Below are 72,089 nucleotides of genomic sequence, written 5' to 3'. Positions count from 1 at the left end.
ATTGAACAACAAGTCAACTGCAGCGTTACTTGTTCAATCAAATTCAGAATTATCACTTATCAGTGCCGTGATATATTGTGCACATGACATGAATCTACCTACCAGTTTGCCCTCGTCGACGAGGAGGGGTTGGCAGAGGCGGAAGTACAGCTCCTTCCTGGAGGAGTAATCCACCGGATGTGTGGCGCGTGATAGTATCTCAGCCACGTCCGGAGGCAGGAAGGACTCCCACAAGAGATCAATTTGTGCCGCGGCGAGGAACGACTTGGAAACCAGCGACAACCTGCAGATGTCACGAGGCGAAGTGAAGGAGAGCATGTAGGTGACGCACTCCTCCGGTAGCTTGGAGAAGCCGCGAGTGGATGGCTCTCTTTTCTCTGTTGCCATTGCCTGATTCAACTGAACAACCGATCGATCGACGATGACCACTTGTTTCCTTTGATCGTAAGAGAGGGGAGGGGAGGGGAGAAATGACTAGTTCCTATGAGACTGAGCAGAATTAGGCATTAAGTTTGAAGCTTTGTCGGGCGTTGTTTCTTGGAAATTCTTGCTGGTCAAATATAAAAATGCACTAAATCAACTGCAGAGTCAAAGTATTCTGCACGATTAATCAGATTGGAATGGTGAGCTTTGGTTCCGCTACGGACAAACTTGAACAAGTCTTGCTGAGCAGTAGTATATTAAAATTGATTCACTCACGTGTTTCCTTTTCCAATTAAAAGAGTTTGAGATCCTTGCTCCGTAATCTCTGATTTCATAATTTACACGACCCCATGGTCATATGAGTTGGCATGTGATGAAATACTTATCACATGAAGATGCGGGATCGAAATTCGGGGCTATTGGAATGTAAATATTCAGATTCTATGTAATTCATCCCACCTGTCACATGCCCGTTCGGCTGCCGTGATTTAACTCCCTCGTGAAGACCTTGGGTCGGGTTTGACGGGAGCGCTGGGGGCGAGCGATTTCGCCTTTTGTCGCATGATTTCATAATTTACACGTTTGAGTCATAGTTGGAATCCGATCAAAATTCACTACGATCTCTATTGATTTATCTTTCCATTTAGGTTGTAGTTTGAGTTAAGACGGACGACTGCAGACAGTGGATGGATTGTATGGCGCCGAGTAGGAGGCGGTCCGCCCACAGTCGACAGCCTCCGACAACTTCCCTCAACCCAAATTACAATCTGGATGGGAAGGTGAACCTAATGGAGATCGGATTGAATTTTTGTCGGATTTCGGATGCGATCCGATATGTAAATTAAGAAAAGGATTAGAAATTATGAACCAGAGAATCTAAATTCCCATAAAAAAAACAAAAATACACTTATACAGCAATGATAAGGGATAATAAATGAAGGTCATGTGGCTAAAAAAGTTAATAATCTTACAAGGGTGTTAGACAAAAGTTAAGAAAGTTGTGTTCCCGACTCCTGACTTCCGACTCTCGACTCCTAGCTCTCAACTCTAGACTTCCGGCACTCGGCTCCTGGCTCTTGACTTTCAACCCACGACTCTCGACTTAGTTTTTAGACTCCTCCTGGTTAAATTGAAACGACCTCAACTATCAAGAATTAAAGCAATGAACTATTATTCATGGGGAATGTGGATAACACAACTGTTATCGTGAGAACGGTGAAAAATACAGCTATTTTACTCTAAAATAAATGGACTGTAATGACCATTTATTTCCGATGACATGAAAACGTTCGCGAGAACAAGGAGAATGTGGCAAAGGGTCCTAACCCTTTAAAAGGTAACCGGTCCTCATGTATGCGCATATCATTCTCGCAAACCCCCTAATATTGTTGATCTTCATCTTCATTCCATCAAAACCCTAATTTGAACGCCCGAGTAACATCGCCAGGGAATTCTCTATCCCTTTAACCTCTCGTCCTTGGTCTTCTTTACTACACAGGCCTTCTCAAATCTCCTTACATTCTTCGTGTAGTCTGGCGATTGAGAGTCAAATCTACACCGATGCCTAATATCAGTGTACAATCACCAGTGAGTTGACTGTCAACGTTCTCAAACAGGATCAAGTAACATTAAAAAGACTCTGTTTAAGATATTTTCCAACGTACAATTCTCCGTGTTCCAATTTTAATATTGCTTGTCACATAAGAAGAGGTTGCAAAGAGCTGATCAGGTGAAGTCACAAGGGAAAACTATTAAGGCAAAGTCCTTTGGGTATTCAATTCTTCGAATCAATTAATTTTGAGGATGATCATTTTGACCACATAAAATTTTTTCACTGAGATCATGATAAATCAGAAGACACTTATGATAAACTGTCCAAATGACCCGCTTTCTCATACTCGCTACCAATTAGAGGAAAAATCCCATCTCGTACCATTGATCAAATTGTTGAGTTGGGCTTTATCTGTCATGCTGCTCATGTGATATAGCAACTCCAGAAAACAGAACACTCAATGCTTTACAGTCTGAATGCAGATCACGAGTTAAGCATCCCAAATATTAAACAAAATTAATAGATAAATGCAAAGTAAGTGCATCTTTACTTGCATGATAATTAAATATTTACTTTGACTGTCCTTATAGAACTTTTAGTCATCATCAAAATTAAACATAACTCAAATCATGTTTCGGCTCTGATTTAATGAAATCAAATACTTCTCTAGGCAAATTGAGTTTGAATGAATCAACAAGTGAGATATTCTCCAAGCAAATTGAATATAATAAATCAACATCTGCGACGTTCACTTTCAGTCATATCTTAGAAGTTTCAGTCATATCACAAAAAATAATGCACCTCTGAGATAAACTCAACACGGATTGATTGGTTCTGATCTGTGTAGTTTTACCTTCAGCAAACTTCCAATTTTACTGAGGCCTTCCTTTGTGCTTTGAATTTTGCTCCCTATTTGAATCCATTCTGCACTGTGAATTAAACATATTATTGATAGTTTTGCAAACTAATGACTGGCTGCAATTACTACGAGAATGCTGGCTGAGAAAATGAATTTCTATTATGATCTACACATTTCATGCATGACCTTGACATTTTTTTTATACTATCTTAACCGTTTGTTAATATATGACAATCAAGCTTTGTTTCTGCAAAAGACATAGTATCTAACCAATCTTAGATTGCTGCTGATTATAAAAAAGAGCGCGTAAACGAGAAAGATCTCACTATAGCAAACTCCTCTTGCAACTTGCTTTTGCAATAATTTACCAAGCTCTAGGAAGCCAATAACTAAGGGTTTCAAGGGAAAAGGACATTTAATAGACAGGAAAGAAAAGAAACTAACAACAACAAAGGAATGTGCTTTTATTAAAGGAAAATGATAGATTCAGTAAACAAAAACAAAGAAATGCAATTTTAGTTTTAAAAATCATTATTATTTTTTTCATTCTTCCTTCTAATTATCCCTATAACCCTATTATCAATTCTAACCTAATCTAATTATTATCAATTTTAAGATGACTTCTGGAAAAAGTTTCATCTCCTTTATACGTCTTTAATTCTTTTAAAATGAAATTTAGAAAGCTAAAAAATATCAAATAATCTCTACATATTAATTTACCTCTTCCTATGCAGTAGTACCCTTCCCTCAAGTCCTCAATTTAATTTATAGGTTTTAAAAAGTATTTGTAAAAAAAATTTATGTTTAGTTGGCACTCGGTATTCAACTTACACCGACTAATCTTAGACGTGACCGATATAGCTCATGAAAGTTTCCCACCGGCTACCAAGATAAATCGGAAAAACGCTTGTAGTGGACGACCCATCAGCTTAGCATTCTTAAGTCAACCGCCCATTAAGTGAAATTCATCTGTTATTTCGCAGAAGCTGAGACTCGATCCTTAGATGCCTAAAAAACTAAGAAGACGCTCTTCCGCTACACCATTACCCCCGGTAAGAATAGTTTTTTTTAGCTGACATCAGGTATCCAACTTATGCCGACTAATCCTGGGGATGACCAGTCCGACCCACAAAAATTTTCCACTGATCACCAAGATAAATCGGAAAGTGCTGTGGACAACCCATTAGCCAAGTCAACCACATATTAAGTATAGTTTTATCTTTGATACAGAGTATACATGCTGAATAATTGGTTAATGGATTCTAGACGAATGAAAGATGACACTAAAATTCTACTACGGTATATAAATACTTTTTTAAAAAAAATATATATCTTTTATGTTATAAGAATGTGAGTTATTGTATGCCAACTGACTTGATATATAAATACATGAGATTTCTACATTATTAGCTACAAGTGTCTTTCAATTATTTATTTACAATGTAATTTTTTGTATGTGATTAAATATTTTCATCATCTAATATTTTTTCTACAGGTTATGTGAGTCCTACTTGAATATTGGTAAACTTTTCTGACAAAACAGATGTGTTCTATTGTTTTTAAAGTATTATTGACGATAGTTATGCATGAAGGCAAATTTGCCATTGCATTTACCCTTTTTCAATTTTTCATATAATTTATCGACTGTAATTTGCTTGAAGATGCCGACATTACAATATTGCTTATTTTTTATGCTTATAATATATATTATGTTTTATGATAAATCCCTGAACCATTTATTATTTCATCATTGCAAAACTTAATTACAATGTTATTTTTTTTTACTTTATGTGAATTGTGATTAAGTTCAAACCAACTTTATTAATTATATACTGCAGCTAAATAGTTATAATAAACTTTTTAATAAAATAAAGATAAGTACCTAAGAACTTCAAAGAAATGCATAATGACAAAACATACCTAAAGCAACTTCAGTTATTGATGTTATTTCACCATCAATACGGATGCCGGGGATATTTGAAATCAGTGGCCAATCTAACCCATCAATCTGGTAGTGACTCGATATTTGGGAAACCGACAATCTTCAAATTCTTGATGGAGGAGGCAGCTCCTAAGGAAGAAGGAAGTTTTTGTAGTTTAGGACAATTCTGGAACTCGAGGAGATTTAGGGTAGTCAGTTGCTGAAGCCACTCCTCTTGCTCAGGGTTGAGCTGAGAAAGATCATTACAACCTTGGATTCTGAGCACCTGAATACAAGGGGCCCTTCCTAGTATTGCCCAAACATATTTCAGAACATGATCATCGATGGAAACGGTGCGCAGAGATCTGAATTCCTGTTCAGCATATGGTTGCACTGGCATCTGTGCAGGTTCAATTAAAACTATTCAACTCCAAATATGTTAGAGAGGTTAAAGTTAGCAAATAGTCAGGTAGTACATTGCCAATATCACCAGAATTCCAAATATCAAGTTGTTTCATTGATATCAAAGGGAGAACAGGGATTCTTCTTAGCTTAAGACAATTTTCTATTCTCATTTTCGTAAGGCAAGGAAAAATTGGCCTACTATCTGATTCAGACAACTCCTCCCATTCATTCAAGGTATGAAATGTTAGTTCTTGCAGTGAAGGAAAGACCTGATCAGCATCCCCATAAAATTTGGCACCAATTCTTCTTACTGGAAGCTTCCAAGTAGATATGTCCATCAGAAATGGGAGATGATCCAATGGTGGAAGATCTTCCCACCTGGCACACCAATTAAAATGAATTGATTTCAAATTTGTAAGATAATTCTTCTCCAACCAACAAGGGGAATTCAAACCTCCATAGTGCAGAATTGTAAGGCTCTTTAGATTGTAATGAGGTTCAAGGCCTTCCATTATATCCTTCTGATCAATATCTCCCTGGCTCCTTCTATCTATTGTGTAATTGAACACAAGATGATCAATGTATTCTTTATCATTCAGTTTTGCCTCCATGGCCTCTACCTGAGATTCAACACACTCAACATTCTGTATGACTAATCTATTGGGCAATCTGTCGGATATTTTGGAGAATTAACTGAATTGAAATTACACAAAATCAATTCTAACTTATCTGTTGAGATGACATGAGCGGATAATCTCAGACTGCCAGCGGGGCTAGTTCTGCCAAGCTTCCGATGGTCCAAGTTGCGAAGTTAATACAGTGCGTAGCAAAATCACGAATCGATCGCCAATTTGGGAAGGGAATTCGCCGAGTAAGATACCGAGGCCTACGCTCAACGTTATTTCTTTGAAACAGATTCGACCCACCTCCGGCTGTGCATTGAGGTCCTCTCAGGTCTGTTTCCCAGGATATAACGACAAAATCACACACGCAACCAAGCACCGATTGTTCATGGCGAATTGAGAATGCACCCGAGTGTTATTATTGAGTAGTTCAGTCAAACGAATGCACGACTAAGAGAGTTTTTGTGGGAGAACACGGGTGGACAGAGGTTCGCTTCTTGCTCTTCCTCTCGCTCTCTCTTTCACTTATCTTCCGCTACTCTCTATCCTTTGCTCAAGATCTAGCTTTCTTAAATAGGAGCTCTCACCTTGCCTGCAATGAATAACCAAATTATGGTCATTTAATGTTGGGTTTAATGTTGTCATTAATGAGTTTAATGTCATCATTAATATCAAAACATTACGAAATCATTATTAATGAGTTTAACGTTGTCATTAATATCAAGACGTTACGAAGTCACCATTAATGAGTTTAATGTCGTCATTAATGTCGAGATGTTATGGAATTGCCATTAATTTCATATTAATCCTTCCGTTACTCTTGAGCAGGTATCAAAAAGAGATTTGGTGGTAAAATGTTCGTTTATTCACTTGGGCAAATCTTGCCTCAATCGGTCCGACATTCGACATGCATAGGTCGTGCTCGCATACAAGTCAACCTTGGTTCAGTACAATCCGGACCCTAGATTTGCACCCCCCTGCACACTCACACATGAGAGAGTCTCTTTCTAGGCATATGTTTGCAACATCAATGCATATACCATAATTTAAATCAACAATAAAACCAAGAAACTTCTAACGTGAAACTAAAAATCCATGCACAATAGAGTCTCTTTGTCTCCACCTCCTCTTTATTTCATTCACATTTTCAATAATCCCTCACATGAATAAAAAATAAGGTAAGTGATAGCATTCAGCAGTTGAGTCTACTATAGGATATGTAAATTTTACCCTTTGAACCTTCCCTTGTGAAGATTTGTTTGCATACTGGCTGACAGTAGACATAATGTCCTTGAATTGTTTTGTCATCTATGTAAGCATTGACAAATCTCACCCAAGACTCTCTCTGATACAACTCAGTTCTAATAAGTGTGTTCGTTCTTGGCTTGGTTCTGTGAGAAGCTCTAAGAATTGTGCCTCCAATTCTCTTCGAAGTGACCCCACTTCTTTCTCACATAAGTGATCCCTCGAAAGTAGTCATCTACTCTTCTTGATCATTAAAAGTCCATCGGCTTATCCTAGTTTGGTCACTGTTTTATTGGATTATCCCCCACAGTGTGTCTAGTCAATGCAAATTAATTGTTCCTTTGAACCTACTTCTTGGAATCTTCAGTCTGCATAGGTTGGGTGTCTTCTGCACTGATCACTGACAACGACATCAAACTCATTTCTCGTGATGAGCTTGCAACTAACTCTTGATTTAACCCTTTGGTTAGTGGATCTATTAGGTTATCCTTTGACTTCATATAGTCAACGGTGATAATTCCCGTGGAGAGTCGTTATCTATTGGTATTATGTTTATGACGTATATGTCTTGACTGACCATTATCCAAATGGCTTTATGCCCGGTCAATTATTGATTGACTATCGCAATGTATGTAAATTTCCGACACTGGTTTCAACCATCTTAGAACATCTTCTAAGAATTGTCGTAGCCATTCAGCCTCTTCACCATATTTGTCAAGAGCTACAAACTCAGATTCTATTGTGGATCTGGTTATTATGGTTTGCTTAGAAGATTTCTAGGAAATAGCTACACCTTCAAGAGTGAATACATATCCACTCGTAGACTTAGAGTCTTTTATATCAGATATCCAACTCATATCATTGTATCCTTCGATCATAGCAGGATATCTTGTATAGTACAATCTATATTTACAAGTATACCTCAAGTATCTCAGTACTCTTGTTATTCCTTTCCAGTGCTTAACACCTGGATTACTCATGTATCTACTCAGTTTACTTACTGCGTAGGCCAAGTCTAGTCGTGTACAACTCATCAAGTACATCAGACTTCCGATCACTCGAGAGTACTCTATCTGAGAGATACTTTTAACTTGATTTTTCGATAGATGTTGACTCATATATATCGGCGTTCGTGCTAACACAGTATCACCCTTGGTGAATTTCTCAAGAATCTTATCCATGTAATGAGACTGACTAAGAACAAATTCTTCTATTGTTCTAAAAATTTTGATTCCTAGAATCACATCAGCTAGGCACATGTCTTTCATATCAAATCTTGAGTTTAACATATCTTTAATGGATTTGATTATTTTATCATTACACCCAATGATAAGTATGTCATCTACATGTAGGCACAAGATGACGTAGTCATTCTCTGTGGCTTTCATATAGACACATTTATCATATTCATTAATCTTGAATCTACATTCTTTCATGTCATTATCATATTTCTCATGTCACTGCTTTGATGATTGTTTCAAGCCATATAATGACTTCACCAATTTACAAACCTTGTTTTTCTGTCTAGTACAGAAAATCTTTCAGATTGCTCCATGTAGATTTCCTCTTCTAAATCCCCATTTAGAAAGATTGTCTTTACATTCATCTGATATATTTCAAGATTTCATAGAGCGGGTATAGCCAACAATACTCTAATGGAAGTTATTCTAGACATCGGAGAATATGTATCAAAGTAATCAAAACTTTCTCGTTGTCGGGGTATCCTTTAATTATCAATCTAGCTTTATACTTATTAAATGTGTCATCTGACTTCATTTTCTTTTTGAATATCTACTTGCAACCTAGTGCTTTACTTCCCAGAGGAAGATCCACAAGTTTTCATATTTGATTTTGCAAGATAGATTTTATCTGAGATGTAATTGCCTCTCTCCAGTGAGGTCCATCAGAAGAGCTTACGACTTCTGAGTAACTTCAGGACTCACTTTCCAATATGAGAGTGATAAAATCTGATTCGTAGAATTTTTCTACCCGAGCTCTTTTGCTCCGTCTAAGCTCAACCTCAACTAGTTCCTCATCATCATCTTCACCTTGTGTTTCATATGCTCGTTTTGAAAAGCTAGCTTCTTCTCGGGTCTTATACTAAATACATGCTCGAAGAACGAGGTATTTCTCAATTCGATTATCAAGTTCTTGTGTATATTTGGTATTTGTGATTCAAACACAAAATCGATATGCACTGCTGTTATGTGCATATCCAATACATATGCAATCAACAGTCTTTGGTCTTATCATAATTCTTTTTAGATCAGATATCAAAACTTTGACAAGACACTCTCATATTCGTAAATATTTGTATAAATATTTGTAAGATAGTTGTCTTCCATTCCACAACTCATAAGGGCTCATATATTTTCTTTCAGACATCTTATTTAAAATGTAATTTGCTGTTAATACAGCTTCCCCCCACATGAATTCTGACAGTCCAGAGCTCAATAAAAGAGCATTATCATCTCCTTTAGAGTTTGATTCTTTCGCTCAGCAACTCCGTTTTGCTGAGGAGTATAAGGAGTTGCTATTTCATATCTGATCTCATGTTTAGCACACAACTCAGCGAACGGTCATACATATTCACTGTCTCGGTCACTTCGAACTACCTTAATCTTTTTGTTAAATTGGTTTTTAACCTCATTCTTATAGAGAGCAAATTTCTCTATAGCTTCATCTTTACTTTTGAGAAGATACACATAACTGTTGGTGCGGGTAGCACTAACGGTCTAACTCAGGTTTTGATGAATGGCAAATCAGGTTAAGTTAGTTTGTTGTTGTCTAACACTTTGATCGAGTGTGCAGGAGAAGTCCAGACAGGTCGACGGACTGACCGGATGTCTGGCACGAAGCCCAGCTAGGTCGACGGGCTGACCGAATAGCTGGCACGAAGTCCAAGCAGGTCGACGCTTGGCAAGAAGTCCAGACGGGCCGACGGGCCGACGGGCCGACGGGCTGACCGGACGTCTGGCAGGTAAGTGAGGTAAGTCACTGGAGGGGAGTGACTGCAAGGACGCGTTCCCGGGAAGGGAACATTAGGCGTCGATCCGGCTTAGATCCATTTCGGATATCTAAGTCGAGATCGTGACTAGATTCCGGTCTCGGAAAGACGGAATCTAAGTCATAATCCTTTTGCTAATTCATACTCACTTTGCTTATCTATAAAACTGTGCTAGCAATCTGTGTTGCAAGGTATATTTGCCTCAGACTAACATTTTCTTGCAGGAGAAGGACTTTCTGGAGAAGAGGGGTCCGGGCGCCCGGAGGTCCGGGCACCCGGAGGCAAGTTTTATCCAAGCCGAGTTGTCGCCACGTGGAGTTCGCTGATTAGACTTGCCACGTCGCACCAGGGCGTCCGGAAGGGATCCAGGTGCCCGGAGCAGTATATAAAAGAAGCCCTAGGGGTGGAGCTTCAATATCAATTCAGAACTCAGAATCTACTGCTTGCTCTGCTGCTCTACGCTCCTGTGACGCCGCGAGGCTATTTCGACAAAGCGCTTTCTTAAGTCTAATTCTTCTTCCCTTGCCGGTATTTTATTTCTGTCAATTCTTGTACTTAATTATTTTGTAATCATCATTCGAATTGATAGTGATTGCTCAACGAAAGTACTCACGGAGTACGGACCTTCGAGTAGGAGTCGTCACAGGCTCCGAACGAAGTAAAATTACTGTGTCCGTTCTTTTAAATTCCGCTGCGCTTAACTCTTTTCAACGTTATTTTTCAAATCGATATTCACCCCCCCCCCTTCTATCGACATTTCACGATCCAACAATAACAATATTTTGTATTATCATCTACAAAAGTAATGAAGTATTTATTCCCATCACGTGTTAGTGTACCTTTGAGGTTGCACACGTCAGTGTGAATTAGCCCGAGTGGTTCGTTGCTTCTCTCAACATGTTGAAAGGATGACCTTATCATTTTCATTTAACACAATTCTCACATTTGTGTTTTAGGTATATTTTGCATGTTTATTAATTTACGCAACACATCGTAGTTAATATCTCCTAGTCTACCATGCCACACACATGAAGACTCAAGCATATAAGTGGAAGAACTTTCATCTTTATTTATCTTAGACCTAATGACTATTACATTAATCTTGAACAACCCATCATATACATAGCCCTTTCCTACAAACATTCTATTTTTTGATGGTATAACTCTGTTTGATTCAAAAATAATACGAAAGTCATGCTTGCTTAACAGTGATCCGGAACTAGATTCTTCCGAATCTCCGGAACATACAACATATTGTTCAGAGTAAGGTTCCTGTCCGAGATCATCTTCAGCACCACTTTTCCTTAGCCTATGATATATGAGGTTGCTGAGTTCCCCATGAACAGCTTGTCCCCACTTTTAACTTCTTTAAAATTGTGGAGCAACTCCTTATTGCAGCAGACATCTGGTGGCTCCAAATCTATCCACCATTACAATGGGTTCGAACCGACAAAGTTCATTTCGGAGACAACAATGCAGAGGTCATCCATTTCTAGTCTCTCGGTCAGGTTAGCCTCCTACTTCTTCTTCGACTTTCTTCATTCCTAAGATTTGTGACCAACTCGACCATAGTTGAAGAACTTCCCGGAGAATTTCTTAATGCCTCCTCTGTGTCCTATCTTGGAAGTCTTGAGGTTCTTTCGTTTCGAGTTTTGACCATGCTCGACCACGTTGGCTTTCACAGTAGCCTGAGAGAACAACTTTCTCTTTGAACTCTTGTTTTCTTCGATGCGAAGTCTAATAATGAGTTCCTCCACATTCATCTCCTTCCGCTTGTGCTTCATGTAGTTCTCGAAGTTCTTCCACCCGGGAGGCAACTTTTCAATGATAGCAGCCACCTGGAAGGTTTCACTCAAGACCATTCCTTTTGTGTGGATCTCATGCAAGATCACCTGAAGCTCCTAAACTTAGCTGATCATTGTTTTGAAGTTAACTATCTTGTAGTCCAGGAATTGGTCCACGATGAACCTCTTAGCCCCTGCATCCTTCGTCTTGTATTTCTTGTCCAGGAACTCCCACAGCTCCTTAGTTGTTCTCTTCATATTATACACAGTGTACAGCGAGTCGACAAGACAGTTGAGGATGTAGTTTTGGCAAAAGAACTTAAAGTGAGTCCATGCCTCTATTGTACTGATGGTTTGCACATCAGCATCCTCAACACGCTTGGGAGGGTCCTCACTCCTCAATCAAGAACCGAGCCAGATTGAACGTGGTCAAGTAGAAGAGCATCTTCTGCTGCCACCTCTTGAAGTTCAATCCAGTGAACTTCTCTGCCCTTCCTCATGGTTGATTGACACAGTTCCAATCGGGGCAGAAGGGTCTTTATGTGTTGAGTCTGTTGCACCTCAACACTTTGTTCTGTAGTCATTTCAACATAACGAAATCTATTTAAAGATTGTTGGACAATCTGCCGGAGATTTTAGGAAATTAACTGGATTGAAATTTTACAAAATTAATTCTAACTTATCTATTGAGATAATCTGAGTGGATAATCTCAGGCTGCCAGCGGGGCTAGTTCTGCCAAGATTCGGATGATCCGAGTTGCGGAATTAATGCGGTGCGCAGTAGAATCGGGAATCGATCGCCGAGTTGGGAAGGGAATTTGCCGAGTAAGATAGGGAGACTTGCGCCCAACGTAATTTCCTTGAAACAGATTCGCCCCACCTCCGGTTGTGCTTTAAAGTTCTCTCGGGTCGTCTTTTCCTAGTATACAATTGCAAAACTACGCGCATAACTAAGAACTAGTTGTTAGTGGTGAACTGAGAATGCATCCGAATGCTATCACGAGTAGTTCAGCCGAACGGATGCACGACTGAGAATTTTTATGGGAGAACAACGGTGGACAGAGGTTCGCTTCTTGCTTTTCCTCTCGCTCTCTTTTTCGCTTATCTTCTGGTACTCTCTATCCTTTGCTCAAGATCCAGTCTCTTTATATAGGAGCTCTCACCTTGCCTGCAATGAATAATGGTCATTTAATGTTGGGTTTAGTGTCGCCATTAATGGATTTAATGTCTTCATTAAAATCGAGACGTTATGGAATCGTTATTAATGGATTTAATGTTGCTATTAATGCTGAGACGTTATGAAGTCACCATTAATGAGTTTAATATCACAATTAATGTCAAGACGTTACAGAATCACCATTAATTTCATATTAATGTTTCCGTTACACTCTTAAGCAAGTAGCAAAAAAAATTCGATGGCAAAATGTTGATTTATTCACTTAGGCAAATCTTACCTTTACCGGTCCAACATTCGACATGTGTAGATCATGCTCTGACACGAATCAACTTTGGTTCAATACAATCCGGGCCTGAATTTGCACCCACCCTTGCGTACTCACGCGTGAAAGAGTCTCTCCCCATACATATGTTTACAGCATTAATGCATGTGACATAATTTAAGCCAACAATAAAATCAAGAGACTTCTAATGTGGGACTAAAAACTCATGCACAATAAAGTCTATTCGTTTCCACATCTTTATTCCATTCACATTTCCAACATAATGACCTTCAAATATTTTGTAATTCTTTGAGCTCTTTTATCTGGTGTCCCCTCTTCTTGGTAACACAGAATTCATCTAGTTCTTAAAGGTCAGTTAATTTCCGAATCCCATCTTTAGTTGATGGTGAATTAATACAAATGAAATAACAGCAATACCAAAGAGACTGGAGATTGTTTAGGTATGCTTTGTCATTATGCATTTCTTTGAAGTGGTCCAAATCAACCAATCAATGTAGTGGTCCATCCTCTGGTCCGCACTTTGCGACCAAAGGATCCGTCCTCCATCTAGTAGCTTCTTTAGTTCGACGTGCATGTATGATAATCCAATATTCTTAAATTCTTTAGAATTTTCAAAATTCCTTCTAGTGAATTCTAAAATTTTCTAGAACCATTTGCTTCCAAGGACAAAAATTCTCCAGAAATGCATGCCACCCCATCCAGCTCAATTTAGAATCTTCACCTTATCATCATTTGTTATCATGAATTAAAATCAATTCTCTAGTCTTATTATTTAATCAACCGGTATACAAGTCATCATGGTAATATCAACATGAGTAAATGTTAAAAATCATATGAGTCGCCCCAAGGGCGTAGCGCAGACGGTGGGCGCATGACATCTTTGGCTAAATGGCCAGAGGTTGATTCTCAAGAACTAACGACCTGGGGTTTACGCCACCATACGTCTATGGCCTGTGAACCTGCATGAACCTCCCTTCATATCCGTGTGACCGGTACTAGGGGGTCACTAAGGTAGCGGATCTACCTTTTTACAAATCATATGAGTATCGACATCTATATCAAGGGTTTAAATCTGATAAATCAACTAAAAAGTGAAACACGAGGCTCCAGAGCATAATGTCATATATATAGGCTAAAAGCCTCCTCAGAGCATAATATTGTCGCATACGTCATCTGACGTACGGGCTATCAGTCCCCATCAGTGGAAGGCATAATAAACACTGATTAAGGGTTACATCACGCCACCATGCCTCAGGTGTATGGTCAAGTACTCTAGACTGTGAGCCGCCACGCTACTACAATAACATGTTACATGTGGACGATCCAGTACTCCAATATAAAGCTCCAGTATAAAGCTAGGCTCATAGTTTTCACTTTTTAATATTCTTCATTTACTATCTTTATTATTTCACTTTAAAGATTTCATTTTATCCATTTATTGTCGCATACGTCATCTGACGTACAGGCTATCAGTCCCCATCAGTGGAAGGCATAATAAACACTGATTGAGGGTTACATCATGCCACCATGCCTCAGGAGTATGGTCAAGTACTCTGGACTGTGAGCCGCCACGCTACTACAATAACATGTTACATGTGGACGGTCCAGTACTCCAATATAAAGCTCCAGTATAAAGCTAGGCTCACAGTTTTCACTTTTTAATATTCTTCATTTACTATCTTTATTATTTCACTTTAAAGATTTCATTTTATCCATTTATTATAATTATTCTCTTTACCTATCGAATAATAACATTTTCATATGTAGTATGTTAATTTATCATCATAGAGTTCATAAAAAAGCTAGAAGTATCAACAACATGAAATATCAAGGAGCATGGAAGGTCAAGCAACATTAAAGATAGATATCAATGGAAGAGTATGTCAGAATATTTATTTTATTTTTAAAGCACTCTTTTCCATCTTCATTCCCATATGAACCTACATGTGGAAATAAAATAATATCAATATTTATCCCCCAATGATTTAATTATTTTAACACTCATTTCACTATTTTAAATATCATTTTAATTTCCTTTTTGAAAACAATACTATAAACATAAATATAATCAGTTTTATCTATTTATTCATGCACAAGAAAATATATAACGCGTCAAAGGAGAATTTGCCCACCTTATGTACAACAAAAACTTTAAGTGTCGGCAAGTCACCGTGCTCCACTCGAGCTCGTGTGTACAAAGATAATACCAAATATAACTCAAATAATCAAAATACTAACTAATAAGAATAATGACCTAAAATCTAAACATTGTCTACGATTCAAAATCGGTGAATTATTTTGATCTCGCTATCTCATACCACTTGGCATTCCTTAATGAAACATCATTACTATCTAATTATTTACCCATCCTAACTACAAATCGATTAACATAAAGTATAAAATATATCTTCTGCAGATTATTGTGGTTGCTGGAAAAGAGAGGGCAGCAACTACAGTTGTTTTCGCTTTGTCGTTGGCAGTCTCAACTAGCTCTGGCGAACTCAAGCGGGGTTGCCAAGAAAAGGACAGCAAGCGGTGTTGCCAAGAAAAGGACAGCAGCTTAGGCTGCTGTTGGAGAAAACGAAAGGTAACAATGCAGTTAGGAAAGGCTGAAAACAAAGAGGCTGCTGGGATAGTGAAGGGGAAAGGAAAAACACATTTTTCCTTTTCACCGGTTGTCTCGGCGAGCTCCGGCGAAGGCCACAGCTAGCTCCAGTGGCTGTTGTGCTTGGCTAGAAAAGAGCACAGCAATTAGGGATTTGTTTGTCCCTTCTTTTCATGTGGTCTGACAAGCTCTGGCACATGCCGAGGAGCTCCGACAGCGCTGCTAAGAGCAAGAAGAAAGAAAAGAGTTATGGGCTTGTCCTTTTTTTTTTTACTTATTTTTTTTTTCCATACTTAACATACAATGTAACTACTTGTTTGTGATTAAATATTTTCATCATCTAATTGTTCTATTGTTTTTAGAATATCAATCATTGATGATAGTTATGCATGAAGGTAAATTTGCAATTGCAATTATGCTATTTCCATTTTTCATATAATTTATCTATTGTAATTTGCTTAAAGGTGCAGCCATATTACAGTATTATGTTTTATGAAAAATCCCTCAACCATTTATTATTTCATCATTCGAGAGCCTAATTACAATAAGTTATTTATTTACTTTATGTGATTAACTTTAAACTAACTTTATTAATTCTATTGTTACAGTAGCAAATGGGTACAATAAACTAGTTAATAAAATTTTAAAAAATACCAGAGAACTTCAAAGAAATGCATAATGACAAAACATACCTAAACAAGCTCCAGTGTATTTGGTATTGCTGTTATTTCATTTGTATTAATTCACCATCAATATCTATGTTGGGGATATTTGAAATCAGTGGCCAATCTGACCCATCATCCTTCCGACACCGGTCTCTCAATTTAGTGCATCCGTGCATTTCCAATTTTCGAAGCAGGAATGGAAGGCCATTATCTGGCAGTGACTCAATATTTGGGCAATGGTGAATGCATAAAATCTTGATGGAGGCAGTTCCTAAGGAAGAAGGAAGCTTTCGAAGTTTTGAACAGTTGTGGAACTCAAGGAAATGTAGGGAAGTCAGTTGCTGAAACCACTCCTCATGCTCAGGGTTGAAGTGAGAAAGATCATTACAATGATGGATTCTGAGTACCTGAATACATGGGGTCCTTCCTAGTATTACCCAAACATGTTTGAGAACATCATCATCAATCCAAACGGTGCACAGAGATCTCATTTCCTGTTCAACATATGGTTGTTCTGGCATCTGTGCAGGTTCAAATAACTTTGGGCATGCATGAATAATTAGGTCTTTCAGATTTGCAAGAGACTGTAATCCACCAATTAAGCTCAACTCCGGACATTGAACCAGTCTTAAGTACTCAAGGAATTGAAGGTTGTATAAAGACACAGATGCTCTTTGTGCACAATTATGTAACTCCAAATATGTTAGAGAGGTTAAAGTTAGCAAATAGTCAGGTAGGGCATTGCCAATATCACCAGAATTCCGAATATCAAGATGTTTGATTGATATCAAAGGGAGAACAGGGATTCTTCTTAGCTTAAGGCAATTTTCTATTCTCATTTTCATAAGGCAAGGAAAAATTGGCCTACTGTCTGATTCGGACAACTCCTCCCATTCATTCAAGGTATGGAATGTTAGTTCTTGCAATGAAGGGAAGACCTGATCAGCACCCCCATAAAATTTGGCACCAATTCTTCTTACTGGAAGATTGAAAATAAATATGTCCATCAGAAATGGGAGATGGCCCAATGGTGGAAGATCTTCCCACCTAGCACAGCAATTAAGATGAATTGATTCCAAATTTGTAAGATAATTCTTCTCCAACCAACATGGTGAATTCAAACATCCATAGTTCTGAATCACCAGTCTCTTTAGATTACAATGAGGTTCAAGGCCTTCTATTATATCCTTCTCGATATCTCCTTGGCTCCTTTTACCTTCTTTGAAGTTGAGCACAAGATGATCAAGGTATTCTTTGTCCTTTAGTTTTGCCTCCATGGCCTCCTCCTGAGATTCAACATACTCAAGATTCTGTATGACTAATCGCCTTCGAATATTTCGTAATTCCTTGAGCTCTCCTATCTGGTGTCCTCTCTTCCTGGTAATACGGAATTCATCTAGTTCTTGAAGATCAGTCAACCTCCCAATCCCATCTACTAGAGAAATTGTGTCTGCATCAGCATGTAAATGGCGCAATTTGATAAGCCTATTCATTCCTTCTGGTAATTTTTTAATCCAACACCGATTTAATTTCAGCACTTGCAGATGGTAACTCTTAGAGAATGAACCAGGAAGGTGCCGAATCTTAGTGCCGGAAATGTCCAAATATCGGAGATGTGAAAGATCACAGGTAGCATCTGGTAGCTTCTTTATTTCTATCAGCATGTACGATAAATCCAATATTCGTAAATTCTTTAGAGTTTTCAAAATTCTTTCCAGTGATTCATAAAATTGTCTAGAACCATTTTCTCCCAAAGAGAAAAAATTTTCAGGATGATAATCACGATAGAATACAAGTGTTCGCACTTTATGAAGCTTTGATAATTCTGCCAGTGTGTCAAGTTCAGCTGTCCTCATTACTGTCAAGTGACGAGCAGTTGGTGGAATTTTGGAAGGTTCATCATCAATCACAAAACACTCATCCCTTGAAATATACACTGCCAACTCTCTTATCAGATCATGAATCACATATCTTTTATTTACAGTATGTAGGAAGAAGTATCTGCGAGTCAGCTCATCAAAAATCTGATTCCCAATATCCTCCAGTGTCATCCTTCCATGCTGAGCTTCTGGTCTGACAAAACCTTGAGCTATCCACATCTCGACGAGCTGTTCTTTATCAAATATGTGGCCCTTTGGGAACATGGCAGTGAAAGCAAAACACTGTTTCACATTCGAGCTGAGGTGTTGGTAACTCAGCCCTAGAGATGGAAGGATATTTTCCAAGAGAAAATCATTTTCCCACCATTCACTTTCTCGAATCATTTTCCAATACTGTTCTTCCAACCTGGCATGTAACAAGCTTCCTACCACCTTCCCTGATAATGGTAAACCATGTAGCTTTTTAGCTATTTGTTGACCAATTAATTGCAACTTTCTTCTTAGATATGGATCAATCACTCTTGAACCAAATGAACAATGCTCAAAGAGACTCCAATAATCACTTTCCTCTAAAAGCTTTAACTCGATTCGGTCTATTGTTCCCATAACCTCGGCAACTATTGGACTTTGAGTTGTTATCAGAATAGTGCTTCCTCTGTTCCCATAGGTCAAGGCACTTCGAAGCTCCATCCACTTTCTTCCAGCTTCATCCCATACATCATCAAGTACAAACAAAAATCTTTTACTTTCAGTAGCATGGATGAGCTTAGTTAGCTGTGAATCTAAGCTAATATGATCCCAGCGATAATCAGAAGGCTCTTCAGCTTCCAACTCTCTTGCAATCCTTTTCACATTGAAATCATTAGATACACAAACCCACTTTCTGAGCTCAAAATGGTCAGCGACCCTTGGGTCATGGTAAATAATCTGTGCTAGGGTAGTCTTCCCAACTCCCCCAATGCCAACAATCGGAAGCACACCAAGACTCGCATGGCTGCCGCTCCCAGCTCCCTTGTTGAGGAAATCAGCATCATTTCCTGAACTCAGCAACATCTCAAGTATCCTTTCCCTCTCTTTATCTCTCCCAAACACCACTTCCTGAGTGAAGGAGCTCGTCTCCCTTATTGATGCGGTGTGCTTTGCATTGTCTTCATTCAGCTCAACATTTTTGCGGTCGATTTCGGAGTAAATTTTATCCACATCCCCCAGCAGATTCTTCAACCTCTTGAGTTCATCGTCCGAAACAAATAGGTTCTTGAAAAACCTAAGAGCCGATGCGGCTAAAGCACTTACCTTGCTCCTGTCTTGGACCTGATCCTCCAGCTGTCTGTACTCCATCTGGTCCAGTAGGTCGTCCGCTTCGTAGGCCGCCTCTTTGAGTTGCCGCAGCCAGTCGACCAAGGCTGGGTCCCTGATCGGCCTACCCTCCGCTGCATGGATCACTGCTCGGATGCGAGGGAGTCGAGCTTGTATCTCATTGAGCTTCTCCTCCACGTCAGTGAGCAGATCCCAGTGGTCGGAAGTATGGGACGTGACGAAGTTGACCAGCTTATCCATGATGTAGCCCGGAAACCATCCTCCGACCATCATTGCGACGCCGGCTGTATCCATGTTTGCGATTTCTGCTGGAGAGTGTTTGAGAATTGACTCTTGAGGTAGAGAACTCGAAGTCTTTTGTAGTTAAATATCTACTGTTCATTTTTTATTTTTAAAATTTAAAAAATAAATGTATTTATTTCCTGCGTGGTGTTTGACTTCCAAGGAGAGTCAACTAATTGTGTTTTGGGCATTTATGACTTTCTTGAGCGATTGTGTACCGTGAGTTATGACAAGACTATTACTCCTGTTGGATGCAAATCCATAAGATTTGGTCAACTTGAGAATTAATTGCTCTGACATAAATTATTCGATCTGCACACGATTTGGCCAACGGACTAACTGAATTGAATTGCGTAGCCCGATCCACCACGTGACCTATTTGGCCCCACTGATTTGACTGGATAACAAAAGTCTAAGTGGCCTGTCCAGTCCTACCGATTCAACCGGGCAACTCAATTTAACTGAGCGGACTTAGTGTAGCAAGACGGTGATAACACAATTGATCTTATCCATCCAAATTAAAACGAAACCTCTCAATCAAAATTAACTGAATATTAACAAAGGAGAAAATTCAAACAGATGTTTGACAAAAAGAAAATTTTAAAGAATTGAATTTTAAAAAAAGAGAAAAATAAACTCAAAAACAAATCTCAAGAGAGTGAATTTTATATAGTGAAAGATCTTAGAGGACCTTTAATATAGTTCTGTTGTTTTATATGCTACGGTCTACACACGAGAAAGAATTTGATTTTATTAAATAAGACTCGAAACATGATTTAAGCTAAGTTATATATATATATATATACCAGAACACCATAAAAACTGCATTTAATTGAATTTACAAACAAATTAACATAGGAATTCAGGATCCACCTTTTTTTTGATAGCCCTTATTGCTAGTATGTGCACTTATGTATTAAGATATTTTTTATGTATTTTGTTGATAATTATTTTATAAAAATAAGTATTTATTTTTCTGTATATATATGATTAATGATAAAGTTTCGTAGATTAATGGATATATTAATCTGAAAATAATCCTTGATCGGATATATATCTATAGGGGGCATGGTTATCTAGATCAACGCGGAGTATGACTAGGTTGAGATAGACCAAGGGATGAATATCTAAGTTATACTTGGAGGTGCCTTGAGTTTAGAGGTATACTGGACACGACCCGCTTAAGAGAAAACCACATATTAAGCATTATTGGTCACTCCTCTTATGAATAAGTGTAATTGATCTTTTAACTTGAGACTTTCATTTACTCTATGCGTGAAGTTATATGCTTTGACATCGTTAAAAGCAGTCTTTAATCAGATTATGATTAATACAGTAGTTGGGTGTATGACAAAGCGTAGAGAGAATAGTGTTAGTCAATAGAGGATTCATCGCTCTTTTAGATTAGGAGTTAACATCTTGGTCGCTTGATAGAGATATTAATAACTCAAAATTCATGATCATAGGAGGAATGATTTATCATTCAAGAGGAGTCTATTATATCTTGGAAATCAAGTACAACAATTAATTTGATAATGATGCATAATGTATCGAATTAATTGGGATGTAGACTTTGATACAGAGATTGAATTACACGATAATTGATTCATGGTGGTTTACATATGACTCATATTAAATTTATCACGCTGGGTGACTAAAAATTGTTGCTAGATGATTACCTTAGTCTGTATATGAATTTACACTGCCTTCGTATATAAAACATAGAGGGTCGCATGTATAGCACGTAGACATGAATAGTAGTATCGGAAGCTAGTCGAGATCAAGATCAAATATGATTTTATTTGATACAAAAATGAGAGAATTCGAATAGTCAAAATCATGATGATTAATGGAGAATTCAAAAAGTCATAATAATGATAATTAATCAGGAAGTTCAAGAGTCATAATTAATACAAATCATAAATAATGAATTTATTGAGAACTTAACTCTTTGTATTCCTTTGAGACTATAAGTAGTTATCCTCGAAAAGATTCAATAAGAAGAATTCTTTATCTTCATTTCTCCCTCGTCAACTTCTTCTTCGTTTTCTTCCACCGGGAGAGATCGGTAGTGCTTCTAAGAATTTGTCGATCCAAAAGGCTAGCGCCTAACAGATCGTATCAAATTTGTGATCTAGTGCGCGTAGATACCGCTAGAGGAGTCACATGTGAGACTCATATCTATTTATAATATCATTCACACCTATCAAGCACTCGAGATATATTTTTATGTTATTTTATATAAAACTATATATATCCTAAATAGATCCATGATTCAATATATGTTTTTCACTGCGCTCCGAACCCAACACTTATCTCAAAGCCAGCGAAAACAAGGCTTTTCTTCCAATGGAGTTCTTCATAGTAAAAAAAAAAAAAAAAAAAAAAAACTTTATCACAATCTCTCCTTCATTGCCTTGATCATTATAAATCTCGCCTAGCTCCATTTCCAACCATCCATCATCTCTCAACTGTATTTGCCTTTCTTCTTCCTCCTCCTCATCATCTGCTACCAAAGAGACACGATTTTCTTGTGAATGAGCTCCTAATTTGAAGGAGGCCTTTTGGGAATCGGAATGAAGACCATATGAATCGGGATTTAACTTGTAGATTATGAATGCTGTCTACATTGTCTTTTGGGAGAGCAATCGATTGTCTATTGAGCAATTGATCTCGAGCCAGCAAACAGATAAAAGCTCTGCCTGCGTACTAAACTTGAATAAACTTGTAGCGAATCAAACATCATATTAAACAATCAACTACGTAAATGAAATAGGGCAAAGAAGCAACTGTATATGTGAAATAGCAAGACGGATAGGGCAATATGGACAAAACTGTAAATAAATCAAATGTTTAATTATGAGCAATATGTTCAATTTGATAATTGCTTATTTATATACTTTCAATAAATAAAAGGTTAATTAAATAAAGAAGGTAAATAATTCATTAAATTAAATGAATAAATATAATACATAATCAATTTATTAATGTTTGAGAGCAAATATTGTGAGTTGTAACCAAACAATGTGAAGAATGATGGCCTCTGCTGCATGGATCGGCTTGGATGCGAGGAAGTCGATCTTGTATCTCCTTAGCTTCTCCTCCACGTCAGTGAGCAGATCCACATGGTCGGAAACATGGGACGTGACGAAGTTTTTAATGTTTTTAATTTACCGGTTCTGAACTTTTTTTCACAGGCTCTCCCGACACATTGTTTAACCTCTTTGCTATTTTTCTTAGCTTTTTCCAAATTCATTTTCTTTATTTTTTTTTTTCATTCGATCTGTTTTCTTCTTCCTTTCAGCAGAGACGAGCAAATGCCCAAATTGGACGCATTTGCCCGTTCAATATTAAATTGTTCAGCATGGTCAAATTAAATTTATAAGAGTAATAACCATAATTATTTGTAAAATATATGTTTTACCATAGAAAAAATAATTAAAATTGTCAAATTTAAGTTATAAATTAATGATACATTCTGATCCTTGTCTGAAAGTTGAAGAAATGGAAAGTTAGGGATGTGATGCTCCCATTGTAGACTCCACTCCAACTTACAACACAGATGATGTCAGTGCCGAACTAGGGAAGGGGTCCCGGCGTTGGACCTTCGATGCTCAAGTCAGTCACCGACGATGAAGTAGAAGGCGGAGCAACAATAAGAATGAACAGTGTAGCACGAATAGTGTCTATTGCGTACCTCCGTCGATACTTGATCCCCCTTTATATAGAGCTTCTGTAGCGTGCGTGTACGCTCCCCAAGGCGAGCACACTTTCCTAAATTTCTCTTGAAAAGACTTGTCAGTAAAGTGTCTTTGACACAATACCTTAACAGGCCGAGCATATATCTAATGTGACAGTGGAAGCTTCCGTCGTACGATCTTCTGGTTGACTATGCCTAGTGTCAGCGGCACTAACTCCTAAAAGAATTTCGATGGATAACTAAGGGGGTTTGTTGCTAGGTTGAGCGGAATAACCGTTCAGCCGAGACTTTGTTGTTCCTATGTACCACCCGCTCGGCCGGGACTTCGTTGCATGCCTTACGTCTGCTTGGCCGGAATTTCACTGTGCTTGTGTTACGTCCGCTCGGTCAGAACTCCCTGTGCTTGTGTCACGTTCGCTCGGTCGAAGTTCCGCTCTACCAATGTCAAGTCCTGCTGCCTAGCCGAGCGGTGTAGCTGCTCGGCCCGGCTTCTGCATATCGTCTCCTCCTCCGTCCGACGTCCAATTCTCCATTGAGCGTTGGTCATTTGATACCTCCCCATGTCAAAAGCGGGTTCAGACCGGAACCTTCTCCTCTTGGTCAGGGTATGCTCATCCGACCGACCGATGATATTTGAACGTTGACCACTTAACTTTGACCTTTATTGTGGTAACTATTCTCCGTAGGGTGGGACCTCTCCTTACCACCGCATCACATTCGATGCAGGTGTGGTAAACAACTTGTAAGAGATGACCGAAAGGTGAGTGTCTCAGTTGTTGAGTCATTTAGACTCAATTTGCGTAGAGAAGAATAACACATTTCAAGTAGACCTGTTATTTTTAATTCTACAAATGAGAAAGAATTTGATTTCGTTAAATCAGATTCGAAACATGATTCAAGCTATGTTTAATTTTGGAAAACAAAGGTTATTATAGATGTCTTTCAAGGAACTTTCTAGTCCGTAAAAGCAAGAAATAAGAAGCATTTGATGAAACATCTAAAGCCAACTATTATAACAATACACAATCAAATAGTGTCACATATCAATGTATAAGCACATCACCATGAAAACTACATTTAATTGAGTTTACAAACAAATTAACCTAACAATTCAACATCCACCTTTCTTTTGGTCGGCCTAATCTCAAATCCAGCGAAAACAAGGCCTTTCTTCCAATGGAGTTCTTCAACGTCACTAAATATGATTGCAATCTCTCCTTCATCGCCTTGATCGTTATAAATCTCGCCTAGCTCCATTTCCAACCATCCATCCCCTCTCAGCTGTATTTGCTTTTCTTCTTCTTCCTCATCATCCTCTTCATCATCTGGTTCCAAAGAGACACGGTTTTCTTGTGAATGAGCTCCTAATTTGATGGAGGCCTTTTGGGAGTTGGAATCAAGACCATATGAATCGGGATTTAACTTGTAGATCATGTATGCTGTATACATTGTCTTTTGGGAGAGCAATCGACTGTCTATTGAGCCGGTTATATGAAGCCAGCAAACAGATAAAAGCTCTGCCTGCCTACTAAACCTGAATAAACTTGTAGTTAATCAAATATCATATTAAACAATCAACTATATATCTATCTATCTATCTATCTATCTATCTGTAGAGGTGGTGAGCAGGGCAAACGGGCATATCATGAGTGTTGAAAATTCATACTTGTTGAACAATTGAAAAGAAGAAACTCGTGAAAATCTTTATAATTCTCATAATGAAAGGAATGATAATGATTTGGTGGGTATGTCAGGTATGCACCATGTCAATTTTTCAAGTAAACTAATGCTATTAATGGTTACTGGCTGAAAGAAGAATAGTTTGAAAAGAAAATGAGATATTTAAACGATTTTAAAAGTATGAGAGCATTTTGAAAAGAGGGTAAAAGAGCGACAATGTTTTTCCTTAAAAATAGTTGAAATAGAAGGCAAAACATTTTTTTAAAACACTAGGATTTACCTAGAGTGTGGAAGAGAAATCCATCTCCAATACTGAGGAGTATCCATCCAGGTTATACCCATGGTTTCCGGAGATAGCATGTAAGTCTTCTTCCCTGTTGACCTTTCCAATTGGAAGCTCTGTAAAGTCAACTGCAGCATTACTTGTGCAATCAAATTCTCATTTATCGTGCACATGACATGAATCTACCTACCAGTCTGCCTTCGTCGACGAGGAGGGGATGGCAGAGGCAGAAGTACAGCTCCTTCCTAGAGGAGTAATCCACCGGATGTGTGGCGCGCGATAGTATCTCAGCCACGTCCGAAGGCAGGAAGGACTCCCACAAGACATCAGTTTGTGCCGCAGCGAGGAAAGACTTGGAGACCAGCGACGACCTGCAGACGTCACGAGGCGAAGTGAAGGAGAGCAGATAGCTGACGCACTCCTCCGGTAGCATGGAGAAGCCGCAAGTGGATGGCCGCCCTCTTTTCTCTGTTGCCATTGCCTGGTTCCACGGAACAAGTGATCGACGATGGCACTTGTATTCTTTGATCGCAAGTGATGAGGGATAAATATTAGTTCCACCAAAGACTGAGCAGAAGTCGTGGCATTAATTTGAAGATTCTTTTCTTGGAAATTTCCGTAGACAAACTAAACATGTTGACCTATTCAAGTCTTCGCGCTTACTGATACAGCCAGAATAAGTAAACGATCATGGTGCTGGGATATCATATCAGTGTATATATTAAAATTTATTGGCATTAACACCATACGAGAACTATTTAAAAAAACACACAAATTTGTATATATATATAAAAAATCTGCATAGCCGACAGTCCTCCGAGTTCCCATTTTAATAATGGCTGCCACTCAGCTTCTCAGATGACTGAGGTGAGGGAAAAGGCAAATCCCCTGTTTCCATTCCACTCAGCTTCTCACATCTCATGCCATTGATCTCATTGTTGAGTTGGGCCAAATCTGTCGTGCTAGTCTTGTGATATGGCAACTCCAGAAAACATATAATACTCCATGCTTTACAGAGTATTCTTGCAGGACAGGAGTTATGCATCCCCAATATTAAACAAAGTTAATAGCAAATGCAAAGTAAGTGTATCTTTACTTACATTATAATTAATTACACCTGCGCATGTTTGCTTTGGTTGCCCTTGTATACCTTTAGCCTTCGTCAAATTTAATAGGTCTAAACGCAACCTTTAAAACTCAGCTCAGATTGATTGGTCCTGATCTGAGTAGTTTCACCTTCAGCAAGCAACCCCCAACTTTACTGAGGCCTTCCTTCATGCTATGAATTTTGCTTCCTATTTGAATCCATTCTGTACAGTAAATTAAAAATATTATTGAAGCGTTTTGCAAATTAATGATTTGCTAACATTACTATGAGAATGCTGTCGGCGAAAATGAATTTCTGTAATGATCTACACATGTTCACGCATGATCTTAGCATTTCCTTTGGACCGTCTTAACCGTTTGTTAATATTATTAGTGCGTGCCAAATGTTTCAAGACGCTATTTATGAATTTGTGAATAATTATTTCATAAAAATAAGTATTTATCATTATTTTTTTTACATATATATGATTAATGATAAAATTCCATAAATTAATGAGTATATTAATAAAACAGTCTTTGATCAGATAGATATCTAGAGGGGGCATGAATATTTAGATCAACGTTGAATATGATTAGGTCGAGATAGACCGAGAGATGGATATCCAAATTATACTTGGGTGCCTTGAGCTTAGAGGTACACTGGACACGACCAGATTAAGAGGAGACCACATATTACACATCATTGATCTTTCTTTTTATGAACGAGTGTAACTGATCTTTTGACTTGAGACCTTTATTTATTCTATGCACAGAGTTATGTATTTTGACACCATTAAAAATAGTCTTTAATCGGATTATGATTAATACGGTAGTTGGGTATATAGCAAAGCGTAGAGAGAATAGTGTTAAGTCAATAGAGGATTCATCGCTCTCTTGGATTAGGAGTTAACATCTTGATTACTTGATAAAGATATTAGTGACTCGAAATCTATGACTATGGGAGAAATGATTTATCATTCAAGAGGAGTCTATTATATCTTGGAAATCAAATAAAACAATTAATTTGATAATGATGCATAATGTACCGAATTAATTGGGATGTAGGCTTAGATGAAGAGATTGAATTATACAGTAATCGATTCATGGTGGTTTATAGTTTATAACTAATTTTATCACGTTGGATGGCTAAAAATTGTTGCTAGACGGTTATCCTAGTCTGTGTATGGATTTACATTGTCATCGTGTATAAAACATAGAGGATCGCACGCATAGCACGTAAACATGAACATTATTTATAATTTCAGAATAAGAATTAATTGGATTATTAATTAATTCTAAAATATCATAAGTTAGTCGAGATTAAGATCAGATATGGATTTATTTGAGCCAAAGAAGAGAGTATTCGAATAGTCATAATCATGATGATTATTAGAGAATTCGAATAGTCATCATAATGATGATTAATGGAGAATTCGAAGAGTCATCATAATGAAGGTCATAAATGAAGAATTTATGGAGGTCATAACTCTTATAATTAATGAAGATCATAAATGAAGAATTAATGAAGACATTAACTCTTCGTATTCCTTGGAGGCTATAAGTAGTCATCCTTGGAAAGATTCAAGAGGGGCACTTCTCTCCATTTCTCTATTGTCGACTTCTTCTTCGTTTTCTTCCACCGGAAGAGATCAGTAGTGCTTCCAAGGCTTTGTCGATCCAAGAGGCTAATACCTAATGGATCATGCCAAGTTCGTGATCTAGTGCACATAGATACCACTAGAGGAGTCACACGTGAGGGCTCTTATCTATCTGTGATATCATTCACGCCTATCGAGGACTCGAGTTATGTTTTATGTTATTTTGTAAACAAAAAAATATGTACCATAAAGAGATCCATGATTTAGTATATGTCTTTTGCTACGTTCCAATTCCAACAAATATATGGACATCAAGCTTTAGTTTCTGCACATAGTATCTAAGTAATCTGAGATTGTGGCTAATTATAAAAAAGAGCTAGCAAACGATAATGATTTCAATGTAGCAAACTCTTGCAACTTTTGACTCAGGACTCGGAATCAGGCTATGTCTGTCGTCACACGTGAAGAATTTGAAAACCTACATTTGTTATTGGTGTAACCGTAACTGTCAATTTTCAACCCTAAATTCTGATGTTTAAACCCTTTTTAGGGTCTTTTTGCCATTTTTGGTCATTTTTATTTTTTTTTGAGTATTTAGAGTAATTTTTATATTTCTGGTATTTTTTAGAGAGGATTTGTCGTCTTGATTTGAGTTAAGATCGTTAAGTTAATTACTTTCTTTTTCGGTTAAAAATCTATTTTCTTTCTTTACGAATTAAGATATGTTAATTGTAATTATTATAATTTCTTTCCTTATTTGAGTCTTAGGTTGTGGCCTATATAATAATCATGTTTAGATGTTGAGAGATTAACTCCTTAAATTTTAATAAAAAAATTTTCTTCTTGAAGGTTCCTTTTCTTATTTTCTATTCAATTTTCCTTTTCTAATCAGCCCGCAGATAATCGCTATCCTGGCCGACGTCAAAATTAGAGAAGAGAAGAAGGAAAAAAGGAAAGAGAGAGAGGGATGGCAGGCATGGCTGTGACAGTGGGGTTGTGTCACCTTTTTCCTTACATCGAGTGATCTTTATACATGATCTCTAGATATATTAAATCCTATCCCTTACAACTTCTCTAAAGCCATGCTCTCTCTCAATCTCACAATTTTCTATCTACTCTCCCAATTCTTCTTCATAGGCAATACTGTTTCTTATGATAAACCTAGTTAGTCTCACTAACTAGCCCTTGGGTGATCGGCCAGGCCCCAAGAAATTTTTCCACTGGCCACTAGGATGGCCAACATTCTTAGGTCCACTTCTCACTGGTAGGAAAAATCCCCGATAATGTACCACAGCTGAGACTCGAATCTTAGAACCCTTGGAGGGCTTAACCGTTGCACTATTGTCCTAGGGGCTATGCAGTAGCCTTCCTTAGACCATACCTCAAGTCCTCAATTAAATGTATAGGATTTAAAAAGTATTTGTAAATATCTTCTTTTAGCAATATATACTCGTATGCTCTCGGAAACAACCTTTTACAAAATAAAATAAGACTACATATAATAAACTCTTCTTAGGATCCCACATTGACAAGAAACTTCATACATCAGACTACCCTTTTAGTCCAGGTTATAAGAATGTTTGTTATTATAGGCCAACTGATTTGATATATAAATACATGAGATTTTTACATTATTAGCTACAAGTGTCTTTCAATTGTTTATCTACAATGTAACTATTGTTTGTGATTAAATATTTTCATCATCTAATTGCAACAATATTTTTTATCAAATTTCTATGAGTCCTACTCGAGTATTAGTAAACTTTTCCCCCCAAAAAAAACTGTGTTCTATTGTTTTTAAAATATTAATCATCGATGATAATTATGAATGAAGGTAAATTTGCAATGCCAATTATGCTATTTCCATTTTTCATATAATTTATCTAATGTAATTTGCTTGAAGGTGTAGTCATATTACAGTATTACTTATTATTAATTTATTACGCTTATATATATTATGTTTTATGATAAATCACTGAACATTTATTATTTCATGGTTTGAAAACTTAATTGCAATAAGTTATTTATTTACTTTATGTGATTAACTCTAAGCTAACTTTATTAATTCCATTGGTACAGTAGCTAAATGGGTATAATAAACTATTTAATAAAACAAAGATAAATACTTATTAATTTACGATTTATTATTCCCACTTTTAAATGTGACTAAGTGTTCTTCTCTTTTCTTAAAAAACGTATTAGCTAATATAAGGTCATATGCTATCGCAAAATCTAAATAATTTTCCCTTCCTCATTTCCCGTTCCAAACCCATAACTGCCATGTACTCTCTCATATTCCTCAGTTTTCACTCCGACATGCTCATTTAGATCACCTCCTATTAAAATCATTTCATTTGGTGGAATATTTTGTAATATTTCATCTAAGTCCTCTCAAAACCTTGATTTGGTAGCTTCATCTAATCCTACTTCATCTAAGTCCTCCCAAAACCTTACATACACTAATTATGTTCATAGTTTCTTTCGCCACTATTATCTTAAGGGCTATAATTCTATCCCCTTTTCTAACTACTCCTACAATTTCATCCTTTAACAAACTATCTACAATGATACCCACTCCATTTCTTACTTTACTCTTTCCAGTGTACCATAACTTAAAACCCGAGTTTTCTATCATCTTTGCCTTCTCATCTGTCCATTTTGTCTCTTGTACACACAAAATACTAATTTTTCTCCTAATCATCATATCTACTACCTCCATTGATTTACCCGTGAGAGTTCCTATATTCCATGTTCCAAATCTTAGATTATTAGTTTTCCTATCATATTTGTTCTTATCTAACCTATGGTGTGAGAACTCTTGTCTATTTAACACTACACCCAAGTTCTCATGGAGATGTAACGACCCTTGTTGAGACATTACAGTCGGACCCTGTAACGTGAACTCTTGCATATTTATCACTACACCAGAGTTCTGGAGATGTAGCGATCCTTGCCGAGACGTTACAGTCGGACCCTGCAACGCGTTCCTTCCGGGGAACAACCTAGCATTAGCACAATAGTTTAATGGATTCATTCATTGAATATTTGTCATAGTTTAACGCTGGTTGGCAACCTAACGCAACCCTCCTCCTTTATCCGGGCTTGGGACCGGCCATGACCGGTCATCATGGGCGGAGTTGAGCCATATTCAAAATTTAGAAAAAAATTGTCACCTTGGTGTTACCGGAGGAAAGATCGCCTAACTTTTTTAGAATAATCTGGAAACTAAGTTGTCGCTTAAATGACAAAAGGGATGAAGTAAATCTGTGTATACTTTTTCAAGGGGCAAATAATAAGACTGAAAGGTGAAAGACGTCTACTTGTAGGAGAGGTGGATGTCAAGTCAAATTGACTAGCAATATGAAATTTGATACAATAAGATTATTAGCCAGGTGCTGGGATCACCAACTAACATTGTGAGAAAAAAACAGAGTGTGATGAGGTGTAGTACTGTGAGAAGAATGTGGCGTCATCGTCAGTAGCTGGTGTAGATGGAGGTGTGGCGACGGAGGTTGGGCGGCTATTGAGGCAACAACGTCCGGACGCGCGCGAGGAAGGGAAGAGGAAGGAGAGTAGCAGCGGAAATAAAAACTCAGGTTTTTTTATGAACAATATGAAGGGTTTTCGTTGAGAAGGTATTTTGATGAGGAAGATGAAGGGTTTTTGAAAGGGATTGTAAACAAAGATAAAATATGTTAACATAAAAAAGAATAAAAAATGAAAGAAAACAGTTTTATAATAACATAATTATTGTTGGACTTAAAAATTGATTATTGTTGATAATAATAATTATTTATTAAATTTTTATCCATAATCTTATTAAAATTTATCATAAAATTGTAAAAAATAAAAATTTAAATAGTAAAAATTTTCTAAAAATATATCAAAATAAATTCTACTTGATATTTTTAATTTTTTTTACTAGCTAATATTAATATAAATATTATTCAAATATTAAAAAGAAACCACTAAAAAAAATTGGATGATATTTTAAATATTTTTAGCAATCAATTATTCGCTATATTTTTAAATGAATTTTTAGATTGATATTTTAAATGCGAACAAATTCTTGGGCCAGGGAAAAACCAATCAAACTAGGCTCGAATCTCTTATGGTTCAACTTAAGTCGGTTAAATTATACCTCTAATTAAAAACTACTAGTCAAATATAACTTTAGTCATAACAAAGTTATAATTTACTTGACAAATGTAACTTTGGCTAGTAAAAAATTAAAATAACTGATAGATCTAACTTTGATTAGTATAAAAATTAAATATTATCAGTCTAATTTTGACTGGTAGAAATTTACACGACCAACTAAATTTGGTTAGTAAAAAATTAAATATTACCGACCAATCTAACTTTAGTCAATAGAATTATTTATTTTGGCCAGTAGAAAATTACTAGCTAACTCTAATTTTGGCTAGTAGAAAATTACTTATTATCGGCCAAATAGATTTGATCAGTAAATTACTGACCAAATATAACTATGGTCGGTAAAAAATTAAATATTATTAGGCAAATTTAATTTTGACTCATAGAAAATTACACATTACTCGTCAAATATATTTGGTTAGTAAAAAATTAAATATTACCAACCAAATTTAACTTTAGTCGGTAAAAACTTAAATATTACAGCCAAATCAAACTTTGGACAGTAAAAAAAATACACATTACGGCCAAATTTAACTTTGACCCGTAATAATTAAAATTGCTTGCCAAAATAAATTTTGGCTCGTATAATTATTTACCAGCTAAATTCATTTTGGCTGGTAATTTAAAATGTTTACCCAACTTTTCCTTGTAATGATCATTGATGATAATTATGCATGAAGGTAAATTTGCAATGTTAATTATGCTATTTACCATTTTCATATATTTATCTAATGTAATTTGCTTCAAGGTGCAGTCATATTACAGTATTACTATGCTTTTATATATATATATATATATATTATTATATATATATTATGTTTTATGATAAATCCCTGAACCATTTATTATTTCTCCATAACAAAACTTAATTACAATGTTATTATTTTTTTTTACTTTATGTGATTAACTTTAAACTAACTTTATTAATTATATTGTTACAACAGTTAAATGGGTATAATAAACTATGTAATAAAATAAAAATAAGTACCTAAGAATTCGAATTTCAAAGAATGCATAATGAAAAAGCATACCTAAACCAACTCCGATCTCTGTATTAATTCACCATCAATATTAATGTTGGGGATATTTGAAATAAGTGGCCAGTCTGTCCCATCATCCTTCCTGCACCGATCTTTCAATTTAATGCAGCGATGCATTTCCAGATTTTGAACCAAGAACGGTAGACCATTATGTGGCAGTGACTCAATATTTGGGCAATCGACAATTTTGAAAATCTTGATGGAGGCGGCATTTCCTAAGGAAGAAGGAAGCTTTCTCAGTTTTGGACACATATGGAACTCAAGGAGATTTAGGGCAGTCAGTTGCTGAAACCACTCCTCTTGGTCAGGGTAGAAATGAGAAAGAACATAACAATGATGGATTCTGAGCACCTGAATACATGGGGTCCTTCCTAGTATTGCCCAAACATGTTTGAGAACATATTCATCAATCCAAACGGTGCACAGAAATCTCAATTCCTGTTCAACATATGGTTGCATTGGCATCTGTGCAGGTTCAATTAACTTTGGGCATTTCTCAATAAGTATGTTTTTCAGATTTGTAAGAGACTGTAATCCACCAATTAAGGTCAACTCCTGGCATTCAATCAGTCGTAGGTTTTCAAGAACTCTAAGGTTATATAGAGACACGGATGCTCTTTGTGAACACTTATTCAACTCCAAAAATGTTAGAGAGGTTAAAGTTAGCAGATACTCAGATAGGGCATTGCCAATATAACCAGAATTCTTAATATCAAGCTGTTTCATTGTCAAAGGGAGAACATGGATTCTTCTTAGCTTAAGGCAATTTTCTATTCTCATTTTCCTAAGACAAGGAAAAATTGGCCTACTGTCCGATTCAGACCACTCCTCCAATTCATTCAAGGTATGAAACTGTAGTTCTTGCAGTGAAGGGAAGATCTGATCAGCATCCCCATAAAATTTGGCACCAATTCTTCTTACCGGAAGGTTTAAAATAAATATGTCCATCAGAAATGGGAGATGACCCAATGGTGGAAGATCTTCCCACCTGGCACAGCAATTAAGATGAATTGATTCCAAATTTGTAAGATAATTCTTCTCCAACCAACACGGGGAATTCAAACCTCCATAGTTCTGAATCAAAAGTCTCTTTAGATTACAATGAGGTTCAAGGCCTTCTAATATATCCTTCTCGATGTCTCCCTGGCTCCTTGTAGCTTCTTTGAAGTAGAGCTTAAGATGATCAAGGTGTTCTTTGTCCTTTAGTTTTGCCTCCAAGGCCTCCTCCTGAGATTCAACACACTCAAGATTATGTATGTCTAATCGCCTTCGAATATTTCGTAATTCCTTGAGCTCTCCAATCTGGTGCCCCCTCTTCCTGGTAATACGGAATTCAACTAGTTCTTGAAGGTCAGTCAATCTCCCAATCCCATCTACTAGAGAAATTGTGTCTGCATCAGCATGTAAATGTCGCATTTTGATAAGCCTATTCATTCCTGCTGGTAGTTTTTTAATCCAACACCGCTTTAATATCAACACTTGCAAATGGTAAATCTTAGAGAATGATTCAGGAAGCCGCCGAATCTTAGTGCTAGAAATGTCCAAATATCGGAGATGTGAAAGATCACAGGTAGCACTTGGTAGCGTCTTTATGTCTATGCGCATGTACGATAAATCCAATATTCTTAATTTCTTTAGATTTTTCAAGATTCCTTCTAGTGATTCATAAAATTTTCTAGAACTATTTTCTCCCAAGGAGAAAAAATCTTCAGGATGATAATCACGATAGAATACAAGTGTTCGCACTTTATGAAGCTTTGATAATTCTGCCAGTGTGTCAAGTTTAGCTGTTCTTATTACTGTCAAGTGACGAGCAGTTGGTGGAATTTTGGAAAATTCATCATCAATCACAAAACACTCATCCCTTGAAATATACACTGCCAACTCTCTTATCAGATCATGGATCATATATCTTTCATTTATAGTACGTAGGAAGAAGTATCTGCAAGTTAGCTCATCAAAAATCTGATTCCCAATATCCTCCATGGTCATCCTTCCACGCTGAGTTCCTGGCCTGACAAAACCTTGAGCTATCCACATCTGAACTAACTGTTCTTTATCAAATATGTGGCCCTTTGGGAACATGGCAGTGAAAGCAAAGCACTGTTTTACATTTGAGCTGAGGTGTTGGTAACTCAGCCCTAGAGATGGAAGGATATTTTCCAAGACAAAATCATTTTCCCACCATTCACTTTCTTGGATCATTTTCCAATACTGTTCTTCCAACCGTGCATGTAACAAGCTTCCTACCACCTTTCCTGCTAATGGTAAACCATGTAGCTTTTTTGCTATTTGTTAACCAATTAATTGCAACTTTCTTCTTAGATATGAATCAATGACTCTTGAACCGAATGAGCAATGTTCAAAGAGCCTCCAATAATCACTTTCCTCTAAAAGTTTTAACTCTATTTGGTCCATCGTTCCCATAACTTGAGCAACTAATGGACTTTGTGTTGTTATCAGAACAGTGCTTCCTCTGTTCCCATAGGTCAAGGCACTTCTAAGCTCCATCCACTTTCTTCCAGCTTCATCCCATACATCATCAAGTACAAACAGAAATCTTTTAGCTGTAGTAGCACGACTGAGATTACTTAGCTGTGTATCTAAACTAATATGATCAGGGCGAGAATCAGAAGCCATTTCCCCTTCCAAGTCTCTTGCAATCCTTTTCACATTGAAATCATTAGATACATAAACCCATTTTCTGAGCTCAAAATGGTCAGCAACCCTTGGGTCATTGTAAATAATCTGTGCTAGGGTTGTCTTCCCAACTCCCCCAATGCCAACAATTGGAAGCACACCAAGACTCGCATGGCTGCTGCTGCCTGCTCCCTTGTTGCGGAAATCAGCATCATTTCCTGAACTCAACAACATCTCAAGTATCTTTTCCCTCTCTTTATCTCTCCCAAACACCACTTCCTGGGTGAAGGAGCTCGTCTCCCTTATTGATGCGGCGTGCTTTGCATTGTCCTCATCCAGCTCAACTTTTTTGCGGTCGATTTCAGAGTAAATTTTATCCACATCCCCCAGCAGATCCTTCAACCTCTTGAGTTCATCATCGGAAACAAATAGGTTCTTGACAAATCTAAGAGCCGATTCGGCTAAAGCACTGACCTTCCCCTTGTCCTGTACCTGATCCTCCAGGCTCCAGTCGTCTGTACTCTATCTCGTCCAGTAGGTCGTCCGCTTCGTAGGCCGCCTCTTTGATTTGCCGCAGCCAGTTGACCAGGGCTGGATCCCTGATCGGCCTGCCCTCCGCTGCATGGATCACTGCTTGGATGCGAGGAAGTCGATCTTGTATCTCTTTGAGCTTCTCCTCCACGTCAGTGAGCAGATCCCAGTGGTCGGAAACATGGGACGCGACGAAGCTGACCAACTTATCGATGATGTAGCCCGCAAACCATTCTCCGACCATCATCGCGACCCCGACTGTATCCATGCTTGCGATTTCTGCTGGAAAGGACGAGAAAGGAACGGAAACAGGGTGCTTGAGGCGGAGAACTAGAAGCCTTTTGAAGTTTGATATCTACTTTTTATTTTTTATTTTTAAAAATAAATAAATGTGTTTATTTGGGTTGTGGTTTTGAACTCCAAGGAGATTCAACTGTAGACACTTTTTGACTTGTATGAGCGATTGTGACCGCAATGACTATTTGTATTTGGACAAATGAATCCAACTATCATGGTAGTTGGCACTATACAGTATAATTTATAATTTAGATTCGGTTGAATTGAGTTACTTATCAAATAATTATTTAAATAGATTGAGTTAAAATTTTATTAATTTATGTTTAGAGATTAAGTTAAAATTTTTAAGATGAATCAATTTACTTAGGCCGTGACCAGTATGAATCAACTCATGACAAATTTGAATTGATCTGTGGATTAAAAAAAAAAAAAAAAATTCAATGAGCTATAAGTTTCATAAATTTATGATATGACAACTGATATCAAGAATATTATAAAATTTAGTTCAAAAAATAATTATTCCGTTTAATCTGTAACTTAATTTTTTTAAAAAAAATTATATATTTTTTTAATTTTTTGATGAGCCCATGACCCGCAACTTATCTTAGATTGTATTAAAATTTTTTCAACTCATCAAGATGACGAGTCGATCCACCCTATTCTACCAAATGGTAAGTCGGTCGCAGATTCCCAGTCTGACGAGTCTCCAGTCCTGTTGCGCAAAGAAGGGGTAATACCTCTCAACCTCTAAAGCGGAAGAAGAGGTAGAGAGAAAGAGATGGTGCGGAGCAACAAGATAAAGACGCACAAAAGGAAAACAAACACGAGAAAGGAGAAGAAAAGAAAAAGAAGAATTACCATGGTTTGACGACGTGCCTACTTCACAAAATGGTCGAAGTTTTATCAGAATTATCTCTACACAAGAGAATCACATTACATGATTCTTGTGATTGTTGTTATACAATAGATTTATAATGATCTCTATAAATAGTACATGAACCCCAGGTCCGATAAAATCATAACAGATTTCTGCTATAGAAAAACTGCAACAGAATTCTTTTATAACAAACCGTAACATAATTCTGTTATATAAAATCATAATAAAATTCTGTTATATATAAAATCGTAACAGAATTTTATTACAAAAAAATCTGTTGCCTTTATCCAAATATAAGTCACCCGTTAGCAATCTCCACCTTGGCAAATATTCAGCCCTTCGAAGAACATGAGTATCTGTATAAAGCTCCACCTAGATCTTTAGGTTTGGGCTTCCTTCCTCTAACATCTAGAGATGTGGATTAAGTTCAAATAATGCTTGAATTTCTCTGTGGTCACTGGCTTTGTTAGCATGTTTGCAGCATTATCTGCAGTGTGAACCTTCTCAAGTTCAATTTTCCCGGAAACAATCAACTCTCTGATCTTATGAAACCTGACATCAAAGTTCTTGGTTCTCGCATGATGCACCTGATTCTATGCCAGATAGATAGAAAGCACTCTGACTATTGTTGGAGTGTATACTGAAAGCCTAAGCTTTGTAAACATTCATTATGAATAAAGAATCACATTTGGTCAAATTGTCTACATTTGTTTGTAGTTGTTCATTTAATTTATATTGTAGATAACATAGTATGTGGTGTCACATGCAGAAGATGATGTTATCAGTACCTTATAAATTATAAACAGTAGCTCACAACCAAAATGGACAGGAACAAACCATTAGAAGGTCGTAGTGTAATTAGGTATTAGTTTATCTTAACTATATAATTACACTAGTACACTCAGAGTGTATTGAGTAGGATCATTTGAGGTCGTTTCTTTTATACTGACTTTATAAAGGAACAAAGACCTCGGTTATTATGGAAGTGTGTGCTCTTAATCCTAATATAATAACAAGCACATATATTTGATATTTATTTCTTTAATTTATCAATGGGTGAGATTTAGTTCGATGAATCAATAAGCCCGATAAGTTGGGAAATGATATCACTTATAGTGTGTGTTGTTGATTATAGAAGGAAACTGTGTCCTAGAGATACTAGGTTGATAATGTCCCCAAGAGGAGCTCATAAGGATTGTCATGTTAAACCCCGCAGGTGGAGTCCAACATGACGATAAGGTTGAGTGGTACTACTCTTGGACTTAGATATTAATTAAATGAGTTGTCAGTAACTCACCTAATTAGTGGACATTCGATATCTTAAACACAGGGAGACTAACACACTCATAATAAGAAGGAGCCCAAAAATGTAATTTGGGATTGGTGCGGTAGTTCAATAATAGTTCTCTAGTGGAATGAATTATTATTGATAAAATTAAGTTGTGTGTTCGGGGCGAACACGGGATGCTTAATTTTATCGGGAGATCAAAATCAATTCCTCCTCTCGGTCCCTATCGTAGCCTCTTATTTATAGAGTACTATACCCACCTATACCCACCTTCTATACCCACCAATAGGGGGTCGGTCAAGCTAGCTTGGGAACCAAGCTAGGGCCGGCCTAGGTATAAATTGGGGTGGCCGGCCCTAGCTTGAACCCAAGCTAGTGGGGGCCGGCCAAATTAAATTAAAAAGGATTTTAATTTTAATTTTTATTATGTGGAAGAAATAATTTATTAAAGAGAATTAAAATTAAAATATCTCTCTTGTAAAAGATTAAAGAAAGAGATTAGATCTCTTTCCTTATTTGTAGATTGGTGAGATATTTTATTTTCTCTTTAAAATTATCCACATGTTGATAAAATTAAAATTATAGAAATTTCCTTTTATCAACCGTGAAGAGATTTTTAAAGAGAAATTTTATTTTTTAAAATTTCCGGAAACAAATTAGAAAGTTTTAATTGTTGATTAAAACTTGTCTAATTTATCTCTTTTGATGTGGCCGGCCATTAGAGATTAATTGGGGAAATTTTATTTTATTTTTCTCAATTAAATCATGTCAAGGGAATTAAGGAAATTTTATTGTAATTAAATTTCCTAATTTGCCTAGGCCAAGGAATATAAAAGAAGGGGTGAGGGTGCCTTCATGAGATACAACCTCTATTATTTCTCTCCCTCTTTTATTCCTTGGAGTGGCCGGCCATCCTCTTCCTCTCTCCCTCTTTGTGGTGGCCGAATCTCTCAAAGGCTTGGAGCTCTTGTGGCGGCCGGATACTACTTGGAGAAGAAGAAGAAGAAGGAGAGAAAGCTAGCATCTCTTGGAGCTTGGTTGGTGTTTTGTTCTTCATCCTTGGTAAAGCTTTTTGTGGCCGAACCTAGCTAGGAGGAGAAGAAGGTGGTTGGTGGTTTCTCATCTTGGAAGATCGTTGCCCACACAACGTCCGAGGTTAGAAGAGGAATACGGTAGAAGATCAAGAGGTTTTTCTACAATGTATAACTAGTAATTTTTCTTTCCGCATCATATTAGTTATTTATGGAAATAATACCAAATACAAGAGGCTTACGTTCTAGAATTTCGAATATGTTTTTCGATGTTGTGTTCTTTTGTTTTTTCTTTTCCTTGTGATTTGATTGTTCTTTTCGGTTAACCTAAAGTTATTTTAGGAAATTAAATATTAGATTTCTATAAAAGGTTTTGTCTAGTCGGTGGTGGTTGCTCCCATATCCAAGAAGGTCGTGTGCCTCGCCACGTCAGTACTGGGAACCAATTATGGAAATTAATATTTAATGGAATTAATAACTTAAGGTGATTTGGGTCGAACGTGTTAAGTTCCGCAGGAGATCCAAGTCAAAACCTAAAAGAACAAATAGATTAAGTTTTGGATCAAACGTGTTAAGTTCCGCAAGCGATCCGAAATTTAATTTAAAAGAACACATGGTAGCTAGGAAAAGGTTCAGACCTTTGTACAAAATTTTGTACAGTGGAACCTCTAGGTTTTCCGAGTAGCAACCAACAACTATCGCATAACAACTTAACTCCACCTTGTTGAACACCTAGTTCTTTGACAACCCTGTAAACTATAAAGATTCCTTCGCTCTTCAGCTGCTGCCATATACTCTGACTCCGTAGTAGATAATGTAACAATAGATTGTATCATAGATTTCCAATAAATAGGTCCTCTTGTCATAGTGAACACGTATTATGTAGTAGACCTCCCATTATCTAAATCTCCTGCATAGTCCGCATCTACGTACCCAGTAACTGAAAAATCTTCCAGTTGTCTACTGAACATAATATCATAATTAGTTGTATTTCTCAAGTATCTGAAAATTCACTTCACTACATCCCAATGTGGTCGACTAGGATTTGAGAGAAACTTGCTTATCATACTAACTGGTTGTGCCAAATCTGGTCTCATGCAAACCATGGCACACATCAGACAACCAACTGCACTGGCATAAGGAACCTTTGACATCTCTTAGATCTCGTCATCCGTCTTTGGACACTGTGTACTGGATAACTTGAAGTGATACGCTAAGAGTGTCCTTACTGACTTTGCATTCTTCATATTGAACTTATCCAACACCTTCTCCACATAGCTACATTGAGACAATCATAATCTCCCTGTAGCTCTATCCCTGTGAATCTCCATCCCAAGAATCTTCTTGACCTCTCCCAAATCTTTCATGTCAAATTCCTTACTCAGTAGTCTCTTTAATTTATCAACTTCTTTCATTTTCTTCGCAACAATGAGTCTGTCATCTACGTATAGTAGTAAGAAAATCAGTGATTCATATGCAGTAGTCATACTCACCTCTCCTATATCTGTTTTGAATTATGTGTGAATCAAAACGTTTGTATTATTACCTAAGAGATTGTTTTAATCCATAGAATAATTTCTTTAACTTGCAAACCAACCTCTCTTGTTCAGGCTGACTAAATCCTTAGGTTGTGATATAAAAATCTGCTCCTCCAAATTTCCATGAAGAAATGACGTCTTCACATTCATTTGCTCCAGCTGCAAATCGTGATGTGTCATCAAAGCCAACACCGCTCTAATTAACATATTTCTTACCACTGGAGAGAAAAATTTTTCATAGTCAATTCTCTTTCTCTGTGAATACCCCTTTGCTACCAATCGAATCTTGAACTTCACTTCTTCTCCCTTTGACATTGCTTCTTTATTCTTGAATATTCACTTGCACCCTATAGCTTTCTCTCCTTCAGGAAGTTCCACTATATCCCATGTTTAGTTCTTATGCAACGACTCTATCTCCTTTGCCATAGCACCCATCCATATATCTTTCTCAGAGTTGTGTATTGCCTCCTGAAAAGATGTAGGGTCTCCGCTACTAGTGATAAGTGCATAAAATACCAAGTCTTCGAATCCATATCTAGTGGGTGGTTTTACGACTCCTCTCATTCTACCATTAGTTATAATACGATGCTCTATATGCTATGAGCTAGAATCATCGGAGTCATGAGTCTCTAGCTCCACCTGCATAACATCTTTTTTCATGTTGCACTATGGTGTTTCCTTTCCTTTTTCCTGAGTACGTTGTAACATAGTTTTCTCGTCAAATACCACATCTCTGCTGATCACCATCTTATTTGCCTTAGAATCCCAAATCTTGAAGCATTTAACTCCTTTCTGATACCCAAGAAAAATGCACTGCTTTGACTTCACATCTAGCTTTGATCTTTCCTCACTAGATATGTGCATATAGGCTGGACATCCAAAAACTTAAAGATGAAAGTAATCTACTTGATTCCATGTCCATACTTCCTCTGATACTTTACATTCTAATGTTACACTTGATGATCTATTAATAAGATAACATGTCATGTTAACCGCTTCCGCCTAGAAATTCTTTGTATGCCCTACATTCAACCTAAGACATCTTGCTTTCTTAGTGATTGTCCTATTCAACCTTTCTGCTACCCCGTTCTACTGAGGTGTCTTGCAAATCGAGAAATATCTCATTATCTCATGTTGCTCATAAAATTTCTAAAACTTATGAATTTATATACTCAGTTTCATTGTCTAACCCAAGGCATTTGATCATCCTTCCGATCTGGTTCTCCATTTCAGTTTTTCACAGTTTAAACTTTGCAAAAGTTTTTGACTTATGATGCATAAAATATACCCAGACCTTTCATGAGAAATCATCAGTAAAACTCATAAAATACAAGTACCCTTCATGTGATGCTACATTGGCCGGTCCCCAGAGATCCGTATGTATGTAGTCCAAAATTCCTTTCGTCTTATTTGATGTCATCTTGAATCGCACTTTGCTCTATTTCCTAAGAACACAGAAGTTGCAGAATTCAAGCTTGCATGTCTTGACACACTTCAACAAATCTCTCTTGTGAAGTTCTAGCATCCCACGTTCACCCATATGCCCTAGCCGTATATGCCACAAGACTACTATATGATTCATACTCCACCGAGGTGATTCCTGTTAGGACCGAAAAGTAGCTAGAGGGGGGGGGTGAATAGCTCTTCGTGCTTATCGTGTGCTTGTCGTTGCTTGTTTCTTCAAGAATGCGCAGCAGAAATACAAAGAAACAACATACAACGCTAACACGGTTGGTTTACTTGGTATCCACCTCACAAGAGGTGACTAGTCCAAGGATCCACACCTACACACACACCCTCCACTAATAAAACTCTCCTTTATGGTAACTACCAAGGGCGGAGAAGCCCTACAAGACTCAATACAAGAAGAAAGGGAAAGGTAATGAAATACAAGCTTACAATGAGTGCAAAAACCCTAACCCTAGTTTCTTCTCCTTGCTTTGATCCGCCTCTTGACTTGGAAGAACCTCCAAGAACCTTCAAGAACTGGCGATCTCGAGCTTGAGAAGAGCTGTGGAGGAGCTGGTGAAGATCTGAAATGAATTGGTGAAGAAGTGTGATAACCATGATTTTGCTACATTATTTTAATTCATAATGCATGTTTTTATTGGATTATTCACAGCATAATCTCACATTTAGATTGCATTTCATAAATTGCATTTGAATTTGGACTTAATTGCAAATTAGCCTAATTTCATGGTATTTGATGCTAATATTTGTTTATTATTTTGTAGGCATCAAAAGGGTCATGGACCCGATCAGATTGGACCACATTTGGGCTCAAATCTAGGGCTAAACGAAGCAATCAAGCCTTGGAGTGTTTTGGACCATTCATTGAAGATCAAGCAGATCTGGGCCATCCGTTGAAGATCCGACTCATCCAACCTAATGAGAAGTAGATCTGGACCATAGAGGAATATCAGTACTGTTGGATCATATTTTGGGCTATTTTTCACCGTTGAATTGAGTCTTGATCATTCTCAGCCGTCCGATCAGTTTTGAGGAGGTTTAAAAGCTTCGTGAGAAGCTACAGTGCAGCTGAGCTCGGTTCGCGATTTCTCTACAGTGCCTTCATCTTCTTCGCCGCGACGCCGACGCTTCCATTCCTCGATCCAGATCCGTGAGCTAGATTTCTTCGACGACGACGATCATCAGCTGCCGGCGTTCATCTTCCGGTGATCAGAGAGCTTGAGGGAGGTTTCCCGAACGGCGATTTGGGTTTTGTTTCATCGCCGCGGTTCCGATTGTGGAGGTCTCTCAATCGACGATCTTCGCATCCACCAGAGCTGAAGGGAGATTTCTCAGATGCTACTGGATCTTTTCCGATCTCCATTCCGCAGCCAAACTGTGTTGAATTGGCCATTCGATCTGGTTTGCAACTTCACAGGACCTGGGCTCTGTTTCTTCGGTCGATGAGGTTTCCAGATGGATGGAGCTTGAACGGAGGTTTCCGTGAGCTGTGAGTGCCCTATGGAAATAGCTGGAAGCTTGTTTGATTGTTGTTGAATGCTTATAGGGGTTCCAAGAGCATTTCTGTTGGTTTTACAGCAGATTGGAGGAGTTTGAGCTTGGATTTGAATTGTGGAATGTTTAGGGTTTTTGTTTTGTCTTTATTTTGTCTTTGATTTGTTTCAAACTTGCTCAGATTGTCAGATCTGATTCATTGTCTTTACAATTTCTCTTTGTTTTAGTTTTGTTTTGAATTTACTTTGCAAACCCGTATTTGATGTTATGACTTAGAAATTCTAATTTGTTTGAATCACTAATTAGTTAACTACTAATCTTGTTTAACTACTAATTAGTCAGCTAACTAGTTTGTGTTTTGAATTAGAAGTTCTGGTTCACATTAGTTGCTTAGTGTAGGTAATTTAGTTAGCTTCTTTATTTTCTGCATTCAATTTGTGAAACTGAGATGGAGCTTATTGTTGAATGATTAACTTGATATTCGGATTGTTTACATCAGTTATATGTTGTTGATCATGTGTGAGATTGGATAATTTGTTAGTGGAAGAATTCGATTCAATGATACTAAATTGATCCTAATGTGTTGAGATGAAGTGGAAAATGTTTGGATAAGGAACACATTTCTTTGAGCCATTTTAAATTGTTCTAATGCACTTTTGGAGATTAGATGTATTCAAGTTAAATTAGATTTTTTATTGGAATCAATTCTAGAATGCACACATTTACTAGTTAACCTTGGAAAAAAAAATATGACTTGAGACTCCTTACTACACGCATTTTCTTTAGCTTAAATGGGTTCCAATCTTTATTAATTTGGAGCGCCTTGTGACATGCAAAAAGGCCGACACCAAATTTTGGCACCGTTGCCGGGGACCAACTAACTAGTAGTGTGTATAATTTTAGATTGTGTATTGATTGATTTTATTTGTTAGCATGTTGATTGATTTGATTGCTTATTTCTCTTTTGTATTTTCATGTTGGGTTGTTCTTGAATTATTAATTGCTTTTACTGTTCATGTTTTCATGAGATTGAAACTTTATGCTCTAGAATCTTCTAACATTGATTTGTAGTGTTGTTTTGAAATAACACGAGATTTCTTTAGCATGGATCCATATTTTCAGAATTTTGAAGGTGGAATGGAGAGTTATCAGTGTTTTCAACCTGAGTATCAAATTTACCCAAATTTGGATCAACAAAATAGGTATGAGTTATTTTCAAATGGTTTTAATGCTAATTGGGTGGATAATTCATGTTTCATGTATGAAAGTGCACAAGGACCATTTGTTGAGCCATATCCAGTTTACCAGAGTTCATATGGGTTCCAAGAAGTTTCAACAAATTTTATGCCACAACCTTTTCAACAAAACGATCTTCAGATGGATGAGTCAACATGGAAACTCAAGGAGATGATGCAACAAATGATCGAACATCAAGAGCAACAATTTTCAAGGATACAGAACATACAGATTCAGTTAAATTAAATTGCATCATCCATCAATCAGCAGCAAGCACAAAACTCCAGTGGAGAGATGGAAAGTAGCGATTCTGTCAGGCCTGACCCTACTTCCATTAATTCACATGATTTTTCTAATATTTTTTGTGATGATTATGTGATTATGCAAATTTCTGATCCTACTGATATTGTTGTTGAAGATGTTGTTAGTGATTCAGGTTCTGAACATATTTTTGAAGATGATTTAAGTGTAGGGGAATGCTTACTGGAAGCATTACCTCAAGAATCACCAAGAGTTGAAGATGTAAGTGTAGGGACTTGTGCTATGGAGCCAAGCACCCAAGAATCACTACATGAGGATGTACAACCACCAGAACAAGAGCTTGAGCCATATCTTGATGAAAAAGAGGTAACAATCACCACTCCAGGTACCTTTCAACACAAAAAGGTTAGTATTTTTTGTGATTTTTCAGAGAATTTAATTGAGGTACCAATTGTTGATTTTATTAGTTGTGATTCATTGATTGACAAATTTTCTACCAACACTAATATTCTCCTATTTTCTTTTTACCCCACATGCATGTGGGAGATGTTTTATTTGATTGATGTTGTAGGAGAACATAAGCTTCCGGAGTGGATGCTTACACTGAACCGCCTTAGACCTCCAGAGAGAATTTGCAATGGAAAAATGGTCAATAAAAAGAAGTTAATTGCAACCAAAAGTACTCCATTCTCGGTGTGGATTTTGTTGCTAAATCTTCTTCGGCCGCCGGAATTAAAGGGGAGTTGGTTCTAATTTTGCTTAATCTTTCATTTTAATTCATGCTTTGTTAATAAATTCTTGCTTCATACGTGTCTTTAGTTCCATACTTAGCAATTGCATTTTATTTCCGCACTTTGCTTACACACTTTTGCATTTAGTTTGGTATACATAGCATTTCAATTTGAATAAAAGTCTCCATGGGAATTTTCTAAGTAATATTTTTAAGATGGTAAAAGTTTCTTAAATTTGATCATCAATTTTAGGTCATTTAACATGATTGGATGCTTTTCTTGCATGATATTGGTTAATTTGGTGGTGGATTCCAATTTGATCAATTAAGCTTGATTGCATAAAAATACCTAGAGAGGACCACTTTAAGCCTATACACTATTTTATTTTTTGTGTGACATGCACTCATAGCAATTGAAACTCTTGAACTTGCTTAGTTTTTTTTTAAATCACAATAGCATTTGTGTGCATGGAAATTGAGGATTTTAATCAATTTTGTTCCCCTTCATACTTTCAAATTCCTTTCCTCACAATTTTCTTTATACATTTTCATCTAGCATTTTAACCTTTGATTATCTTTGCTTGTCATGTTTCTATTGAGAGTGTTGGTTGAATTCTTGATGAGTTAAATTGTGCAAGATGACAAGGTTGTAAGTGTGGGGGAAGGATTTGGATAAAATCAGAAGTCTTGAAGATTTTTAATGGATTCATGAGGGTTGTTTTTTTTTTATTTTCAAGCATGAAATGGAAATGACAAGAGTTCTTCATTTGTATGATTTATAAATTAGAAGTTACTGAATCTGAAAATACACTATTGTGTGCTAAGGAATGTTTCAATTTCCTAAAATCTTTGGATTTTCTTTGCTGGCCCTGTTTGTGCAGTGAAGTTCCCTACTTTAACTGCTAATGAAAGAGCTATGTTTTGTGTAACTAGTGCATGTGCAAACTGTCCAGAAATCAACATTGCCTATTACTGGTTGAATCAAGTGGTTGTAAAGAGAACAAGAACTTAAATTGAATCTGATTTATGAAATTCTGAGCTTGTCTTGTGGATTCTTCTGATGATCTGTAGTAGTGCTGAATTTTGCAGAATTGTAGAAACATTCATCAAGTGCATGATTAGTGCAGAATCTCTATGCTGTTAAATTTAGAAGAAAAAAAATTTGGTCAATGGATTTGTCAGTGAGCTTGGAGTCAAGGAAATAGCAGTTGTAAGAAGGCTTAAAGATGCTGGAAATCGAATTATTGGTAGCTGGATATTTTAGTGATTTAAACTATGAGCTTGTGTGCCAAGATTTCATTGCAGTTCTTTGGTCATTGACGTTCTGAAGTGCTGATTTCCTGGTGATTCTGGACTATGTAGATGGTATCATCTACTTCCTATTCTTAGGTCTTTCAATAACTGGAATTTCAGGATTTAATGATGATACATTCAAACTCAAGGAGATAATTGTTGGAAGAAGAAGTTAATGTGCTGGATTCTGCAAAGATGTTTCTGGAAGAAGGAAGTTTACACAAATTTGTGAATCAGAGAAAGCTGGAAATTGTAGAAGGAAGAAGAAGAAAAATTTGCAGAAGATTTAAGTGCAGAAACAAGGAAGCTGGGAATTATTTTGTATCAAGTGGTGTATCAAAATCTAGTAGCAAGTTTAAACCAGTGAGAAATTCAAGGAGAGTCCTATATTGTGCAGCAACAAATGGTATCTGGCCTTGCAAAACCTTTAAAACTCTGGATAGAAAAAAATGCAGGATGACATTTCTGCTATACTGTACTCTGCAGGAATGGAGATATCTGATGAATTGCTAAATCTGTTTTGAAGTTTCAGAATGCTTGGAAGATTTAGTGAGGAAACCTGGCTAATGGGAACTTGTCTCAAGATTAAGGAAATGGAAGTTGTTGTTGGCAGTAAATTGGAAGACAAATGAATGCAGGAATTGACATTGCTAATATGCAGTAAAACCATGGAGTGGATGCTGGGATAAAGAGGATACTGGATAAATAGTTTGCAATTCAGAAATAAAAATTTGTATCAAAGTTGTATCAGAAATCAAGAGCAACATCTAAACAAGGAAGAAATCAAATTAAGTCTTGTATGATGCAGAAACATTTGGTATTTCAGCCTTCTATAGCCTTTATAATGCCTTATCCTAATTACTGAAAAGAGGAACAGGTGATGGATTTAAAGTTGTTCAGTGAGACTCATTCAAGGATTATAATTTCAGCTTTAGAATAAAACAAATGAAGGTAAAAGAAGAAGTTTGCTGCAATGACATAAATGAACAGAAATGCAGGAATGAACTCTGATCTCTGAAATGCAGATGAAGCAAGTATTGTGTCGAGTTCTTTCAAAGTTTCTTGATCAATCAAGAACCCAAGCAAAGTCAAATTCCAGTCATAGGCAATGTAGATTTCTGAAAACAATATCTGCATATGCAATTTCTGATATGCACGAATTCTCTTTTGACACCTTTTGTTCCTTATCTGTTTGAGAATGAAGTTGAGCTGAAATTCTGCTGTGAACAGATCTGTAGAGGCAGATTACAGAAATTGGAATCCATTTACAGATTACAGCTGGACCTTAAAACATTTGTTGGTTTTCAGTAGCATAAATGTTGAGTTCAAATGAAGCTTTAAAATGCCAAGATTCAGTGGATAGCTGTCAAAGATTGAGGAGGAAAAGGAGTGTCAAGTGTTTCAATTGATAACAGAAAAAATCAGAGATTCGAACCAATTTTTCTAAGAAGCTCTGGATCATAACTGTAGTGTGTCAAGATTTGATTACAAACTGATTTTTCTAGTGTTACTACTGAAATCTGAATTATTGATTTCTGAAGTTTATGTTGCTGTAATGCTTGAGCAGTTGAAATTCATTTCAAGTTGTGACTGGAATCTTAAGTAACTCAATTCAGTGAGGAACTCTGCGGATTTTACTGAATTGGCTTTCTGAAATTATTCAGTTTTATAAGAATTCAGGGAAGTAGGCTAGTTAAGAAAGGTGGCATTGGATACAGTGAGTGCAAAATGAAGAATGGAAAAGAATACATTTCCCTTGCAGCTTTGAAATCAGAATTTAGAAGCATAGTGTTCTTCATCAGGAATGTAGGACAGAAATTTAAGATTGCTGTGCAGAAATGCTGAAGTTTTAAAATTTGACAAAAATGAGCAGAAATGCATGTAAGTTAATATGCAGGAGATGTGCTGATTTCTGGAACTGATCTATGGAATGGAAATGGTGCAAGAACTGAAATTTGTGTTATTAATGCTGAATTTTGTGATCAAAGCTGCATTTGGTGGTTAATGAAATTTGATTTGGTCTTCTACCAATGCAATAGAGATACACATCCTTATTGAATCTGCCAAAGACAGAAACAGAGGAATAGAAGAGAACTTGCAGGAAAAAAAAAACAAACCAGTAGCTTGACGAGTATCAAGTATGTGTATAGCAAGATTTGTTTCATTGACCGAGACGACCAATGTTTTAAGTGTGGGGGATTAGGGAGTTCTTTCTCATTACATGATGTGAGATTAGCTTCAAAATGCTGGAATTTAAGTGCAAAAATAGTGAAGAAGAGAAGAGAAAAATGGCACATCAAAAGAGTATCAAATATGGAAGATAGAGTATCAAGATTCTATATTTGCCATCAAATTGAAGGAGAGGTTAGCTTGATATGTTGAATTGGTAAAAATAAATGGTATTCATCTTTTTACATTTCAAAATGGGTCAACTCATCAAGTATATTCCTCCAATACTCTCATCTTCTCAATTTCTTCATTAATGCCTTTTCTTTTGCTACTTCATTCACTTTCATTGTTCTTTTTGATTCAATTTCAATTCTTGTTGATAAAATCCTTTTGATTCATGTATGTTATGTTTATAGCGGTGGAGAATTAGACACTAAGAAAGCTTATGGTAGTGAAATGTTGTGAGTTGCATTGAGTGAGCTCCACTAATACATATTTTGAGTGTGAGAGCTAGAATAGGTAAATCCCTTGTGAGATTGCATCTTGCTTAATTTTTCAATTGGATTGAAACTACCATACCTACTGATTATTGTTTGGATTGTATTTATGATTGTTTGTGATCTTTAAAATGATCGTAGTTAAATTCTTTTTACCATCTTCTAGGTATTGGTAGGGAATTTGTATGGAGATGATTTTAGGTTTTATTGACTTGTACGGGACGTCCAAGGCTAAGTGTGGGAGATTTGATAACCATAATTTTGCTACATTATTTTAATTCATAATGCATGTTTTTATTGGATTATTCACAGCATAATCTCACATTTAAATTGCATTTCATAAATTGCATTTGAATTTGGACTTAATTGCAAATTAGCCTAATTTCATGGTATTTGATGCTAATATTTGTTTATTATTTTGTAGGCATCAAAAGGGTCATGGACCCGATCAGATTGGACCACATTTGGACTCAAATCTAGGGCTAAACGAAGCAATCAAGCCTTGGAGTGTTTTGGACCATTCATTGAAGATCAAGCAGATCTGGGCCATCCGTTGAAGATCCGACTCATCCAACCTAATGAGAAGTAGATCTGGACCATAGAGGAATATCAGTACTGTTGGATCATATTTTGGGCTATTTTTCACCGTTGAATTGAGTCTTGATCATTCTCAGCCGTCCGATCAGTTTTGAGGAGGTTTAAAAGCTTCGTGAGAAGCTACAGTGCAGCTGAGCTTGATTCGTGATTTCTCTACAGTGCCTTCATCTTCTTCGCCGCGACGCCGACGCTTCCATGCCTCGATCCAGATCCGTGAGCTAGATTTCTTTGACGACGACGATCATCAGCTGCCGGCGTTCATCTTCCGGTGATCAGAGAGCTTGAGGGAGGTTTCCCGAACGACGATTTGGGTTTTGTTTCATCGCCGCGATTTCGATTGTGGAGGTCTCCCAATCGGCGATCTTCGCATCCACCAGAGCTGAAGGGAGGTTTCTCAGATGCTACTGGACCTTTTCCGATCTCCATTCCGCAGCCAAACTGTGTTGAATTGTCCATTCGATTTGGTTTGCAACTTCACAAGACCTGGGCTCTGTTTCTTCGGTCGATGAGGTTTCCAGATGGATGGAGCTTGAACGGAGGTTTCCGTGAGCTGTGAGTGCCCTATGGAAATAGCTGGAAGCTTGTTTGATTGTTGTTGAATGCTTATAGGGGTTCCGAGAGCATTTATGTTGGTTTTACAGCAGATTGGAGGAGTTTGAGCTTGGATTTGAATTGTGGAATGTATAGGGTTTTTGTTTTGTCTTTATTTTGTCTTTGATTTGTTTCAAACTTGCTTAGATTGTCAGATCTGATTCATTGTCTTTACAATTTCTCTTTGTTTTAGTTTTGTTTTGAATTTACTTTGCAAACCCGTATCTGATGTTATGATTTAGCAATTCTGATTTGTTTGAATCACTAATTAGTTAACTACTAATCTTGTTTAACTACTAATTAGTCAGCTAACTAGTTTGTGTTTTGAATTAGAAGTTCTGGTTCACATTAGTTGCTTAGTGTAGGTAATTTAGTTAGCTAATCTTTATTTTCTGCATTCAATTTGTGAAACTGAGATGGAGCTTATTGTTGAATGATTAACTTGATATTCGGATTGTTTACATCAGTTATATGTTGCTGATCATGTGTGAGATTGGATAATTTGTTAGTGGAAGAATTCGATTCAATGATACTAAATTGATCCTAATGTGTTGAGATGAAGTGGAAAATGTTTGGATAAGGAACACATTTCTTTGAGCCATTTTAAATTGTTCTAAAGCACTTTTGGAGATTAGATGTATTCAAGTTAAATTAGATTTTTTATTGGGACCAATTCTAGAATGCACACATTTACTAGTTAACCTTGGAAAAAAAAAAATACGACTTGGGACTCCTTACTACACGCATTTTCTTTAGCTTAAATGGGTTCCAATCTTTATTAATTTGGAGCGCCTTGTGACATGCAAAAAGGCCGACACCAAAGTGCCGAAGACAACGCTCGTCTGCGGCTCAAATACGACGCAACGGTCGGATCCCAATCGATTCGATTATTCCCAATCGATTGGGGAGGCTTTGGATCGATCCACGGATCGATCCAGAGCGCCTCTATGCTCTGGAAAAACGCCTGGATCAATCCACGGATCGATCCAGCGCTTATCGCGCGAAGCAGCAGCATCCCAATCGATCCACTGATCGATTGGGACCTCTGGATCGATCCACTGATCGATCCAGAGGCTCTCTGTTCGCTGGGAAAGGCCTGGATCGATCCACTGATCGATCCAGCTCCTGGATCGATCCACTAATCGATCCAGCTCTTGGTTTTTGTCCAAAACCAAGTCCCAAGCCTCTCAAACCAACATCCGGTCAACTTTGACCTGTTGGTACATCATGCCTAGCATCTGGTCACTCCCTTGACCTGCCAGGACTCCCCACCAAGTGTCCGGTCAATCCCTTTGACCCACTTGGACTTTTCTCTTCGTGTCAAGTATCCGGTCACTCCCTTGACCTATTGAACTTCCACCAGATGTCTGGTCAACATTGACCCATCTGGATTTCCTCGTGCCAAGTATCCAGTCAATCCTTTGACCTACTTGGACTTCCACCAGATGTCTGGTCAACCTTGACCCATCTGGATTTCCTCGTGCCAAGTATCCAGTCAATCCTTTGACCTACTTGGACTTCCCAACACCAGATGTCCGATCATCCTTGATCCATCTGGATTTTCCCTTGCCTGGCTTCACTCACCAGGACTTTCACCTAGCTTCACTCACTAGGATTTTCCATCTGCCTAGCTTCACTCACTAGGACTTTCACCTGGCTTCACTCACTAGGATTTCCTTCTGCCTAGCTTCACTCACCAGGACTTTCACCTGGCTTCACTCACCAGGATTTCCTTCTGCCTAGCTTCACTCACCAGGACTTTCCATCTGCCTAATCTTCCAGTTAGGACTTCCCAGTCAGGTATCCGATCATCCTTGATCTACTTGACTCTTCTTCATCCACACTGATCAGTCCCTGATCAGAATCTCCCCACATGAACAACTGCACCTGCATTGTCCATATGTCTACATGTATTGTCAAACATCAAAACTATGACCAAGACTCAAGCTTGGTCAACTCAGTCAACCTTGACCTAAGGGATATTGCACCAACAATTCCATCTATAACTGTAGTCCCCATCAACTTGTAGATGTTTCTTGCTACCTTTTGTTCTTTCATTGTCGTCAGAGCTCCCTTGCTAACCTTTATCACCCCGCTCACTGATTTGTAATTGCAACCAATATCATCCACTGTGCCTAATGAGATCAAGTTCTTCCTTAGCTCTGGTATATATCTGACATCATATGGGGTTTTAATCACACCATCAAATATCTTGATTCTGACATTCGCTATGCCAATACCTTTGCATGAACATCATTTCTCATCAACATTGAACAAGAATCCACTACCTTATAAGTGTCAAATCACTCCTTATTTAGAGTCATGTGATATGAACATGCAGAGTCTAAAATCCATGCATCCGTCAGCTGCTCTGAACTCGACATAACTAATAGCATATCTCCATCACCTCTCTCTAAATTTTCTTCTTCAACTATATTTACAGACTTTGCCGAACTACCATTGTTCTTTGCAACATGTTTCTTTATCTTTAGACAAACTCTCTTGATATGACCTTTGCCTCCACACTTGTAGCACATAATCACCTTTTTCCTTCTCGACTTAGAATGAGCCTTGTTGTTGTTGTTGTCAGATCGATGTCAAGATTTGCTCCTACCATGCTCTTGGTTGCTATTTATCACAAGTCCTTCTCCTTGAGAAACTTCATCGCTTGTTTTCTTCCTTTGGTGAAAATCTAGCAATGTACCTATGATCTCCTCTAATTTAAGAATTTCCTTATCTCACATCAGAGTATAAATCAAATTCTCATACATAGGAGATGAAGGTAGAGAATTCTGTTATTACTCCAAGGTAGTTTTGATGTAATCAGTCAAGTCAGGTTTGGTCATGTTGGTTTTTAACCCTGTGTCTAAGTGTGCACAAACTTAGGAGCATAGGAAGTCAAGCGAAAGACACAGTTAGCGAAAAGGATGACACAGGAGAGAGCTGACGGGTTCGGTGTGTTCGAGGGACGAGGTGCCGCAGAAGAGTACGCGGCAAACGAGAAGGAGGCGCGCGATGTTTCCGAGGGACGAGAGGCCAGAGCGGAAGATTGCTCAAAGGCCGGAAGTTAGGTTCGGGTGAGTCATATTCTGGATCATCAAGATCATCCAAGCAAGTGAAACCGGAGTGGAAGATCAGAACCGAAAGTCAATAGGAGGTTGACTTTCTTGGTCCGGATGCCCGGACTCATCGGACTCCGAGCGCCCGGAACCCTTCTGAGCACTCGGACCCAGATTGTTATCCGGATCATGTCAAATACGATCCGTTGTGATGGGGATAAAGTTTTATCCCCCTCCAGGTGCCTGGAACCCTTCTAGACGCCCCGACCAGGACTATAAATACAGCTCTAGTTCCAGAAGCTAAAACAGAATACTTGTAAACAACTTCTTTCTGTCTAGCTTTGCTTGTTGAGTATTTTAATTGCTATAAAGAGGCTTCTCCACCTAAAAGAGAATTTAGTGTGTTTTTCAACTTTCTTAGATTAACAACCTCCCCGGTTGTAACTAAGTAACTCTTTTGTGCCTCTTATTTTTTTAGTCATTTATTTTGTTTATGCAAGTGTTGATTATTTTTAAGCTATAACGTCTGAGGAAGGTTCATTTAATTTTGCAGGACTATTAGCACCCCTCTAGCTAGCCGCCAATGGTCCTAATAATTGGTATCAGAGTCAAGTTCACTTCAGGAGAACTAACCACCAAACGAAGCATACGAGATGGTCGGACCTAGCATCTATCCACCGAAATTCGAGGGGAAATTTTCGAGCTGGAAGAAAAAGATAGAGGTATTTTTTAAGACAGACTTTGAACTATTAATAATTATGAAATATGGTTTTGTAGCCTCAAAAGACAATGAAGAATATCAGTGGACGAAGAAGGAACAAACCGACTTCGTGGCAAACAGCAAAGCAGAGTTTCATCTTCTTAGCGGTTTACCACCTCAAGAAGTCAATCGTATCAGAGCTTACGAGTCAGCCAAGTAGCTCTGGGAGAAATTCCTAAAACTACATGAAGGGACCTCGGAGGCAAAACTAGCGAGACGGGATCTGCTCCGGAACCAGATCAGCAACCTCTGGCTAGAAGAAAGTGAAACTGTCGCACACCTCCACTCAAGAATCAAGGAGTTCATCACCGAACTCACGAATCTCAGAGAAAAGATAACCAACCGAGATCCACTAAGGTACGCGCTCAACGCATTTCCTAGGACTCCGGAATGGTCGACCTTAGTAGATGCGTACTTCATCTCTAAGGATTTAGAGGTAAGCACTTTAGAATCGCTTTTTTTCAACCTTTGAAATTCCCTGGCTCAGATCGGTTCCCTTTGTCATCTTTAGCCCAAATAATTTTTATTTAAGATACAACTTGTTTGTCAATGACTTTGACATGTATTGACTTCCCAACTTTTGCCAAACTGCTATTGTGACTCCTCGTCCATGACATAGTACATCACATCATCCGTAAGACAAAGCATGATTGCTGGTACTACCTTCGTCTGAAGTTCTTCCCAATCTGATCTCTCCATGCTTTCCGGTTTCCTTTCTCCTAGCGCATTCACCATGCCTTGTTGCACCAACAAGTCTTTGACTCTTCTCTGCCATAATCCAAAGTTTCCGATTCCGTCAAACTTCACATATCAAACTTCGCAAAAGTCATCCTCGACATGTTGAAGAAATCCACCAAAATCTGTAGCTCTGATACCAATTGTTGCGTAAAAAATGGGGCAACACCTCTCAACCTCTAAAGCAGAAGAAGAGAAAGAGATCGCGCATAGAAACAAGACAAAGACGCATAAAAGAAGAGCAAACATGAGGAAGGAGAAGAAGAAGAGAAAAAGAAGAGTTATCGTGGTTCGATAGCATGCCTACTCCACAAAATGACAGAAGGTTTATTAGAATTCTTTCTACACAAGAAAATCATATTACATAATTTTTACGATTGTTGTTGTATAATAGATTTACAATGATCTCTATAAATAGTACATGAACCCCAGATCCCTGTAAAATCATAACAGATTTTTGTTATTGAAAATCACAATAGAATTCTGTTATAAAAAATCATAACAGAATTCTGTTATATAAAATCATAATAAAATTCTGTTATATATAAAATCGTAACAGAATTTTATTACAAAAAATTTTAATAAATTTTTTTCCCATAATATTCCTCACATTAGTTTTCATTCAAATATGAGTCACCTATTAACAATATCTCATTGGATTTAAATAGAATAGATCTGATATACTTAAGAATTAATTTCTCTAAAAAAATTAACTGATATCCACTTAATCTTTCAACCTCTTGAGCTCATCGTCTATTTTCTTACTAATGCATGAAAAATTCAGTAATTCCTCCTAGTGAATGATAAATGCCATTAACCCTTAGTTTATGAAAATTGTTTTATTTTTAAAACAATTGAATTATCAATTTGGAACGCAGCTCTAAATTGAAATCAGTCAAAGTTAATGCAAAAAAGGGTTTGTTTTAATAGTAATAACCACAATTATTTGCAAAATGTATGTTTTATTATTGAAAAAGAGTACTTAAAATTATTAAATTTTAAGCTATGGGTATTGATAAGTTTTGGGCTGGGCCCTAACTTGGGATTGGGTTAAGAAAGAGCTTGTGCCCACGATAGGATAATTAATTAATGGATCATTAACGTATCCATTACATCTCCCACTTAATTTTCTTAGATATATAGAACAATTTATTATCAAGCACACCACATTCGCTAGAGTCAGCACTATAATTTTTTTTTTTTGTTAATTATTATTCCCTCTTGGTGTGGTGACAATAAGGGGTCCATTGAGTGTGGGTCAAAGGACGAATATCGCAATCGACGTGGAGGTCAAAGTGAAGGAAGTCAATGCTAGAAAATCAATGGGCTCGCCAAAGGGGGCTGAGCAGAGCCCTCCTGAGGTGGTTGATCGAGCATGAACTGCCCAACCGACAAAGGTTGATGTAAACAAAACGCTCGTACGACCAAAATCATCGGGCACTCATCACGAATGAGAGTTACGTTGGGACGATAGGAGCGTTAGGTCGGGCGAGCGAAAACAAGCTACCGAGTCGAGTCATCGCGGGAAAGAACAACCGAATTCGTTCGAATGTAGGAGTTCCCAATCGAGCGACTATGCCGCTCGGCCAAGCAGACGGATCATTGATGTATCTCTTAATATCTTTTTGAGAGATAGTGTCACTGACACAAGGCATGGTCAACAGGCGGATCGTATGGCGGAAGCTTCTACTGTCACGTCAGGGATATGCATATCTTATTTAGGAATAGTATCAGAGGTATTTTCCTGACAGGTCATTTCCTAGGATAAATTGGAAATATGCCCACGCCTCGAGGAGTGTGCACATCGCCCGCTGGGGCACTATATAAAGGGGGTTCATGCACTGACGAAGGTATGCGTTATTCAATATTCATGCCTATGTTTGTTGTTGCTCCGTTTTCTTCCCTCTTTCCGGTGACTGACTTGAGCGTTGAAGGGTCAATGTCGGGGACCCCTTCTCTAGCTCAGTACTGACATTTCTTGTGTTATTGAGCGGAGCGCAATATACATCCAGTCAACGCAGCAGACACATCCCTAGCTTGCCATTTTCCTGATTTTCGGACAAGATTATATTAGCGGCATCTGTTGGAACGTAGCCTGCATCCGATACGTGAAGATGGAGGACGTTGGACGACTCACCCCGGTGACTTTAACAAAGGAGAAACTGGATATGCTGATACAAACCTGAGTGGCAAAAATAGTGGAGCAACAATAGCAGCAGGCGCTAGTCGAGCTCTAGGTACAAGAGCTCGCAGCCTCAACAACGGATCATCATGTCGGATAAGGAGACCGAGCGGAGCATATACTCGTTCGAGCACAAAGTAAGAAGTCGATCGGTACATACGGAGACATGCCCAATCAGTCGATCCCCTTTCATCGGGCACCGTTCCGCACTCTATTAGACGAGTAAGGCTGAGCGGATAGGGAACGAGGATTCTCCTCGAACAACGTGCCCGTTTGGGATGCACGGAAAGGGAAAGCACCCAGGAATGATGATTCGCCCGAGCGGATCAACCAATAGTTCTCTCATGAGATCTTGGATGAATCTTTGCCACGACACTACACCCCACTAGTGATCGGGAAGTACAATGTGTTGGATCGTGAAAATGCTAGAGGGGGGTGAATAACGTTCGTTGAAAATCATTATCAAGTAAGCAGCGGAAATAAAATATCAAAGCAACACCAGAACAACATGACCAATTGTTACTTGGTTCAGAGCTTTCGGCGACTCCTACTACAAGGCCCAGGTCCCGCAGACCTATCGATGGGTAATTCACTAAAAATCTCTTCTGGTACCCCCCCCCCCCCCGGAAAAGAGAGTCGAGTACACAAGAATTAGGTTAAGTGCAACAAACTGTGCTTACCCTTTTATAGAAATTAAGTACAAAAAAATAACTATTACCAACACTCTTATAAGAATGAAAATGATGTGCTTCGTGTTGATGTCTGTCTACTAGGTGAGATCGGAACTTCTCGGATCAGTTGTCAGGCTCAGCAACTTCTTGGTAGTGTTGCAGCAACAATAGGAAGCAGTCGGAGGCTCAGAGGTGCGCGCAATAGCTCGTATGTAGTTGATATATCAAAGCCTCCTCGAAACAACCTTATAAAGGGCTTGGAAGGCGCCTTCCAAAGGCCTTGAAGGCGTCTCTAATGGGATAAAAATTTATCCCAACTTTGTTGCACCTTATCTTCAAATCGATCAAAATTTATCCTATGGAAGGTGCCCATGGAAGGCACCTTCGGGCACTGTTCACCCGAAGGCCATTTTCTTCCTTTTGTCCTGCAAAACAATATTACACCACTAAGCCTACAAGACATGTGTTAGGACAAATAAACAAATAATAAAAAGAGTAATTAGTTCCTGTCCTCCCAGGACCAGGAACTAGTCAAGGTCTTAGTTTAAGGATCCCAAATGGTCCTAGACTGGACCGACGCCTATTGTCCCTCAATTGAGACGCGTCCTTGCAGTCACTCTCCTCTAATGACTTACCTTCACTTACCATTTGCCAAACATCTAGTCAGCCTGTCAACCAGTCTGGACTTCGTGCTAGCTATCAGGTCAGCCCGTCGAGCTAGCTGGGCTTCGTGCTAGATATCAGGTCAGCTCGTTGACCTATCTGGACTTCTTGCCAGCTATCCGACCGACACATCGACCTAGCTGGGCTTCTCACCAGCTATCTAGTCAGCCCATCGACCTAGCTAGATTTCTCCTACACACTCAGTCAAAGTGTTAGCTCATAACACAACTAACTTAACCTATTTTGTCATTCATCAAAACTTGAGTTAGACCGCTAGTGCTAACCACACCAACACAATGGAATGACCGATCCGGATGACCACCTGGCCAAGTTCGACAACACGGTCACGATCCATCAGTACATTGATGGAGTAAAGTGTCAAGTCTTTCTCACCACCCTTTCTGGATCAGCACAACGCTAGTTCAGACGCCTGCCAATTGGATCAGTTCACAGTTTTAAGGATTTCCGAGCGGCGTTCTTGCACCACTTCACCAGCAGCCACCACTACCAGAAGACGAGCGTCAATCTGTTCATGTTGAAGCAAGGGCCCAAGGAGGCATTGAGGGCCTACATCAAGAGCTTCAACCAAGTGGCCATGGATATTCCATTGGTCTCCTCTGAAATATTGGTGAACGCCTTCGCCCAGGGGCTCACCGAAGGAGAATTCTTCTATTCACTTATCTAAAAGTTGCCGAAGGACTTCGACCACATGCTCAGGAGGGTCATGGAGTACATAAACGTGGAAGAGATCCAAGTGACATGAAGGAAGGAAGCACCTACTGAGTATGCTGCTCCCGCAAAATGATGGCCGACCACTAACCATCAACCATCGAAAGGCCCTCGATCGGGAGGGACACAACAACAGCAGGAGCCAAGAACACATGTTGTGCAGCATGTAGCAGCAGGTCACTCGAAAGCTACAAAAGGCAAGTCATGGACGCCATTATTTTGCTCCTTCCATCAGTCGACAATGCACAACACGAGCGACTGCTACGACCTAATGTTAATTTCCAGCCGACCAGCTCCTCCAGGATATCGTTGTCGCTCACCGACTCCCAAGCGACTACCTCAACGTCGATTGGACGGTCGTAGAGAAGAGGATAGACAGGTGGACGAATAGCACCATAGTCAACCCCAAAGAAGAAATAAAACAAGTCCCGTTCGAGCTTCTGCTAAGCGGACTAGGCCCTCTGCTCGGGAGGAGGAGAATCGAAACAATGCCACTTAGGGTGAAATTAGAATGATCGATGGTGGGCCGACCGATGGTGATTCCGACCGAGCGAGAAAGTCGCACGCCCAACGGCCAGAGATACATACTGTTGGATGCAGCAAAGAGAAGGCTGAGGGACTTGAGATGAGCTTCAGCCCCCGAGACTTAGAGAGAGTGGAGATTGTTGGAATCCCAAGGTGTTTTGATGTGATCAAACAAGTTAAGTTAGGTCATGTTTATTTTAATCCTTGTATCTAAGTGTGCAGGAGCTTAGGAACACAGGAAGTCGAGCGGAAGACGCGGCTAGCGAGAAGGACGGCACGGGGAGAGAGCCGACGGGCTCGATGCGTTAGAGGGACGAGGTGACCGAAGAAGAGTACACCGGTGGACGAGAAGAACATACACGACATTCGAGGGACGAGAAATCGGGGAGGAAGACTGCTCGAGGAGAAGGTTGGAACTTGGATTCGGGCGAGCCCTATTCCGGATGATCAAGATCACCCAAGCTAGCGGAGCCGGAGCGAAAGACCCAAACCGAGACAAGTTGAACCGGAGCAGAGGTCCCGGACCAAGAAAAGTCAACCCTGTTGACTTTCCTAGTCCGGGCACCTAGACCTGATTTTTTGACCAGATCGAGTTTTGACTCGATCTGAACGTTAGGGGATAAAGTTTATTCCCCCCAGGGCGCCCGAAACCCTTTGGAGCACCCCGAACAGTGCTATAAATAGAGCATTGATTTCCACAATTTAGAACAACAACTTGTAATCTAGTTCTTTCATTTCTATTCTTTCTTTTGTGCTGTCAACGCTGTAAGAGGCTACTCCGCCCAAAGGAAATCATCAGATAGTGCACCATATTTTCCTTGGATTAGGAATCCTCTGATTGCAAACCAAGTAAATCCTCTGTGTCTGATTTTATTTAATTAGTCTCTTTTTGTTTTGATTACAAGTTTTATTAGTAGTTGAAAATCCGAGAAAGGTTGGTTTATTTTTTTAGGGCAATTCACCCCTCCCCTTTTGCTGGTCTCTAAAGGGACCAACAAGTGGTATCAGAGCCAGAACGTTTTAGGAGGACTAACCGCCGATCGAAGCAATGAGATGACCATACCAAGCATCGTTCCACCAAAATTCGAGGGGGACTTCGCACACTGGAAGCGTCGTATGGAGGTATTTCTGAAAATCGATTTCAAAATTCGTTTAATAATGAAATACGGTTTTGTAGCTTCTATGAATCAAAATGGAGAAGAAAAAAAAGAAAGCCTTTAGATGAAAAAGGAGCAGAATGATTTTGTAGCGAATAATCGAGCGAAGTATCACTTGTTGAGCGTGCTACCGCCTCAAGAAGTCAACAACATCGGAAGCTACTCGTCGGCCAAAGAACTCTGGGAGAAGTTCTTAGAACTCCACGAAGGCACATCCGAAGCCAAGCTCACCAGAAGAGACATCCTTCGGAGCAAACTGACAAACATCCATCTGGAAAAAGATGAGAAGGTAGCCGATCTACATGCGAAGGTAAAAGAATTAATTACCGGTCTCGAGAACCTCGGTGAAACAGTAACCAACCGGGATACCATACGCTACGCACTCAACGCGTTTCTCATAACTCTAGAATGGACCTCAGTCATCGACGCCAACTATATTTCAAAGGATCTGGAGATAAGTACCTCAGAGGAATTATTTTCTACTCTTGAATTATATGAAACCAGATGTGTAAGGACAACAAAGACTCAAGCCAAATTATGGCGCTGAACGCAACCAAGAAGGATGAACCCGAGTCAGACTCAGAAGAAGACCAAGGAGCATATATAGTAAGGAATTTTAAAAAATTCTTTCGATCTAATAAATTTAAAGAAATGCAGAATAAGAAAAATCCAAGAAATAGAAGAAGGGCTCGTTGCTACCAGTGTCAAAAGAAAGGACACTTAAAAGAAGATTGCCCGGAATTAAAGAAGGAAAAAGTCAAGATACCCAAGAAGCACAAGATTCTAAAAGCCACTTGGGACGACACTTCATCATCTAAATCCGAAGTACAAGAATATGCCGGACTAGCACTAATGGCGAGCTATGAAGGGCAAAGTACATCGGAACCCAGCATCAATGAAGGGGGAGCGACTTCAGATGAATGCAGCGAAATAGGGGGAGAGTCAGGCTTCAAGTCTGATATGGTAAGTAAGGTATGCCTCTTACCTTCTGATCAGCTTTATTTTGGTATTAAAGCTATGGTAAAATCCATGTACAAATTAGAAAATAAAAATACCAAATTAAAAAATAAAATTTTAGAAATAAAAAGAATTTTGGCAAAATGTTGTCTAATAGAAGACTTTGATAAAATAACATTTGAAAATGATAAATTTAAAGAAGAAATAGAAAATTTGAAAAAGAATACCTGTTCAAATATTTTTGCTTTTAAAATTTATAGAGGATTAAACTGGTACTATAGGTTTCACCAAAATCAAATCAGAAAAATATCAAAAGTCTATGTGCCTAGAAAATACTTGATTAACTCTGTAGGAAGGAACCTTTATTGGGTTCCAAAAACTTGTTTAATTTAAAAATTAAATTAGACTTAGCATTTTCAGCAAGGAAATTAAACAGTGAATTTCTTTATAAGGCTTTGTCTAAGGAAATGATTGTTGCTCCAATAACCAAGAAGGTCTAGTGCCTCGTCGTGACCTGGAAGCCAAAATATTGAAATAAAATGTTTAATTCACTTTCTGACAAAGCATTAAGATTGAAGTATAATAATGCTTTAAAAAGTCTTTTAAACATTTTTTTAGAAAATATTTTCAAAAATATTCATATTTACGAAAAGTTAGAATTTTTTTTTCAAAAATTCTTCTGTTGAAAATATGTCTCTAACTTAGAAATTTTTTAACTTTGAAAATTAAATTTTCTTTTAACTAAGATTTTTTTTAAAAAAATTTAAGTTAACCTTAGACTTGTTAAGAAATCACAATTTTTTATGTGATCAAAGGGGGAGAAAAATATTAAGTCTAGGGGGAGGTATAATTTTCAAACTTAATTGTTTTAATTTATGTTTGTTTTACCCTATCTTAACTTGGGTTGCTCACATCAAAAAGGGGGAGATTATTGGAACCCCAAAGTGTTTTGATGTGATCAAACAAGTTAAGTTAGGTCATGTTTGTTTTAACCCTTGTGTCTAAGTGTGCAGGAGCTTAGAAACACAGGAAGTCGAGCGGAAGACGCGGCTAGCGAGAAGGACGACACGGGGAAAGAGCCGACGGGCTCGGTGCGTCCGAGAGACGAGGCGACCACGGAAGAGTATACTGGTGGACGAGAAGAACGTACACGACGTTCGAGGGACGAGAAACCGAGGAGGAAGACTGCTCGAGGAGAAGGTCGGAACTTGGGTTCGGGTGAGCCCTATTCCGGATGACCGAGATCACCTCAAGCTAGCGGAGCCGGAGCGAAAGACCCAGACCGAGACAAGTTGAACCGGAGCAGAGGTCCCGGACCGAGAAAAGTCAACCCTATTGACTTTCCTGGTCTGGGCGCCCGGGATGCTTCTGGGTGCCCGAACCCGACTTTTTGACCAGATCAAGTTTTGACTCGATCTGAACATTAGGGGATAAAGTTTATCCCCCTCAGGGCGCCCGAAACCCTTCGGAGCATCCCGAACAGTGCTATAAAATAGAGCACTGATTTCCACAGTTTAGAACAATAATTTGTAATCCAGTTCTTTCATTTCTGTTTTTTCTTTTGTGCTGTCAACGCTGTAAGAGGCTACTCCGTCCAAAGGAGATCATCAGATAGTGCGTCATATTTTCCTTGGATTAGCAATCCTCTAATTGCAAACCAAGTAAATCCTCTATGTCTGATTTTATTTACTTAGTCTCTTTTTGTTTTGATTACAAGTTTTATTATTAATTAAAAATCCGAGAAACGGTGGTTTATTTTTTCAGGGCAATTCACCCCTCCCCTCTTGCCGACCTCCAAAGGGACCAACAGAGATCCCTCATGATGATGCCTTAATCATCCGAGCTGTAATAGCTAACTATACTATTCGTCGAACTTTTGTTGATACAGGTAGCTCGATGAATACAATCTTTAAAAAGACATTCGACTAGCTGCAAATCAATCAGAGCGAACTGCAGCCATTGACGACCCTACTTTACGGGTTCACAAGCAATGAAGTATTGTCGATCGGCCAGGCTCGGCTGGCCATAACACTCGGAGAAGAACTGCTTAGGAGGACAAGGACCACAAACTTTATTATGGTGGACACGCCGTCCGCCTACAATGTCATATTGGGTTGACCAGCCCTCAATAAGTTTTGAGAGGTGGTGTCCACCTTTTGCTAGAAAATCAAGTTTCCGGTGGACAATGAGGTGGGCGAAGTTAAGGCGACCAATTGTCCGCTTGACGGTGCTATGTAGAGATGGTCAAATCTGAAGCGAGGGTTGCACGGAAGATCCCGCGCTTGGAAATGAACACCATCATGGAAGAACCCCCCGCCTTGGTCTATAAGGAAAAGAGGAGGTTCAGATCGATCCCAGCACGGGTTAAGGATGTCGGCCAGCTGATGGCGTACTGGCAGCTAATGAAATAGAACTACAACCGGAAGGGGATCCCTAGGTCTTTCTAGGACGGCGACTTGGTGTGAAAAAGGGTGAAGCCGATCGGGACGTCACCAAGCTGGAAGCCCCGTGGGAAGGACCCTACATCGTCATTCAGAAGCTCCGCTCGAGAGCCTAATTACAGGATGAGGATGGGAGAAGGCTCGAATGGCCTTGGAACACGAACCATCTCCAGCCTTATATAACCGGGCGAGAGGTGCATGGTTAAATCTAGATAAAATTGTATCAAATTATGTCCTGTAAATGTAGGTGAATAATGAATAAAATTCACAAGTGTCCAAGACTTTTATGTCGATTGGTCAAGTTAAAAGTTGAGCGGCAACTATAAATACTAGTTTTCGTCAACAGTCGAGCGACGACTATAAACCCTAGTCTTCGTCAACAGTCGAGTGACGACTATAAACCCTTGTCTTTGTCAATAGTCGAGCGGCGACTATAAACCCTTGTCTTTGTCAATAATCGAGCGGCGACTATAAGCCCTAGTCTTTATCAACAGTCGAGCGACGACTATAAACCCTAGTCTTCATCAACTGTCGAGCGACGACTATAAACCCTAGTCCTCATCAATAATCGAGCGACTACTATAAACCCTTGTCCTCGTCAATAGTTGAGCGGTGACTATAAACCCTTATTTAGGTCAGCAGTCGAGCGTCGACTATAAACCCTTGTCTATGTTAATAGTCGAGCAGCGACTATAAACCCAAGTCTACATCAACAGTCGAGCGGCGACTATAAACCCGAGTCTATGTCAACAGTCGAGCCACGGCTATAAACCTGAGTCGGCAACAAATAAAACCGATTGGCACCTATATAAACTGAGAATATAGCTGATAGGAAGTCAAGCTACCGCTAGAAGCAGCAGTCTTTCGCTAAAATATGGTCGTTCGGCCACGCTGAGGTGATCACTCGAACAACTCAGCGGCCCATTACATTGACGATCGAGATGGAGAAAAATTATACTTAGAAAATTTTCTCAAACACTAAGTCGTACACAACCCACTTGAGCTAAATGACGGTGCATTCATTAACATTTGCAAAATCTAACAAAAGAAAGATGCATCAAACGGGCGATCATTCATTAATATTTAGAAAATTTTTATACATAACATCTAGAGGGAGTACAAAAGAAGAGCTTTGGAGCAAAGAGGGGGATCACTCAAGATAATCCAGCATATCATCTGGCAGCGACTCGGTCATCTTCTCCCGATTGATGATCTTATTGGTCACTATAGAAGGGAGATGATCGTCGTCCTTCAGTTGGTCGAGGGTCCCATAAATGTCGAAGTTGAATAGGTGGAGCGCGCGATCCATGAACAAGTCGTTGAAGGACTCCGAGCGGAGATAATCCTGCTTCAAGACTTCAACCCGGCCGAGCTCTGCATCTTGATAATTTTGGAAGGCCGATCAGGATGCCTCTAATTTGGCCTTCAACGAGGCCAAGTCAGCATCCTTGGCGGTGAGCTGGACATTTGCCGCAGCTTACTCTGCCAATCGACTCTCTCGCTTGGCACTCAGAGCTGCCTCAACCTTTTTCAAGTTCTGAGCCAAGACCGAGCCTCTTTATTCTTAATATCCAAGTCCTCAATGGGTCAGAGCTTCCTGGCATTGACTGAATTAGTCTTCGACTCAAAGGAGCTGGCATGTTCGGCATTCCTGCTCCTTTCCTCCTGTAGCAGCTCAGAGCTCTTCTGCAGATTGGCCTTTAGTTGAGCCGCATCGGTGGTCAGCTGTTTAAGTTAAGCATGGGAGGCCTTGGAGACGCCACTCAGGGCGTGAAGTTGCTGGACTTTGTGCTCCAAAAATGCTAGCCTTTGGCACATGGCCAGACTCTCGAACCAGTACTATGGTGGGAATAAGATTGTAACTACAGAGCGGAGTATAAGCAAGTAAATCTAGAAGCAATATACATACCCTAGTGACCATCCGGGAGTGGCTGTCTGCGAGCTCCCCCGGGGAAATGACCACCGCACGGGCCCTAACATCGATTTACACCTGTACTAGCGGCCCCTAGATCCGAATTTGGTGCTCGGGGGAAAGGGCATCGACATCGTTCGGTTGACAACATTCAACAGTGGGCAAGTGGATGATGGCTGTTATATGCCTCTAGCAGCTCAGACCAGAGGGCTCAGAAGTCACTTTTCCCGTGGAGTTGGGCATCGGGGACGGTCGGATGGTGGATACTTGTGCAACTAGCAAGGTGTACGATGGCATGAATGCAATGGGCTACTCACAGATAGTCCCTGAAGCAGCCCGGATAGAGAAGGCGTCCTGTCAGATGACACGGATGTAGGCATTGGGATGCTCGTCGGCTCGAGAAAGGCGGGTGATGAAGTTTCACCCCTCTCAGAGGAGAGGCGCAAACCAGTATGTGCGAGGGTCTGTAAGGCGAAAGTGGCCGATCAGGAAGAAGCTTCCTCGCGATGTCTCTTGCATCGTATTAGAAGCTCGTCTGATGTGACTGATTTTGAGGGCATCGTGATCGGCAACATGGAAGGTCATTCAGGAGGCATGTCTGTTGTAGCAGTCACGACATTGCTAGTTGTCATCTGACTCGCTCCACCCTCACTGGTCGGCGTGTGTGTCCCTCCAGCCTCGTCGAGCTGATCATCGAAGTGAGTGATCGACTGTAGACCACGACTCTCCAGCTCATCCATGCCCGCAGCATTGATATCGACGTCTGTAAGCCTGCTCTTGCCTCTCAGGCGCGCCCTCAGCATGATTTGGGCTACAAGAAAGGAAAAAATTAGTTAGATTCAAAGATGAGAAGAAGAAAGAGCATACCTAGGCTGGAAGGAAGTCGCGTTCGGATCAGGCTCAGTTCGAATACGTATAAGACGCTCTCCAACAGCAGCCGGTGGATGTGATATTTTTGACCGGCTAAACTAGCGGTTGCCTAGAGATAGTCCGATCCACTTCGGTATCTACTTAGCGACGGAGGCTCCAACACTTCCATCTACCAGGTCGAGAAGTCTGGCCGAATAGGAAAGCGAATGAAAAATAGTGCTCCCTCCGGTACTTATTGGAGGAAGGCATCTTATCAAAAAAGAGAGAGTCTACTCGGGTTTGAAACAAAAAGGTCCCCGGCTCGAACAATTTGGGATAATAAAAATAATGAAATACCCGAGGCATTAGGGGAATGCCTTGCAGACGGAATAGCACGACCACCCCACACAATAACCTAAAGGAGTTCGGGAATAATATATGTAGGGAGATGTGAAAATATTTACAGACGGTAGAAAAGAAGGGATGAACAGGAAATCAAAGGCCGACACAAAACTGGTCCTTCAAGAAGGATAGGAAGCCGACTAGAAGCTTATGGGGCCGATTGTAGGCAAAGGGAATTTCAATTTGATAGTTAGATGGGAAATGGTAGTGAATTTCATCTGATTCATCTCATCCCCATTAAATTTGAATTCAGTGGAAGTGTACTAGAACCTGGGAACGGGCACAGGGAGTTGTTGAGAACTGGCCATTGAAAACAAGGAAGCGAGAAGAAGCAAAACACGAATTCAACGAAAGGAAGAAAGAAGAACTTTACTGAGAAAGGTCGCCAGAGAAGATGAGGAGGAGAAGCGTCACAGAGAGTACTTGAAGACAAAAGCACAAGGCAATGTGAAGAAGACGACAAGCAAATGAAGGTTTATAAACCTCGCGACCGATCATTCAGAGCTTTCCGATCAAGGGTTGCACAAAACCAAGATGAAATCTAGCCGTGGAATTTGAAAAGGCGCCTGTCCCATCATCAGTGGATATCCGCCTATCATGTCAAATGTGCGGCAGTAAAAAGTGGGGCACATGGCGGTCGGCTACCGGATGACATTAATGGGGCTTAATTAAAAGGCATGGGCGGCGTGCTCAGCCATAATTATCAAAGATTTGTACGATCTTCTAGAAATTGAGATGATGCCAGCCACTATCATTGGACGTTCATTCGAGAAAGCGTAGAAAAATTCACTAAGTATTGTCGTCAACCATCCCGATCGACACATATATCTAACCATCCCGATCAACACAGATACCTGACTATAATATAACTGAGCAGTCGATCCGTCACCATCCTTTTGAGGTATCATCCGAGTGACCGCTACACACCCAGGTTAGTAAAATGAAGCTGAACGGGTTACTTGTCATCCAATTGGGATCCACCCAGGTCAGCAAAATGATGTCAAGCTGTGGATCCACCACTAGCCTTTTTGCAATATCATTCGATCAGGAGCTCAAGAATAAAGAAGGTCCGATCGAACGTGAAGGTCACTAGGGACACTACTTGTCCAGTTAGTCGAACTTGCAGTCTCCTTCGACTAGACTTGAGGGGAAGGCTTGTGATGCGGTGATAATGAGGGGCCCACTAAGTGCGAGTCAAAGGACGAAGATCGCAACCGACGTGGAGGTCAAACTCAAGGAGGTCAACGCAAGAAAACCAATGGGTTCGCTAAAGGGAGTCGAGCGGAGCCCTCCTGAGGTGGTCGATCGGGTATGAACCGGCCGATCGGAAAAGGTTGTTGTAAACATAATGCCTGTATGGCCAAGATCATCATGTACTCATCACAGAGCAGAGTTACGTTGGGATGACAGGAGCATTAGGTCGGTTGGGCGAAAACAAGCTACCGAGTCGGAGGAGTTTCCAGCCGAGTGGTTATCCCACTCAGCCGAGCGGAGGGATCATTGATATATCTCTTAATATTCTTCTGGGAGATAGTGTCGCTGTCACAAGGCATGGTCAATAGGTGAATCGTACGGCGAAAATTTCTACTGTCTTGTCAGGGATATGCATATTCTGTTAAGGTATGATGTCAGAGGCACTTTCCTAATAAGTCATTTCATAGGACAAATTGGAGAATGTGTCCATGCCTTGAGGAGTGTGCGCGTCGCCCACTAAGGCGCTATATAAAAGGGGGTCTATGCATCGGTGGAGATACGCGTTATTCACTATTCACGCCTGTGTTTGTTGTTGCTCCATTTTCTTCCCTCTTTCCGATGACTGACTTGAGTGTCGGAGAACCAACACCGAGAACCTCTTCCCTGACTCGGCACTGACATTTTTTGTGTTGTAGAGCAGACCATAATGTACATTCAGTTAACACAACAGTCATATTCCCAGTTTGTCATCTTTCCGATTTTCGGACAGGATCACCTCTCATAAACTGACTTGTAATCATTGTTCATTTAGATTTGAGAAAGAAAAAAAAAATTAAGTTTGTGGGAATCACCCTACAGAATGCCTGACATATATCATAGTTTACTTATTCACAAGAAGTTTGAACTTCACAAACAGCAATTCTTTTTCTTGACGATTCATAAACAAGGTCGAATGATCATTTCGCAGTTCATCATCTTCTTGTTTCTGTAATTATGCCGGAGCCGAGAATTTATCAGTTTTCAGTTCATAAATCATTGCTAAAAGAAGCAGTACCAAGAGACAAGAAGCCTTTCGACATGGATTCAAATTCCCTGTAGCCGTCACTACAAATTTAAGAGATGGAAAGGATACATCAGCATCCTGATCACATCAATATCCATCTTGCGTATATAATTGCTCCTACAAGAGGAGCATGTGGGCGACCATGGCCGATCAGAGAGCATGCATGATGCAAGGGAGAGTTGTTTCCCTGCCACAAGAAGGGGTTGAAATCGGCACAATGGAAGGTCAACTTCCAGAATAAATTCGGTTGCACTTTGCATCAGCAGCACACATGCTTCAGAATCCACTCGCTGCACGAACTATGTTTACAGGTCGATCAGGATCCGCTGTCTCTCGAAAGCGATCCAACAACAACCATCTCAATTCCAAGACATGCGATAAAGTTGAAACGAACCATATCGAGAAAACGAACATGAGGATCGACTATATATGTTCATGGGTCAGTGAGGATTTGCAGTACCTTGAAAGAGATTTATCATAAGCTCCAGAAGGATGTCTCTTCCAAGAGAATATCACCCTGGTCCCTGATACTAACAGATGGAAATGGTCCAAGAACAGCCCTATATGCCCAATTGCCACCACCAGACCAGATAGGCCATCTGAACATTTCTAAATGACAGAATAAAAAAGGCTTCTAATGGTTCAAGATTAGTTGAAGCTGACAATTAAACAAAAGAACA

At 38.8% G+C, this 72,089-nt stretch overlaps 5 protein-coding genes and 1 long non-coding RNA gene across 7 annotated transcripts in view; all 6 read right to left on the bottom strand.

The window, feature by feature from the left end:
• LOC121980849 (putative F-box protein PP2-B12) overlaps positions 1 to 530 on the bottom strand; it is a 1,519-nt gene extending 989 nt beyond the window's left edge. Inside the window, exon 1 of the mRNA XM_042533474.1 lies at positions 103 to 530. Coding sequence (XP_042389408.1) covers positions 103 to 387 — 285 coding nt within the window. The 5' untranslated portion in view covers positions 388 to 530. The remainder of the gene's footprint in view (positions 1 to 102) is intronic.
• Positions 531 to 2,647: 2,117 nt separating this feature from the next.
• LOC121980342 lies at positions 2,648 to 6,099 on the bottom strand. The gene is made up of 3 exons (XR_006111614.1): positions 5,615 to 6,099; positions 4,755 to 5,538; positions 2,648 to 2,899 (listed from the first exon to the last, which is right to left on the bottom strand). It is a non-coding gene; the product is annotated as an uncharacterized LOC121980342 (long non-coding RNA).
• A 10,509-nt stretch (positions 6,100 to 16,608) lies between these two features.
• LOC121992743 (putative disease resistance protein RGA3) lies at positions 16,609 to 20,040 on the bottom strand. The gene has a single exon (XM_042547299.1). The coding sequence runs from the start codon at positions 20,038 to 20,040 to the stop codon at positions 16,609 to 16,611; it is 3,432 nt and encodes a 1,143-aa protein (XP_042403233.1).
• A 4,550-nt stretch (positions 20,041 to 24,590) lies between these two features.
• On the bottom strand, positions 24,591 to 26,199 carry LOC122046030 (F-box protein At2g02240-like). Of its 2 annotated transcripts, none has more exons than XM_042606516.1 (3): positions 25,882 to 26,199; positions 25,689 to 25,819; positions 24,591 to 25,262 (listed from the first exon to the last, which is right to left on the bottom strand). In XM_042606516.1, the coding sequence occupies exons 1-3, from the start codon at positions 26,167 to 26,169 to the stop codon at positions 24,827 to 24,829; spliced, it is 855 nt and encodes a 284-aa protein (XP_042462450.1). In that variant the 5' UTR covers positions 26,170 to 26,199; the 3' UTR covers positions 24,591 to 24,826. The 2 variants fall into 2 exon arrangements, with proteins under 2 accessions (XP_042462450.1, XP_042462458.1); XM_042606524.1 differs by having other exon boundaries at positions 25,689 to 25,807.
• A 666-nt stretch (positions 26,200 to 26,865) lies between these two features.
• LOC122046019 (putative disease resistance RPP13-like protein 1) lies at positions 26,866 to 35,775 on the bottom strand. Its single transcript, XM_042606505.1, has 2 exons — positions 33,562 to 35,775; positions 26,866 to 27,001 (listed from the first exon to the last, which is right to left on the bottom strand). Exon 1 carries the CDS (start codon positions 35,773 to 35,775, stop codon positions 33,562 to 33,564), a length of 2,214 nt encoding a protein of 737 aa, XP_042462439.1. The 3' UTR covers positions 26,866 to 27,001.
• Positions 35,776 to 35,865: 90 nt separating this feature from the next.
• LOC121992733 (putative disease resistance protein RGA1) lies at positions 35,866 to 37,009 on the bottom strand. The gene is made up of 2 exons (XM_042547287.1): positions 36,732 to 37,009; positions 35,866 to 36,655 (listed from the first exon to the last, which is right to left on the bottom strand). The coding sequence occupies exons 1-2, from the start codon at positions 37,007 to 37,009 to the stop codon at positions 35,866 to 35,868; spliced, it is 1,068 nt and encodes a 355-aa protein (XP_042403221.1).
• Between the last annotated feature and the right edge of the window lie 35,080 nt (positions 37,010 to 72,089).

This window comes from Zingiber officinale, chromosome 1B, assembly GCF_018446385.1.
Source record: "Zingiber officinale cultivar Zhangliang chromosome 1B, Zo_v1.1, whole genome shotgun sequence".
Classification (NCBI taxonomy): domain Eukaryota; kingdom Viridiplantae; phylum Streptophyta; class Magnoliopsida; order Zingiberales; family Zingiberaceae; genus Zingiber; species Zingiber officinale.
Note: the sequence above shows the minus strand (reverse complement) of the source record. Positions and strands in the feature narration are given on the sequence as shown.

Excerpts from the sequence above, each read along its gene's own strand:
- LOC121992743 (XM_042547299.1), bottom strand. The coding sequence starts at position 20,040 with ATGGATACAGCCGGCGTCGCAATGATGGTCGGAGGATGGTTTCCGGGC.
- LOC122046030 (XM_042606516.1), bottom strand. The coding sequence starts at position 26,169 with ATGGCAACAGAGAAAAGAGGGCGGCCATCCACTTGCGGCTTCTCCATG. Across the intron at positions 25,820-25,881 it reads TCGTCGACGAAGGCAGACTG|TTGACTTTACAGAGCTTCCA; the intron begins GTAGGTAGATTC and ends GTAATGCTGCAG. Across the intron at positions 25,263-25,688 it reads ATTTCTCTTCCACACTCTAG|GTTTAGTAGGCAGGCAGAGC; the intron begins GTAAATCCTAGT and ends AAGTTTATTCAG.
- LOC122046019 (XM_042606505.1), bottom strand. The coding sequence starts at position 35,775 with ATGATCCAAGAAAGTGAATGGTGGGAAAATGATTTTGTCTTGGAAAAT.
- LOC121992733 (XM_042547287.1), bottom strand. The coding sequence starts at position 37,009 with ATGGATACAGTCGGGGTCGCGATGATGGTCGGAGAATGGTTTGCGGGC. Across the intron at positions 36,656-36,731 it reads GACCTACTGGACGAGATAGA|ATTTGTCAAGAACCTATTTG; the intron begins GTACAGACGACT and ends ATCGGCTCTTAG.